Source organism: Colius striatus, chromosome 26 (assembly GCF_028858725.1).
Source record: "Colius striatus isolate bColStr4 chromosome 26, bColStr4.1.hap1, whole genome shotgun sequence".
In the NCBI taxonomy this organism is placed as follows: Eukaryota; Metazoa; Chordata; class Aves; order Coliiformes; family Coliidae; genus Colius; species Colius striatus.
Window position 1 is genome coordinate 136,788 of NC_084784.1, and position 62,923 is coordinate 199,710.

Genomic DNA, 62,923 nt, shown 5'->3' on the forward strand with positions numbered 1-62,923 from the left:
CATCTGTAGCTTCCAAAGACTGCATGCATTCATCTGTTAAAGCTAAGCACACGGTTTATACACACTTGTAAGTGTACTACTCCAAGCATGTGAAGTGTGACATCACTTTAACAGTGGCTGTTTCCATCTCTCCATCCACTGATTTAAGCATTAAGAAAAAAGGTCCTTCCCAAACCACTTTGTCATGGTTTGCCATGACAGCCTTTTCTGGTGAGGGGGAAGGGGCTGTAAAGATGACTCCTGTAAGAAGTTGCTCGCAGCTCTCCCCAGCTCTGAGCCAGACCCACTGCTGGGGCTGAGCCAATGAGCCTCCACCATCACTTTGTAACAAGAAGCCTGAAGAGGAGGTTTCTTCCTCCGTTCTTCTTTCTTCTGCCCTTTCTTCTTCTGGCTGCTGGTGGTGCAAGGAGTAGGAACAGTGAGAGAAACAACCATGCAGACTCCAAGGTCAGTGAGGAAAGAGAGGAGGAGGTGTGCTGGAGCAGAGACTCCCTGCATTCTATGGAGAGAACTGGGGAAGCTGAGATTTGTTTGCATTTCTTTAAAGACCCTACAGCAGCGGTAGAGACTCATTTTGCTAAAGCTGGCCCCAGTCCAGGGGCAGCGATTCACTTCATTATTGGCCTTGAGCCAGGGGCAGTGATTTCCTTCTTTATCACTATGGCCAGAGCAGGCCGTGTCCCGAAGGAGGGACCCAATATCCACAGCTGTAACTGTGGGGAGGAACCATATTGGGATTTATCAAAATGAGACAGAACATAGTTAAAAATGTCATCATGAATGCATTCTGTGTCAGACATTCCTGTCAGCCTTTCTTCTAGCTGGCAGAAGGGCAGGGTTGAGGCTATTTTTAGCAGAAGTAGTTAAATTACAAATTCACAAACCTCCTTTATTCTTAGAAGTCAAGATATTTTAGTTTGTTATATCTTAATAATTAAAAACCCCACTTACCTGTGTAAAATGATGCTCACCCGATGAACCATTTCTGCCTCATCTCCTGAATTAGTGAATGTCGGCACCTTCTGAAGATTACTGTGGGTAAAAGCCAGTATTTTGAGTAACACAGCGGTTCTTTCACTGTCCATACAAGGCTGTACAACCTAAAGGTGGATACAACCAGAGGGCTGGTAATTCATGTAATCTAGACATGCTTTACTGTGTATTTCTTCTTTTAAGAAGCACGAAGCATTGTTATATGCCAAAGAACACTGGTAAATCCTAAATCTTCTGTTAAACTTATAATGTACAATATACAACTCTCACAAAGGGTGTGAATTTCTGACAGCTTCCAGAAGCAAAATTAAAACCCATCACAATCAAAATCTCACATCGGTATTTTCTTACACGTGTGATTTTTGATGATTTGTCAGTGTTGAAGTTTCTCATTGAAGTACCACTGAAGAAGTTTCACACTCCATAAGCACAGTGCACTACCTCAGATAGTCTTAAACAAAAGCCCCAAAACATGGACATTTGCAGTGCTGCCAAATCACTAGACTTTTCACAAAAAGTGATGTTTTTCCAGTTTCATGTCATGCTCAGAATGTCTGGTCTTAGAGACTTCCCAACATTTTCAATCCCCAAATGATTATGTTTTGAGTCATTGAAGAATTCAGATCATCCTTGTAACATTTTATACAATTCTTCAGCTCTATACCACACTGACTGGAAGTTCCATGAGAAGACACCTCAGGATATACAGTAGCTTTCTCAAAATATTAGGTCAAATTAATTTCTGCACTGTGTGGCACAGAGCAGTCAAACAAGCATTTTACTAGCTCTGTCTTTGGAAAACTCACTTGTAGTTCTGCCACTCAATCAACAACCACAAAAACATTCTGAACATTCTGGTCACAAACAACTAAGACAGCCTACATTGCATTCAAGTGTCATTAAGACGACAGAAGTATTCTTACTTCCTCAGATTTTCACACTTTTAGCTGCTTCTTTGTTCTGCCCAAGTATTAACAACATTGGATGAAGCTGTCTGGAGCATCTCTGGTATGTTTTCAGTAGCTCAAAAACAAGTTGTGTCTCCTTCCACCCAGGACACAAGATAAGTGCTAGTGGCTAGACGTGTATGTACAAAACAGTTACAGTAGAGCATGAGACAACTGTTTAGAATCTTAGTCATTGTACTATTTCAGAATTTAGGGCAAAATTAAAATCCGCAAAACAGGCCTTTCAATGCTTCAAACAGAAGCTTTTAACACCATATCACCTCTTAAATGCAGATGGTACAGGCCCGAGCAACCGTGCACCAAGCTGGAGACAAATGGATGTGCAGCAACACACGGTGAAAGGTCCAAAAGTTTCATAGAAGCAGAAACATCTTGTCTTACTTGGAGCTGTGTGAGCCATTTTCAGGGGTCCCTTACAGCCTCAGTGAGTCTATGTTTCTGTGATCTAATGCATTAGAAAATGAATGACAATGTTTTAAAAATCAGACCAGACATTTCCATTTCACTATGTAACAGCCCCTTAAAAATCAAGCTTCATCGAGTATCAAAGTGATATGACATTAACCACTTGTTAGATATTACTTGATAAATAAGTTACAGACTCCCACACTCATGCAGTCCATCTCTGCCAATGTCTAAGCAGATGGCCTAAATAACCTGGGAAGCATCACAAAGATACTCTAAGATGACATCAGATGCACCCATTCTCAACATGCACTACCTTTTGGATCATTCACTGACATTTGCACCTTAGAACACAAAACCTGCAGTACTCTAATATATACATCCTCCACTCCTGTTTCTCAAGGCTTTGTAGCAACTGCTCAACTGCAAAAGTGTAAGAATTAGCGGAATATACAAGAAAGGATTATTTCCCTGATATGAGATGGCAACTACATCACATCCTTGAGCTATTGGTGGCCAACAGTAAGATTCAGTGGAGTTAGGGCCTACAACTTTTTTTCCGAGTAAGTTCCTACAGAAAGAGAAATAAAGAGTTCTACCTGAAAATCGTGTGCTTGAAACACCAACAAGGCAACACAAAGCACTGAGCAATTTAAAAGCCTTTGACCCACTGCATAATACATTTCCTTAACACACAAGATGATAAGAGTTCTTCTGGCATGAGGAGTTAAATTCTTACATCTAATTCAAATGCCATCATTTGTAGCAGTGGTTGATAGATCAGATGAAACTGTACAATTCTACAGTCTCTCTGAAGCATAATTTACTCAACCGTATGAACAACCTCCTACACATTCCTCAATCAAAATTAGCTACTATAATATTTAGTATCTGAAAGTTAAGGTATGATACTAGTCTTAAAAATACTAAATGTAATGTATTACATTAGCATTACCCTTTCCAGATCTTCAAGAAGTGGTGCTGTTTCCAGAATTGATGGTGGCTTCATTTTCTTGCCAAGAAAGACAAAGTTTCTTTCTTCAAGATTTTGAAAACTCTGAAACCATATGAAATAGATGACAAAGGCAATACTTAGTAAATGGGTTTGAGCTTACACCCAACTTAAAAACTATTTTTTTGAGAAGAATTAGCCAAAGAAATGTAAACACAAATGAAGTACAACTCACACACACGTCACACAGAACAGAGCTGAGACTCCTACTGTCCCCTGACTTGGCCATTGCCTCTGTTTCTTGCTTTTTTTCTTTTTGTCTCTTCCCCTGCATTTTTTTTCCCCTTCATATTTTCACAGAGGCACCATCAACTTTGCTGGCTTGCTGACCTTTGGTCTGGTCTTGTTGCTGATGTGGCTGGATTCAGTCCCTGATGTCCCTCCACAGAGTCCCTCCACAAAGACCACTCTTGTAGCCTCAACACTACCCACACCTCCACATATATGACACACGTTTGCAGAGGTTTAAATGGAAGTTATATCCTGGAATTACCTGTTGCTCATTTCCAGTTCTATGTGTGTTCAAAGGATCAGAATTTAAGCACTGCTGAAGCCTGAGAAATATACAAATATTAAATTCAATGTAAATGCAAAAGGAAAGTGTAATCGATAAATATCACCAATATTTCTAAAATGGCACGAAACAGTTCACCTACAAAATATCTCTGATGTATTACCTGTGCCAACAAAAACCCTGAAATATGAAAGAAGAAATCATAAAGTACCATTTTGGATGTAAAATTTACTATTAGGTTTTAGGTATCTGAAAATAACCCAAAGGTGTTTTTAACCAAGACAATTGGTGGGTTCCTCAACTTCAGAAGAAAATCAGATGGGACTGCAGGAAAAAGGTCTCTTAAAGTTGCAAAACCATGAAACAATGTATCTTTGCAACAGTTAAAACTTGAATTAAAAACACCCCTCAGGTTGTTTACATATGCAGCAAGTGATTTGCAGCATAATAAAAGCCTTGCACAAGTCAACTCAGTCAGATTTCATTCAGCTGGAAAACTTTATTAATCACACTAAGAATAAAAGAAGGCAACTGAATATGCTGAGTGTGCAGAAACGTACTGCCTCATCACAGCCTTGTTTTCAAGCTACTGTTTAGAAAGAATTGCTATTTTTACTGTGGTCTGGATAAGTATCAGCAGCTTCTAATGGCCTCCTTCCCCAATACCATGTGCACACATCTTGTCTTACCCTCTGCCCTTTCAGCTGTCTAAGAAGAGTAACTGGAAACATACTACAGCTCCTAATTATCTGGCTAAACAATTGGTTCAAATATGTAATATACTGTACCATACCTGTCTGTGTGAACTGCTGGATTTTCCTTGAAAGGCAATCCTGGGATTGTTTTGACAATCTATCAAGAAAAGACAAACCCTTTTCTGGCAGTAAAATACTGTTTAAGAGCAACATTTTAGAAAAAAAAGCTTACTGAGCTCAAGGTGGTTTTCTTACCTAACCGAATTTTCTTCAATAAGAATCAAGCATGCAACAAGAACATCAACCACACGGGAGAATTAGTTCATGCTCACAGCTCAAGCTATAGCTTCTGGCAGCTCTTTCTTTGAAGAATCTGCCCCTGTATTCCCCCAACAACTACCAAAAGCTGGCCACACAAAACCACTACACATCTTCACAGCACTAGAGCAAGTGAGCACAAAAGGAGACACAACCTGTTCAAAGTCCATCGTTGCAATCTAAAAAACCAAAACCACCAGAACCACAAACTTGAAGGACAACGTTCTCTTTTAACTAGATCAAGAGTTAGTCCCAGATTTGTTACAGAAAAGGACGTGATAGCTGACTACAGTATTCCTAATCTGCCTTACAGACGCTTAACTTAATTCATTCTGACATTTGAATAGAAAATCTAACACTTACAGATGTGGTAGTTTCACTGTCATCTGTGTTGGAGCTTTGTCATGTCTTTTCAAGAACAGAACCAGATACAGCAAGATCTAGAAAGACAATTTTAAAAGATGCAGAAACACGTTTGTGATTATCTGAATCTATGAAAGGCCAGTCTTTTTACAGTTGGTTGCAACTGACTTCTTTCTCTGCTTGTCTCATTTTCTAATGGCAAAAAGAACAACCAAAAGACAGTTGTATTTACATAAAGATATGCAAATGAACCGAGTGAACAAGGACAGAGGATATTTATAGTGATTCAAGTCTGTTTTAAACAAGACAACTCACAGAAAACATTCAAGTTACCTCTGTGTAGAGAAATCCCTCTAAACTCAAATCAAACAGTAAGGTATCACTGATCAATGCTACAAGTTATTTCAACAGTATCTAATGCTTTTCAGCATATCAACAAATGACCCTGCAACTCACCCTTTGTCTTATCAAGTACAAAATGCTTTAGAATATTCCTGCATCTGCTGATTTGATTGCTCTTTGTAAAGTCTGATACATAGGCAGTGTTTGTTAGGATACCTTTTGTTCCACTTGTTGGATTCCAACTGATACAGTAGTTCAATATATCCAGGTAAAGACAAATGATGCACTGCATGAATGATTGCTGCCAACACACGGTTCCCACTTGTTTCAGGATCTATTGATACCTTCTGCTGGAGCAGCACTGTCCTCAAATCAAGTGCAGGATTAACAACTTTCATTGGAAGAGAGTCAAGATTTAATGATGTTTGGGTCTCCTGATAATCTGCTGAACTCACTGCATTCTCTTCAGCTTGCTCAAAATGAGCAAAGCTGCTTAAGACGAGATCATCATTAACGCATACCTAAAAAACCCAAGTATTTGACTGACCAGAATCAACAAGCAAGTCACCATCACATACTGCTTTAGAATTTACTTGAAGCTGGAGACAACAGGAACACATATGCAGTATGTACAAATGCTTTCTGAAGAGTACTCATTCCAGGACAGGAAAGTTGGTCATATTTTCCTCTATGTTCTCCAAACAGGTGTTACTTACCAGTTTCATGCTTTTGCCTAAAATTCTGTGCTCAGTTTTCTATCAGCTTTAAACATTTTTAGAAAAACTATCTTAGTTTTATGTCCCTTTGATTCAGAGTGCATCCAAACCTGGCAGGAAAAAACAATATTCAGCTTAAAAGTTCTCACTGGCTCAGAGAGAAGTGACACTTGCCAACTGTGATTCTGAACAGAGAAGGTATTCAAATTAAGATGTAATCCAAGTTATTGTCTACAGTGAAGACCACAGCTCTAATGTTAAAAGTCTTGGTAAAATACTCCAAATGGCAGCAGTTTTCAAACACATTTATTTTTGTCTACTACGCAGCTGCTTAAGTCTGACAGTAGCTGCAGCAGAGATTTAGCAGGAGTTACGCATTTTGGTAAGTGCAACGAGCTTTCTTCCTTTCTCCCAACTGTTTGGGAATTCAGCCTTATGCACATATGAACTTGTATTTATTTTCATAACACCATGCAACTGCCTTCTTGAAATATCTTTAAGTGTATCACAAAGAAGGACAAGAGTACAGTAAATTCACATAGTTGTTCATCTCAAGTACTTGGGGGACTTCATTTGCTTGTCAATACCTTCCAAAGTGGTTCACAAGTTTCCACCTCACAGAATTCATTCCAAAGTTCACAAACAACAGATTTAGAAAATAAATCTTCTAATAAGTTAATGATTGCACTTCTACTGTATATGGTAAATTACAAAATTCACTTGCAAATAACACTTTTCGGTCTTAAATTTGTCACAAAGTTATAACTTCTATAGCAGAGTGCACAAAGAGCTTTATAGAGAGAAAAATATCTTACCTTTTCCCCTTTTATTGTCACCTAAAGGAAAACATCAGATGTGGTATCTTCTACAGCACATACTTTGGCTGTCGTCTGGGTAGTAGCAAAACTGAGTGATGGTGTTTCAATGACCCAGCTGCCTGTTCTTTCCTGCTCTTCTCCAGCCCAGTGTTTTCTCACTAACCCAGCACCTGGAAGAGCAAACAATGGGTGTTTTAAAAGTCTCCCTCTCACTGCAGTGGTGACAAGTTTCTGTTGATCTCCTGGGGACTTTACATTGGGTTTGCTTTGACATTTTGGCCACCTGGACTTGAGAATTCTCCCTCCCTTTTCCACCCCCCTTTTCACATTTGTTGCCTGGGATTCTCCCTTTACAGTTCTTGCTGGACATTTATCCAGACTCTGTGCTCTGCACTTGAAACAACCAGCAGATGATTTCTGATGGAACCTGAGGCTCTCTGCACTGGCCTGATGCAAAGGCAATTTGCATCAAAACTCCTCCAAAATCCTTTTTTTTCTCTCAGAATTGCACCAAAACCTCATTTTATCCCTCACAACTCCCCCAAACCCCACTTTTTCCCCTCAAAACGCTTCCAAAACTCCACTTTTTCCCCCCAAGATGGTACTTTTTTACCCAGCAGTTCCCAAAAATCCCACTTTCTCCCTCAGAATAGCACGCAAAACCCACTTTTCCTCTGAAAATACCTCGAAAACCTCACTTTTTCATTCAGAAATCCACCAAAACACCACTTTTTCCCCTCAAAATCCCACCAAAACACTTGTTTTTCCAAAAATCCACACAAACCCCACTTTTCCCCACAAAACTCCACCCACATCCCACCTTTTCCCCTCAGAATTGCACCAAAACCTCATTTTATCCCACAACTCCACTGCTTTTGGCCCTCAGAAATCTACTCCATCCCCACTTTTCCTCTCAAAGCTCTTCCAAACTACACTTTTCCCTGCAAAGCTGCACCAAAACCCACTTTTTCTCCTAAAACTCCAACAAAATCTCCCTTTTGCTCTCAGAAATTGTCCTGGTTTAGGCCCATCAGGGAACAAAGACCATGATTAGCCCCGAGTACCCAAGTGGCTGAGAATTGCTCAAGGGCAGGGAGAGCTTAATTGCTGCTGAAGGTTCAGGACAAAGCAGACCAGGCCACTGGGTTTGGGGAAGGAAACAGAGAAACAGTGTAATGCAACATCAACTAAAACATACCCCCAAAAACCCAAAACATCACCAAAATGAAACAACACAGAGCAATACATCAATGAAGAGTCCAACCAGCCTTTTGAAGAACACCTTCTTGCCACCCCTCCCCTCTTCCCGGGCTCAGAGCCCTGATCCCGGGGCTTTTACCTTGTCCCCCCCTGAACGGTTCGGGGGGGCAGGCAGTGGGGGTTTCAGTCAGTCTGTTCCCGATAGCTTCTGCCGTTTGTCCCTCCTCAGGACGGGTGAACCCCACACCAGTCCTCCCTGCGAGTCCGTGGGGTAACTCACACACACACAGCCCTGCACGGGCTGCTCCGATGCCCACTGACTCCAAAGGCTGCAGCTCGTCTCTGCCTCTCGTGTGGGGCTGCTCTGCGGCGTGCAGGCTCTCCAGCACGGCCTGGGCCATGGCCCCTCCCCACACAGTCCCTCTCCCGTCCGGGCTCACTCACACGGAGCTGCTGGGAACTCTCGCTCCTGCCACGGATCTCCAGAGGCTGCAGGGGCACAGCTGCATTCTCGCCACGGCTTGCAGAGGAGTCTCTGGTCTGTTGCTTCTCCTTCCTTCCTCATTCTCTGGCTGAAGGGTCCGCGTGGTCGCCTCCAGCTCGTGTCACTCTTACACCTCCTGCCTCGCATTCCAAATTCCCATCCCCTAAATAGTGCTGGCAGAGGCGCCAGATTGGCCCAGCCGGGCTGGAGGTGGGTGTGAACCCAGGAGCCGGGGGAGAGTCCGCAAACTCTTTCTCGGGTCTTCACTGCAACCCGCTCCCCCTGTTACTAAGCCAAAAGCTGCTCCTTGCTAAACCAGAACACAAATAAACAAAAACTCTACTTTTTCCCTCAGAATTGCTCAAAAACACCGCTTTTCCTCTATCAAATTCCACCCAAATCCCAACTGTTTTCCCTCAAAAGGCCACCCAAACCTCACTTTTCCCCTCAGATTTGCCCCCACACCTCATGTCATCCCTCACAACTCCCACAAACCCGCACTTTTCCCCTCTAAATCCCAACAGAAAACAACTTGTTCCTTCAAACCTCCAGCCAAACCGCCACTTTGGACCTCAGATAGTTACCAAAACCTTCCTTTTTTTCTCACAACTCCACCCAGACCTCAGACTTTCCCCTCAGGACTTCCCCAAAAGCTCGCCTTTCCTCTCAAAACTCTACCAAATCAAACACTTTTCCCCACAGAAATACCCTCAAAACCCCACTTTTGCCGCCTCAGAAAACCACCAAAACCCCCACTTTTCCCCTCAGACATGCCCAAAAACCTCCTTTCATCCCTCACAACTCCACTGAAATCACACTTTTTCTCTCACAATTGCGCCAAAACCTTATTTTATCCCTCAGAACCCCCCCAAACCCTACTTTTCTTCTCAAAACTCTACTAAAACCCCACTTTTTGCCACCTAAGTTCCCCAAAAACCCATTTTTCCACTCAAAACGCCACCCAAACCTCACTTGACTTCAGAATTGCCCCCAACCTCATTTTATCTCTCAGAACTCCCCTAAACCCTCACTTTTCCCCTCAAAACCCCAACAAAAACCCACTTTTTCCTTGCAAACTCCACACAAACCCACACTTTTGCTCTCACAATTGAAACAAAACCCCTTTTAGCCCACAACTCCACCGCTCTTTGCCCTCGCAGATGTACTCAATCCCAGCTTTCCCCTGCAAAACTGCACCAAAGCCCCACTTTTTCTCCCAAAACTCCAACAAAATCCCACTTCTCCTTTCAGAAATAAACCAAAACCCCACTATGCCCCTCAGAATTGCTCCAAAACCCCACTTTTCCTCTCAAAACTACACCCAAATCCCAATTGCTTTCCCTCACAATTACCCCAAAACCTCTTTTCATCCCTCAGAACTCCCCCAAAACCCCACTTGGTCCTTCAAAACTCACACAAAACCCCTTTTCTCCTCACATCTCCCCCAAAGTCCCTCTTTTCCCCTCAGAACTACTCCAAAACCTCACTTTTTCCATCCAAACTCCACCTAAACCCCACTTTTGCTCTCAGAAATTTACCAAAACCCTGCTTTTTCCCTCAAAACACCACCCAAATCCCACCTTTTCCCTCAGAAATGCCCCAAAACCTCATCTTTTCCCTCAAAGCTCCACCCAAATGCCACTTTTCTTTCTCAGAAATGTACCCAAACCCCACTTTACAGCCTCAAAACTCCTCCAAAATCCTTGTTTTTCTCTCAGAATTGCACCAAAACCTCATTTTATCCCTCACAACTCCCCCAAACCCCACTTTTTCCCCTCAAAACGCTTCCAAAACTCCACTTTTTCCCTCAAGATGGCACTTTTTTACCCAGCAGTTCCCAAAAATCCCACTTTTTCCCTCAGAATAGCACCCAAGACCCACTTTTCCTCAGAAAATACCTCCAAAACCTCACTTTTTCACTCAGAACTCCACCAAAACACCACTCTTTCCCTCAAAACTGCACCAAAACCCCGCTTCTTCCCCCAGAAGTTCCCCAAAACTGCACCTTTCCCCTCAAAACTCCAACAAAACCCCATTTTCCCCCTCAAAACACCACCCACACTCCACTTTTACCCTCAGAATTTCCACAAAACCCCACCAAAACACGTTTTTTCAAAAATCCACACAAACCCCACTTTTTCCCCTTAAAAATTTACCAAAACTCCACTTTTTCCCTCAAAACTCCACCCACATCCCACCTTTTCCCCTCAGAATTGCACCAAAACCTCATTTTATCCCACAACTCCACTGCTTTTGGCCCTCAGAAATCTACTCCATCCCCACTTTGCCTCTCAAAACTCTTCCAAACTACACTTTTCCCTGCAAAGCTGCACCAAAACCCACTTTTTCTCCTAAAACTCCAACAAAACCTCCCTTTTGCTCTCAGAAATTGTCCTGGTTTAGGCCCATCAGGGAACAAAGACCACGATTAGCCCTGAGTACCCAAGTGGCTGAGAATTGCTCAAGGGCAGGGAGAGCTTAATTGCTGCTGAAGGTTCAGGACAAAGCAGACCAGGCCACTGGGTTTGGGGAAGAAAACAGAGAAACAGTTTGATGCAACATCAACTAAAACATACCCCCAAAAACCCAAAACATCACCAAAATGAAACAACACGGAGCAATACATCAATGAAGAGTCCAACCAGCCTTTTGAAGAACACCTTCTTGCCACCCGTCCCCTCTTCCCGGGCTCAGAGCCCTGATCCCGGGGTTTTTACCTTGTCCCCCCCTGAACGGTTCGGGGGGGCAGGCAGTGGGGGTTTCAGTCAGTCTGTTCCCGATAGCTTCTGCCGTTTGTCCCTCCTCAGGACGGGTGAACCCCACACCAGTCCTCCCTGCGAGTCCGTGGGGTAACTCACACGCGTGGCAGCCCTGCACGGGCTGCTCCGATGCCCACTGACTCCAAAGGCTGCAGCTCGTCTCTGCCTCTCGTGTGGGGCTGCTCTGCGGCGTGCAGGCTCTCCAGCACGGCCTGGGCCATGGCCCCTCCCCACACAGTCCCTCTCCCGTCCGGGCTCACTCACACGGAGCTGCTGGGAACTCTCGCTCCTGCCATGGATCTCCAGAGGCTGCAGGGGCACAGCTGCATTCTCGCCATGGCTTGCAGAGGGGTCTCTGGTCTGTTGCTTCTCCTTCCTTCCTCCTTCTCTGGCTGAAGGGTCCGCGTGGTCGCCTCCATCTCGTGTCACTCTTACACCTCCTGCCTCGCATCCCAAATTCCCGTCCCCTAAATAGTGCTGGCAGAGGCGCCAGATTGGCCCAGCCGGGCCGGAGGTGGGTGTGAACCCAGGAGCCGGGGGAGAGTCCGCAAACTCTTTACCGGATCTTCACTGCAACCCGCTCCCCCTGTTACTAAGCCAGAAGCTGCTCCTTGCTAAACCAGAACACAAATAAACAAAAACTCTACTTTTTCCCTCAGAATTGCTCAAAAACACCGCTTTTCCTCTATCAAATTCCACCCAAATCCCAATTGTTTTCCTGTAAAATGCCACCCAAACCTCACCCTTCCCCTCAGATTTGCCCCCACACCTCATGTTATCCCTCACAACTCCCACAAACCCGCACTTTTCCCCTCTAAATCCCAACAGAAAACAACTTGTTCCTTCAAACCTCCACCCAAACCCCCACTTTGGACCTCAGATAGTTACCAAAACCTTCCTTTTTTTCTCACAACTCCACCCAGACCTCAGACTTTCCCCTCAGGACTTCCCCAAAAGCTCGCCTTTCCTCTCAAAACTCTACCAAATCAAACACTTTTCCCCACAGAAATACCCTCAAAACCCCACTTTTGCCGCCTCAGAAAACCACCAAAACCCCCACTTTTCTCCTCAGACATGCCCAAAAACCTCCTTTCATCCCTCACAACTCCACTGAAATCACACTTTTTCTCTCACAATTGCGCCAAAACCTTATTGTATCCCTCAGAACCCCCCCAAACCGTACTTTTCTTCTCAAAACTCTACCAAAACCCCACTTTTTGCCACCTAAGTTCCCCAAAAACCCATTTTTCCACTCAAAACGCCACCCAAACCTCACTTGACTTCAGAATTGCCCCCAACCTCATTTTATCTCTCAGAACTCCCCTAAACCCTCACTTTTCCCCTCAAAACCCCAACAAAAACCCACTTTTTCCTTGCAAACTCCACACAAACCCACACTTTTGCTCTCACAATTGAAACAAAACCCCTTTTAGCCCACAACTCCACCGCTCTTTGCCCTCGCAGATGTACTCAATCCCAGCTTTCCCCTGCAAAACTGCACCAAAGCCCCACTTTTTCTCCCAAAACTCCAACAAAATCCCACTTCTCCTTTCAGAAATAAACCAAAACCCCACTATGCCCCTCAGAATTGCTCCAAAACCCCACTTTTCCTCTCAAAACTACACCCAAATCCCAATTGCTTTCCCTCACAATTACCCTAAAACCTCTTTTGATCCTCCCTCAGAACTCCCCCAAAACCCCACTTGGTCCTTCAAAACTCACACAAAACCCCTTTTCTCCTCACATCTCCCCCAAAGTCCCTCTTTTCCCCTCAGAACTACTCCAAAACCTCACTTTTTCCATCCAAACTCCACCTAAACCCCACTTTTGCTCTCAGAAATTTACCAAAACCCTGCTTTTTCCCTCAAAACACCACCCAAATCCCACCTTTTCCCTCAGAAATGCCCCAAAACCTCATCTTTTCCCTCAAAACTCCACCCAAATGCCACTTTTCTTTCTCAGAAATGTACTCAAACCCCACTTTACAGCCTCAAAACTCCTCCAAAATCCTTTTTTTTCCTCTCAGAACTGCACCAACACCTCATTTTATCCCTCAGAACTCCCCCAAATCCCACTTTTCCCGTCAAAACCCAACCATCTCCCCCCTTTTTTGCATTCAAAATCCACCCAAACCCCACTTTTGCCCCTCAAAACGCTTCCAAAACTCCACTTTTTCCCTCAGATGGCACTTTTTTACCCAGCAGTTCCCAAAAATCCCACTTTTTCCCTCAGAATAGCACCCAAAACCCACTTTTCCTCTGAAAAGACCTCCAAAACCTCGCTTTTTCACTCAGAACTCCACCAAAACACCACTGTTTCTCTCAAAACTGCACCAAAACCCCGCTTCTTCCCCCAGAAGTTCCCCAAAACTGCACCTTTCCCCTCAAAACTCTACCAAACCCCACTTTTTCCCCTCAAAACTCCACCAAAACCCCATTTTCCCCCTCAAAACTCCACTCAAACTCCACTTTTACCCTCAGAATTTCCACAAAACCCCACTTTTCCCCTCAATACCCCAGCAAAACATTTGGTTTTTTCAAAAATCCACCCAAACCCCACTTTTTCCCTCTAAAAATTTAACAAAACCTCACTTTTTCCCTCAAAACTCCACCAAAATCCCACCTTTTCCCACAGAAATACCCAAAACTCTCCTCTTTTCCCTCAAAACTCCACCCAAATCCCACCTTTTCCCTCAGAAATGCCACCCAAACCTCACTTTTCCTCTCAGATTTGCCCCCACACCTCATGTCATCCCTCACAACTCCCACAAACCCGCACTTTTCCCCTCTAAATCCCAACAGAAAACAACTTGTTCTGAAAGAATAAAATGAAATAAAATGGAGCCGGTGAGGCTGAGTCACAGCAAGGCCGACTAGGCCACGAGAAAGGATGATGAAACCAACCCTGGCCATTGCATCAGAAACCGCAGGGGCTGAGAAACATTTCTCAGAAAATTGGATCCATTGTCCCCACCGTGCCAGCAGGGCACCTGGGTTAAGGGGAAGCTGTGTGCGTGTGTTGGAATTTTCCGTCCCTCATCCCCAGCATATATAAACCCCTACCTGCAAAGCCTCGGGTCGCCTCCTCTGTCTCCTGCGTGAGATACGAGACGGCCCGGAGCTCCGCAATAAAGCTCACCTCTTGCTTTTGCAACAAGCCGGTCTCTCGTCTTCCTTGGGGTGTTCGCCGTCCGGGCTTGGAGCGAAAGCCTGCAGCTTTCAACATCACGACCAACAGTTTTTACACTCGTTGAGGCAAGGGACTGAGGATGGAAAGGACGAGCCCAGCGGTCTGTGAGGGCCGGGGCCGGCGGTGTCGGCGCGGTGTGTGTGGGGGGGCTCCGGAGACACCGACCGGGCGCGGGAAGCGGCTGCGCGGCGGCGGCTGCGGATGGAAGGGGCGGGGGGGTCTGGCTCACTCCGTGCCGGCCCCGGCGCCGGCGGCGCAGCCGCTGTTACTCTCTCCCGTGTTTTCTTTGTCTCCCCTCACATGCCCGATGGTGTCGAGTGTAACACGGGGTCGCGCTCCCCCACTCTCCTCTGATCATCCTGCGCTGCATCCCCGCCCGACTCCGCCCGCTCGGCATTCCCCTGCGAGTCGCCCCAGGGGTAACTCGGCGGGCTGGGCTCGAATGGGAAGCAGCTCTCCCGCGGGGGCTCTGCTCTGAAGCCCCTTCGCCTCTCTGACTTTGTAAAACTCTTGTGTAGAGAAGAACCTTTTTCTTTTTTCTCGGTATCATCCGCCTCAGCGCCGCTCCCGACACCACTCTCGGTGCTGCTCCCGGCGCTTCTCCCGGCGCTGCTCTCGGCACCTCTCCCGGCACTACTGTCGGTGCCTCTGCCAGTTCACTCTCTGCCCCAGGGACAGGCTCACTAAGTGGGGGGGGGGGGGGAGGCGGGGGCTCTTTAGGCCGGCACTCTTGTTCCTCGGGAGGGGCTGATGGCTCATATGGTTCTCGTACCCCGTCCGTGCCTCCAGGGTCATTTTCTACACGCGGGGGGTTGAGCACTACTTTTGAGACGGTAGGAGCCAGCGGGGTGGATTGGAACCAGTCACGCTCATCGTTTTTGTTCTTACTCTGTGCTGCTGATGCGTGCTCAGCAGCCTTCTTTTCTGCCTGATGTTGCAACAACTCATTGTGCACTATCCGCCAAAACTTCCCTAACTTTTCAGCTATCTCATCGTCCTCCAGGGTAGCTTCCCACAGCAAATGCCCAAATCTACGCCATTCACTCAATTCATGCACTGTCTGTGGATTCTGAAACACTCCCTTAGCATACCCATAAGCTAACAACCCTGGTAGGTCTTTTTGCAGATCTATACCCTTTATCTGCCACTTCTGTAAGAATGCAGTAAGTAAATCATTTTTACCAAAATGAAACTTTGAGGCCTTATGCATAGTGCGTGATGCTTAGTATTAACTATTTGCCATGAATTGTGGCACGTACAAAGCATTTGGAAAAGGTATAGAAGTGATGATGATGTGACAATAAATTGGAGCTGATGCACATCAGATTGGTGTCTGGTCACTCCCGTTTCGCGCAACAAAGAAGAACCCCTGCACAAAGAAAAAGAAACCCTGCAGAACAGGCTGCCCAGAGGGCTTGTGGAGTCTCCTTCCTTGGAGGATTTCAGCACAAGCCTGGACACTTTCTTGTGCGACCTGATCTAGGTGAACTGAATTCTGGGAGAGGGGGTTGCTCTAGATGATCTCTAATGGTCCCTTCCAACCCCTACCACTCTAGGATTCTATGATGTCACACAGTCTAGATGCAGTACCCAGATGTGCTGTGATGTCACAGAGCACTGTTGCAGCATCCAGAGGTGATGTGATGTTATAGAGAACTGTTGCCATGCCCACGTCTGCTGTGATGTCACAGAGTCTCATTTCAGTGCCCAGATCCTATGTGAAATCTCAGAGCAGTGTGTGTCCAGTGTCCAGACGTCCTGTGATGTCACAGAGCACTATTGCAGTGCCCAGATGTGCTGTCATATCACACAGCCCTGCTGCAAAGCCCAGATGTGCTGTTGCGTTACACAGTCCTATTGCAGTGCACACGTCTTATGATGTCACAGAGCACTGTTGCCTTTCCCAGATGTGCTGTGATGTCACAGAGCACTGTTGCACTGCCTAGTACTAGGACGTCGCAGAACCCCACGGCAGTGTCTGGATGTGATGTGATGTCAAACACTCTTGTTGCAGTGCCCAGATTTTCTGTGATGTCCTACAGCCCCGTTCCAGTGCCTAGATATGCTATGATGTCACGGAGCAGTGTAGCACTGCCCAGATGTGCTGTGATGCGACACACACCACACATCCTCTGCAATGCCCACATGTACTGCTGTGCCACACAGTCCTGTTGTAGTGCCTAGATGTTCTCTGATTTCACACACCCCCTTGTCATGCCCAGATGTGCTGTGATGTCACACGGCCCTGTTGCAGGGCCCAGATGTGCTATGATGTCACAGAGCACTGTTGCAGTGCCCAGATGTGCTGTGATGTCACAGAGTACCACTGCAGTTCCCACTTGTGCTGTGATCTCACAGGCACTGTAGCAATGTCCTCTTGTGATAGGATGTTTCAGAGCACTGTTGCAGTGCCCACGTCTGCTGTGATGACAGAGTCTCGTTTCAGTGCCCAGATACTATGTGAAGTCTCAGAGCAGTGTGTGTCCAGTGCCCAGACGTCCTGTGATGTCACAGAGCACTATTGCAGTGCCCAGATGTGCTGTAAGGTCACACAGTCCTGCTGCAAAGCTCAGATGTGCTGTTGTGTGACACAGTCCTGTTGCACTGTGCACATGTTCTGTGATGTCACAGAGCACTGCTGCCTTTCCCAGATGTGCTGTGATGTCACAGAGCACCGTGCCAGTGCCTAGTGATGCTGTTATATACCACAGCAGTGATTGAGTGCTCAGACGTCTTGTAATGTCACAGAGCACTGTAGCAGTGTGCAGTTGAGATGTTATAGAGCACTGTTGCAGTGCCCAGATGTGCTGTGATGTCAGAGAGTCCTGTTTCAGTGCCCAGATATTATGTGAAGCCTTAGAGCACTGCTACAGTGCCCAGACGTCCTGTGATGTCACACAACACTGTTGCTGTGCCCAAAGGTGATGTGACGTCACAGAATACTGCCGCAGTGTCCGGATGTGATGTGATGTCACAGAGCCCCATTCCAGTGCCTAGATAAGCAATGATGTCCCAGAGCAGTGTAGTGGTGCCCAGATGTGCTGTGATGCAATACACATAGCACAACCTCTGCAATGCCCACATCTCCTGCAGTGTCACACAGCCATGTTGCAGTACCTAGTTGTGCTGTGGTGTCACAGAGCACTGTTGCAGTGACAACGTCTGCTGTGATGCCACAGAAACCCGTTTCAGTGCCCAGATATGATGTGAAGTCTTAGAGCACTGCTACAGTGCCCAAAAGTGCTGTCATGTCACACAGTGCCGCTGCAAAGCCCAGATGGGCTGTTGTATTACACACTCCTGTTGCAGTGCGCACCTGTGCTGTGATGTCACAGAGCACTGTTGCAGTGTTCAGTTGTGCTGTGATGTCAAACGTCCACGGAAGAGGAAGACGGAGCACTGGAACAGGTTGCCCACAGGGCTTGTGGAGTCTCCTTCCTTGGAGGACTTCAGCATAAGCCTGGACATGTTCCTGTGCGACCTGATCTAGGTGAACTTGATTCTGGAGGAGGGGGTTGGTCTAGATATCTAATGGTCCGTTCCAAGCCCTACCATTCTAGGATTCGATGATGTCACACAGCCTGGATGCAGTACCCACATGTGCTGTGATGTCACAGAGCCCTGTTAGAGTGTCCAGAGGTGATGTGATGTTATAGAGCACTTTTGCCGTGCCCACGTCTGCTGTGATGTCACAGAGTCTCTCTGCAATTGCCACATGTGTGGCAATGTCACTGAACCCCATTGCAGTGCCCACGTGTGCTGTGATGTCCCCATGTAGTCTATCAGCCAGCACTGTGTCACATTTGCAGCTGCTTTCCTGAGGGAACTATCTCCATTCCCACTCACTGGGACTCCTCAGCTCCCATTGAAATAACACATGTTGTTGGTTAAGCTCTACCACTGAGTATGGGAGCTACAAGAAAGCAGGAAGGCAGACTCCACCTATAGTGGTAAGTAGGTCCCATTGTAGTCTATCAGTCAGCACGCTGTCACAGTTGCAGCTGCTTTCCTGTGGGACTTATCTCCAATCCCATGCACTTGGGCTGCTCAGTTCCCATTGAAAACACACAGGCTGCCAGTAGAAGTTATGCCACTGCGTGTGGACACTACAAGAAAGCAGGTACACAGACCCCAACTACAGTGGTAAGTAGGTGTGGTAGTTTGAGCCTGGCTGGATGCCAGGTGCCCACCACACCACTTTATCCCCCACCTCCTCAGCAAGCCAGGGAAGGGGAGAAAATAAGATGGGAGTCTCGTGGGTTGAGATAAAAGCAGTTTAATAAAGAAGCAGCAAAGCCGCACGCGGGAAGCAAAGAAGAAGCAGATAAAGCTGTTCCTCTGCACTTCCCATCAGCAGCGATGTCCGGCCACCTCCCGAGAAGCAGGGCTGCAGTACGCGTAGCGGTTGCTTTGGGAAGGCCAGAAATGAATCTCGCCTCCCCTTCCTGCTCCTCTCCCACAGTTTATATTACTGAGCTGATGTCATTCCATACCATATATCTCCTTGGTCAGCCTGGGTCAGCTGTCCTGGCCATGGTCCCTCCCAAGATCATGCCCACCCACAGTTATTGGTGAAGGTGGGGGAAGGAGTGCTGGAGGGACAGCCCTGATGCTGTGCGAGCGGTAGTCATAACATTGATATCAACAGTAAGCACAGCACTGCAGGAGCTGCTGTGGAAAGTCACTACCATCCCAGACCCACTACAGACAGTCACAGGAATGCAGACATATTACAAACACTATTGTTTCTGTGTTCAAACGAAACACACAGTCAGTAATATCAATCGTGAAAACATCTCCTTAATTGTAGCATTCTTTTTTCATAAAGTGTATGCTCAAAAAACCTTGTCAACTCTTACAAGGGCTCCAAGTTTGCTGCATGTCCAATATGTTCATGTGGCTGCACAGCTTCTGAAGTTGTGTTCTGTGTTCTGCATTGTCAGTTCCCAGACCTGTAGGCAAAACCTCAGATTGAACGTCGTATTCGTTAACTGACATCTTCAAGTCTGGAAGCCTGGTAACCCGGACCTTGGATGACAAAACACACCAAGTTGAAACCATAACTCATCCGTAGTCTAACTCTAACTCTAAGCTACTCTAAGTGAAACTTTAAACATGTACCCATTTATTGATACCTGTAAGTAATTGGTTTTCTCCCAATGTCCCAACAGGCACGTTCCCATGTTTAATTCTTCTCCAGATATTGCCATCTTTTTCATCATAATAGTGTCGTAAGGAACTCGTAGTTAACTCCATGGAACACAACCAAGAGAGCAACCAAGTAAACAATCTGAGCCCTGATTACACAAGTTACAGCTGAAATACACACCACACAGAATAACTTCCTAGACCAAAATATAAGAAGAAAACTGCTGGGGGGACACAGTTAGAAAAACTCTAAACAAAAGCATAGCAATCAGAAAAAGGAGCATCAGGAACAAAAGCATAGGAATCAGATGTGCCATATAGAAAAGGAAGCTGCTAAAGAGAATGACTTCCAGGAATTCCCCGTTTCCACTTTATTTTTCATCTGAAATTGACTGAATGATCAGATGGAAAACAGCATCACACATCCCAAAACACTAAGACAATTAAAAAATAACCAACTCTTTAAGCAAAACTCACCTCTAAGTGAATCTCCTACCAACAAGGTTTTGGGAGAATAGGAGAATGCTGAGAGGAAACACTCATTGCATGGAGGGCTGTTACCTTCCAGTCAGTCTTACCCAGAAGAATATTTGCCAGTGCCTTTATTACAGGCCAGGGAACTGACAGAACAATACAAACATGGCACTGACTGTAATATTTTCATTTCAGCAAAACCTGAAGAGTTGACTCTGAGAAAACCAATAATTAAAACAATTTCATCCCATGCCTGAGATTATTGCCATGAGAAGTTATCTCAGTTTACCACAGAATGGCTGTGGCTGGAATGGCCCTCTGGAGATAATTTCATCCAAACTCCCTGCTCAAGCAGGGACACCTAGAATCACGTGCCCAGGACCACATCCTGGTTGCTTCTGATTATTTCCAAGGACAGAGACTCTACAGTCTCTGAGAAACCTGTTCCAGGGGTCAGACACCTCCACAGTAAATTATCCAACAGTATTACCTGAATACCGTGTGGAATCAAATGGAACTTGGAACGGACAGAAGCAAAGAAAAGAACAGGTGCTCTTGGTAAAGGAGTTTAGATACAAATATTTTGTAATGCTGCAATTCTATACCTCCCATTGGGTCAGTCCCAGTTGTGTTTCCCAAGGTCAGTACTACTTTTGCTTTGTGTAGTTCTCCTTTAACTGTTTGATGAATAGAATTAGTTACCTAAGGAAAAAAAGTCACTGCACTTGAGGTGAATTCCAACTTAACTTTACAATAACTGTAATGAAACAAATCTTCCAAGCTTAAAAATGACACGAGTATTAAACAAATAAAACCAGATTTTGTTAGTCATTAAGGAAGGAGCTTCCTGAATGGGACAGTACTCAAACACAGTTTCATTTACAGAGGCTACCCTTCCCCCGTTGAATCCCCACAGATGCAAAAGCAGCAATAACGTTTTCTGGAAGAAGATACTGAATTCAGAAGAATTGAAGAAAAAAAATCGCATAAATCGCACTTGATTTTGCAGGAAAACAAACCAAGAAAGCTGACTTCTCAGAATCTGGCCCAATAGTAGATATTTCTTGTTAATACTAATGAGGAGTTAAATTTGAAAACTAACTTTGCAGTTCATTACTGCTTTCTTACAGAAAATAACACACAAAGAGAAATAAAAGAACATACCATTGAAAATCTGATAAATATTACCTTTGGGTTCCACTCCAGTTCATTACCAATGGGTGTCACTCTACAAAGTCCCCAGCCTGAGGTGGCAGACACTGAAACTTGGCAGGTGAGTGAAGCAGCTGGTAACTTTGGACTTGACATGTTCTGCCTTCATCTATATAGTTAATTTTGACACTACAGAACATATTTTCCTTCTCTTTTGGGGAAATATCTAGCACCTGAGCCCTTCAGAGTTGGAGAGGAAACAAAGAATTATTATAGTTGTAAAGTTTCTTCACCTCCTTGTGTCTAAAAAAGATTAAACTTTCACAGCACAATGTTCAGTGGTGTGTATGTGGAGCCATTCTGGCTTCCCTTCAGTACAGGCAGCATGGGAGAGCTTTTTAAACAACAATTTGTACAGCAGAGATTTTTTTGCTAGTTTTGATGGTGGGTTAACTTTAACTTAGCAGTAAAAGTTCTAAACTACTTTGTATTAAAAAGAGCACATGAATAATTTAAACCAAAACAAATCCACATTTTTACCTGTGAACAACTGTTTTCTGACATAAACCATGAAATGCCAGCTTCTCCACATTTTTAACAGCAATCTTATTACCAGGTTCCTTAAAATACCCATTAATTCCTTCAGCAAGAATTCTCTATTGGTCCTTCTGCTGATCTACTATTTGACCAAAGTAGTTTGTTGCATTTACAACGTGGAGAGGCAGAAGCTGAAAGCATAAAATACGTTATAAAGACAACTGATGGTTTCTTAAGTTAATGAGACGTTTTCATATTGAAGATGACCTACCTCTTTCCAGCCTAAAGAGATGACAAATACTGCTGTACACATGCACTTCAGAAGATGATGACCTCTTATTACTCCAAAGATTAGGAATAATCCTGAATGAATGAATCCTTATGAATAGTAACTGTCCATAGCCCAGTCCAGACTGGACAGAGGTTTATAGAGCAAGATCTATTAGGTCTTGGTGGTATTCCACTTAAACGAACACTAGTGAACTACAGTATTACCTGTCAAGCTACTAACCACTAAGGCATTTCACATCATCCAAGCTTAATTGTAAGTGGTCTCCAACCTTACAATGAGATTTAGAAGAACTGACTGGGGAAGCGTGACGCCTTCCCTCTTTTTGCACGGAAAATGCTTGACATAAGCTACCAAGAACACCAATTCACAAAATGCTGGCTACATTTCATCCAAAGGCTCATGCTAGGCACAAGTACTGAGATACAGCTGAGTGTATGAGGCCAGACAGAAAAGAAGATCAGAAAGGTAATTTCCACTTACTAAAACCCTAAAACTCTCACAGTGCAACTAGAGATTCTTAAAGGAAAGCAACATGATACCGAGTTCTAAACAAAAGAGACAGTGAACACTTATCCAATTGACAATGGATTTGTAAGGCATATATCCAGGCTCTGCAGTCAGCAGAAGCAGAACTAGATGAGGAAAGAGGCCACAACTGCTGTCTTGAGTGCACAAAAGGGAAGTACAAGTTTATAACAGGAGTATTATGAAATCTGTCCAGGTTTCAAGCACTCAAACTGTATCTATAGGTTATCAACGAGTTTCAACTACCAGCTGCCAACAAAAGCTTCTTTATTAGGCAGAAATGGAGTGACACCAAGGAATCCACCCAGTTTTTATTGTCTATTCTCACAACCTATGATTTTTGGGAATGGGGAACACCCATTGATTGCATGACTTGAGCGCACCTGAATTCTAGCAAAAGACAGGACAGGAAGAAAGTGTAAGCAGCTCATCCAAAAAGGAAAGCACCCAGCAGTTCTCAGATCCAAGTACTAACCTTGAAAGGAAGCACCAGTGTCTACACAACTGCCCTCAGCAATCATTATCCAAGGTGGAGATGAGACAGACTCTACAGTAGTGCTGTACAGGAAGACTCTCCAGTAAAGTCGGGACTGAAAAGCCAAGTGAAGGGAGTTTTGACATACAAATTGTTACTGAGATGTGAAGAGCCACTATAGCAAAGTCAAACCAGTAACCAGGAAGGTTTCATGACTATTTAACTACTAAAAATGGCAGTCTGAATGTAACAGGATTCTATCAAAACTGTTTTCAAAACCACAATGACACCTTAGTAGGAAGCAACTGCTCCATCTAGAAGAGAGAATTTATATCCCATGCCTATGGACAGTGCAAACAGAGAAAATATTTGGTTCAATTGACAAGGCCAGAATATACTCATTTTTCAGGAAGTCTGCATCAACATGACAGAGAAGGAAAAATCCTCCCTTCAACTCTTGTTAAACAGGCATGATCTTCCACTGCAATGTTTCTTCACTCCAGAGGATTGTGTTTGCTCTACTACAAAAATAATGACATTTACAGGACCTTTAATCTTTGCCTATTTTGGTTTATGTTCTAAATAGATAGAGGAAAGGAATAAACAGAACAAATGCCCTCTTCCCATAGAACACGAGCCTCCAATGCAGGAGAAAACCTAAGGTAAACTCAGAACCACCTACAAAACAATTTTAGGTCAAGCTAAAGATTAAGGGAAAATCTGACACACACCTAAGCAACGGAGAAACTAAAAAAGCTAAAAATCTCCCAAATACCCGAGAGATGTGGGATATGTACTACATTAACATGAAGGTAATATGCTAAGGAGGTATTTAAGATGTGTTCTTGGTACACCAAACCAAGGGAAAAAGCAATAACTGTAACTTACCATCAGATATCCAGGTGTTTGTGTCACTGTATCTGGGATATGCTGGGGCACGTCTGTTTGTAAATTAACTTGACGACGATCCAGACACACTGTTCTGTTTCTACATATTTAAAAACTGGTTTTAGAACAAAGCCCTTTTACTTGTAAACTATTTTTGATGTGGCTTACAACATCTTTTCACACTAACATTTCATCAGCCCTCAGTATTCAATTTCTGTTTCAAGTAGCACCAATGACTGGAGATTAGACAGAAGTGGCCAAAAAGCTCTTGTTGGAAAAGTTTATACAACAAAACTAAAATCCACCAGGAAACTAGTTTCAGAATAAAACAAATACTAACACTGAATTTTGTGTTACTTGCAACAAGGGTCATCCACACTAGAAGGAATATCTGAGGGCTTCATCCAAGGCCCTGTTAGAATCCAGTTAGACACAGCTCAGAGAAGTCATCTACTTACCTAATCTGGAGGGACAGAAGACAACAGAGGAGAGAGCAAAGCATAAGCCTTGGGCAATTATGGGCTAGAATACTAATCAAAAAAGAGCCTGAAGTTCCCTCAAGAACACTTGGGCAGGAATGACAATGAATTATGATATCCCGTCAGGCTACATGAGATTGGTCTCCAGAAAATGTTGGTATTTTGATTTTCATAGCAGTATCTAAGAAGAGTGAAACTGATGCAAAAGTAACCACAAGAAAAAGAGTCATGAGCAAAAAATGGTTTCATGAAAGTATCCAACAGGAAAATTGAGCAAGAAAACAGAAGCAGCCATCATTGAGGCATATACCACCTTCCTACACCAGTATGGGTGGTAAGAAAGCTTGGCAATTCCTTACCTGCAAGCCCCAAATGTTTTAAGATGGGTACACAGTGGCCTTGACAATTTCTGGTATTCTTCATCTTTTAGCACCTTGGCAGTCAAACCAGGCAGTTCTGGGGGAACTTCAGCTTCTGCCTGCTGCAAATAGCGGAGGATCCCAAGTGCATCACACTCGTTGTTTTCTCTTAACAGAACGACTGACTGTGCCTTTGTGATCTCTTGGTCTACAGAAGAATCCTAAAACAAATACACACGTATTTTTAACAGCTTCTGTGTATTCACTACTTTGTGATCAAATGCACTATTAACCTGGTAATGGTTTGTCAAACCTTTATCGCATTACAGAAGTTGTCAGGCATGCTGTGTACACGATGAGCAAAGATTCTTGGAGAAGGAAAACTGAAATGTGTCACACAAGTGGCATCTGTAGCTTCCAAAGACTGCATGCATTCATCTGTTAAAGCTAAGCACACGGTTTATACACACTTGTAAGTGTACTACTCCAAGCATGTGAAGTGTGACATCACTTTAACAGTGGCTGTTTCCATCTCTCCATCCACTGATTTAAGCATTAAGAAAAAAGGTCCTTCCCAAACCACTTTGTCATGGTTTGCCATGACAGCCTTTTCTGGTGAGGGGGAAGGGGCTGTAAAGATGGCTCCTGTAAGAAGTTGCTCGCAGCTCTCCCCAGCTCTGAGCCAGACCCACTGCTGGGGCTGAGCCAATGAGACACCTCCACCATCACTTTGTAACAAGAAGCCTGAAGAGGAGGTTTCTTCCTCCGTTCTTCTTTCTTCTGCCCTTTCTTCTTCTGGCTGCTGGTGGTGCAAGGAGTAGGAACAGTGAGAGAAACAACCATGCAGACTCCAAGGTCAGTGATGAAAGAGAGGAGGAGGTGTGCTGGAGCAGAGACTCCCTGCATTCTATGGAGAGAACTGGGGAAGCTGAGATTTGTTTGCATTTCTTTAAAGACCCTACAGCAGCGGTAGAGACTCATTTTGCTAAAGCTGGCCCCAGTCCAGGGGCAGCGATTCACTTCATTATTGGCCTTGAGCCAGGGGCAGTGATTTCCTTCTTTATCACTATGGCCAGAGCAGGCCGTGTCCCGAAGGAGGGACCCAATATCCACAGCTGTAACTGTGGGGAGGAACCATATTGGGATTTATCAAAATGAGACACAACATAGTTAAAAATGTCATCATGAATGCATTCTGTGTCAGACATTCCTGTCAGCCTTTCTTCTAGCTGGCAGAAGGGCAGGGTTGAGGCTATTTTTAGCAGAAGTAGTTAAATTACAAATTCACAAACCTCCTTTATTCTTAGAAGTCAAGATATTTTAGTTTGTTATATCTTAATAATTAAAAACCCCACTTACCTGTGTAAAATGATGCTCACCCGATGAACCATTTCTGCCTCATCTCCTGAATTAGTGAATGTCAGCACCTTCTGAAGATTACTGTGGGTAAAAGCCAGTATTTTGAGTAACACAGCGGTTCTTTCACTGTCCATACAAGGCTGTACAACCTAAAGGTGGATACAACCAGAGGGCTGGTAATTCATGGAATCTAGACATGCTTTACTGTGTATTTCTTCTTTTAAGAAGCACGAAGCATTGTTATATGCCAAAGAACACTGGTAAATCCTAAATCTTCTGTTAAACTTATAATGTACAATATACAACTCTCACAAAGGGTGTGAATTTCTGACAGCTTCCAGAAGCAAAATTAAAACCCATCACAATCAAAATCTCACATCGGTATTTTCTTACACGTGTGATTTTTGATGATTTGTCAGTGTTGAAGTTTCTCATTGAAGTACCACTGAAGAAGTTTCACACTCCATAAGCACAGTGCACTACCTCAGATAGTCTTAAACAAAAGCCCCAAAACATGGACATTTGCAGTGCTGCCAAATCACTAGACTTTTCACAAAAAGTGATGTTTTTCCAGTTTCATGTCATGCTCAGAATGTCTGGTCTTAGAGACTTCCCAACATTTTCAATCCCCAAATGATTATGTTTTGAGTCATTGAAGAATTCAGATCATCCTTGTAACATTTTATACAATTCTTCAGCTCTATACCACACTGACTGGAAGTTCCATGAGAAGACACCTCAGGATATACAGTAGCTTTCTCAAAATATTAGGTCAAATTAATTTCTGCACTGTGTGGCACAGAGCAGTCAAACAAGCATTTTACTAGCTCTGTCTTTGGAAAACTCACTTGTAGTTCTGCCACTCAATCAACAACCACAAAAACATTCTGAACATTCTGGTCACAAACAACTAAGACAGCCTACATTGCATTCAAGTGTCATTCAGACGACAGAAGTATTCTTACTTCCTCAGATTTTCACACTTTTAGCTGCTTCTTTGTTCTGCCCAAGTATTAACAACATTGGATGAAGCTGTCTGGAGCATCTCTGGTATGTTTTCAGTAGCTCAAAAACAAGTTGTGTCTCCTTCCACCCAGGACACAAGATAAGTGCTAGTGGCTAGGTGTGTATGTACAAAACAGTTACAGTAGAGCATGAGACAACTGTTTAGAATCTTAGTCATTGTACTATTTCAGAATTTAGGGCAAAACTAAAATCCGCAAAACAGGCCTTTCAATGCTTCAAACAGAAGCTTTTAACACCATATCACCTCTTAAATGCAGATGGTACAGGCCCGAGGAACCGTGCACCAAGCTGGAGACAAATGGATGTGCAGCAACACATGGTGAAAGGTCCAAAAGTTTCATAGAAGCAGAAACATCTTGTCTTACTTGGAGCTGTGTGAGCCATTTTCTGGGGTCCCTTACAGCCTCAGTGAGTCTATGTTTCTGTGATCTAATGCATTAGAAAATGAATGACAATGTTTTAAAAATCAGACCAGACATTTCCATTTCACTATGTAACAGCCCCTTAAAAATCAAGCTTCATCGACTATCAAAGTGATATGACATTAACCACTTGTTAGATAGTACTTGATAAATAAGTTACAGACTCCCACACTCATGCAGTCCATCTCTGTCAATGTCTAAGCAGATGGCCTAAATAACCTGGGAAGCATCATGAAGATACTCTAAGATGACATCAGATGCACCCATTCTCAACATGCACTACCTTTTGGATCATTCATTGACATTTGCACCTTAGAACACAAAACCTGCAGTACTCTAATATACACATCCTCCACTCCTGTTTCTCAAGGTTTGTAGCAACTGCTCAACTGCAAAAGTGTAAGAATTAGCGGAATATACAAGAAAGGATTATTTCCCTGATATGAGATGGCAACTACATCACATCCTTGAGCTATTGGTGGCCAACAGTAAGATTCAGTGGAGTTAGGGCCTACAACTTTTTTCCAAGTAAGTTCCTACAGAAAGAGAAATAAAGAGTTCTACCTGAAAATCGTGTGCTTGAAACACCAACAAGGCAACACAAAGCACTGAGCAATTTAAAAGCCTTTGACCCACTGCATAATACATTTCCTTAACACACAAGATGATAAGAGTTCTTCTGGCATGAGGAGTTAAATTCTTACATCTAATTCAAATGCCATCATTTGTAGCAGTGGTTGATGGATCAGATGAAACTGTACAATTCTACAGTCTCTCTGAAGCATAATTTACTCTACCGTATGAACAACCTCCTACACATTCCTCAATCAAAATTAGCTACTATAATATTTAGTATCTGAAAGTTAAGGTATGATACTAGTCTTAAAAATACTAAATGTAATGTATTACATTAGCATTACCCTTTCCAGATCTTCAAGAAGTGGTGCTGTTTCCAGAATTGATGGTGGCTTCATTTTCTTGCCAAGAAAGACAAAGTTTCTTTCTTCAAGATTTTGAAAACTCTGAAACCATATGAAATAGATGACAAAGGCAATACTTAGTAAATGGGTCTGAGCTTACATCCAACTTAAAAACTATTTTTTTTGAGAAGAATTAGCCAAAGAAATGTAAACACAAATGAAGTACAACTCACACACACGTCACACAGAACAGTGCTGAGACTCCTACTGTCCCCTGACTTGGCCATTGCCTCTGTTTCTTGCTTTTTTTCTTTTTGTCTCTTCCCCTGCATTTTTTTTTGCCCTTCATATTTTCACAGAGGCACCATCAACTTTGCTGGCTTGCTGACCTTTGGTCTGCTCTTGTTGCTGATGTGGCTGGATTCAGTCCCTGATGTCCCTCCACAGAGTCCCTCCACAATGACCACTCTTGTAGCCTCAACACTACCCACACCTCCACACCTATGACACACGTTTGCAGAGGTTAAATGGAAGTTATATCCTGGAATTACCTGTTGCTCATTTTCAGTTCTGTGTGTCTTCAAAGGATCAGAATTTAAGCACTGCTGAAGCCTGAGAAATATACAAATATTAAATTCAATGTAAATGCAAAAGGAAAGTGTAATCGATAAATATCACCAATATTTCTAAAATGGCACGAAACAGTTCACCTACAAAATATCTCTGATGTATTACCTGTGCCAACAAAAACCCTGAAATATGAAAGAAGAAATCATAAAGTACCATTTTGGATGTAAAATTTACTATTAGGTTTTAGGTATCTGAAAATAACCCAAAGGTGTTTTTAACCAAGACAATTGGTGGGTTCCTCAACTTCAGAAGAAAATCAGATGGGACTGCAGGAAAAAGGTCTCTTAAAGTTGCAAAACCATGAAACAATGTATCTTTGCAACAGTTAAAACTTGAATTAAAAACACCCCTCAGGTTGTTTACATATGCAGCAAGTGATTTGCAGCATAATAAAAGCCTTGCACAAGTCAACTCAGTCAGATTTCATTCAGCTGGAAAACTTTATTAATCACACTAAGAATAAAAGAAGGCAACTGAATATGCTGAGTGTGCAGAAACGTACTGCCTCATCACAGCCTTGTTTTCAAGCTACTGTTTAGAAAGAATTGCTATTTTTACTGTGGTCTGGATAAGTATCAGCAGCTTCTAATGGCCTCCTTCCCCAATACCATGTGCACACATCTTGTCTTACCCTCTGCCCTTTTAGCTGTCTAAGAAGAGTAACTGGAAACATACTACAGCTCCTAATTATCTGGCTACACAATTGGTTCAAATATGTAACATACTGTACCATACCTGTCTGTGTGATCTGCTGGATTTTCCTTGAAAGGCAATCCTGGGATTGTTTTGACAATCTATCAAGAAAAGACAAACCCTTTTCTGGCAGTAAAATACTGTTTAAGAGCAACATTTTAGAAAAAAAAGATTACTGAGCTCAAGGTGGGTTTCTTACCTAACAGAATTTTCTTCAATAAGAATCAAGCATGCAACAAGAACATCAACCACACAGGAGAATCAGTTCATGCTCACAGCTCAAGCTATAGCTTCTGGCAGCTCTTTCTTTGAAGAATCTGCCCCTGTATTCCCCCAACAACTACCAAAAGCTGGCCACACAAAACCACTACACATCTTCACAGCACTAGAGCAAGTGAGCACAAAAGGAGACACAACCTGCTCAAAGTGCATCGTTGCAATCTAAAAAACCAAAACCACCAGAACCACAAACTTGAAGGACAACGTTCTCTTTTAACTAGATCAAGAGTTAGTCCCAGATTTGTTACAGAAAAGGACGTGATAGCTGACTACAGTATTCCTAATCTGCCTTACAGATGCTTCACTTAATTCATTCTGACATTTGAACAGAAAATCTAACACTTACAGATGTGGTAGTTTCACTGTCATCTGTGTTGGAGCTTTGTCATGTCTTTTCAAGAACAGAACCAGATACAGCAAGATCTAGAAAGACAATTTTAAAAGATGCAGAAACATGTTTGTGATTATCTGAATCTATGAAAGGCCAGTCTTTTTACAGTTGGTTGCAACCGACTTCTTTCTCTGCTTGTCTCATTTTCTAATGGCAAAAAGAACAACCAAAAGACAGTTGTATTTACATAAAGATATGCAAATGAACCGAGGGAACAAGGACAGAGGATATTTATAGTGATTCAAGTCTGTTTTAAACAAGACAACTCACAGAAAACATTCAAGTTACCTCTGTGTAGAGAAATCCCTCTAAACTCAAATCAAACAGTAAGGTATCACTGATCAATGCTACAAGTTATTTCAACAGTATCTAATGCTTTTCAGCATATCAACAAATGACCCTGCAACTCACCCTTTGTCTTATCAAGTACAAAATGCTTTAGAATATTCCTGCATCTGCTGATTTGATTGCTCTTTGTAAACTCTGATACATAGGCAGTGTTTGTTAGGATACCTTTTGTTCCACTTGTTGGATTCCAACTGATACAGTAGTTCAATATATCCAGGTAAAGACAAATGATGCACTGCATGAATGATTGCTGCCAACACACACGGTTCCCACTTGTTTCAGGATCTATTGATACCTTCTGCTGGAGCAGCACTGTCCTCAAATCAAGTGCAGGATTAACAACTTTCATTGGAAGAGAGTCAAGATTTAATGATGTTTGGGTCTCCTGATAATCTGCTGAACTCACTGCATTCTCTTCAGCTTGCTCAAAATGAGCAAAGCTGCTTAAGACGAGATCATCATTAACGCATACCTAAAAAACCCAAGTATTTGACTGACCAGAATCAACAAGCAAGTCACCATCACATACTGCTTTAGAATTTACTTGAAGCTGGAGACAACAGGAAGACATATGCAGTATGTACAAATGCTTTCTGAAGAGTACTCATTCCAGGACAGGAAAGTTGGTCATATTTTCCTCTATGTTCTCCAAACAGGTGTTACTTACCAGTTTCATGCTTTTGCCTAAAATTCTGTGCTCAGTTTTCTATCAGCTTTAAACATTTTTAGAAAAACTATCTTAGTTTTATGTCCCTTTGATTCAGAGTGCATCCAAACCTGGCAGGAAAAAACAATATTCAGCTTAAAAGTTCTCACTGGCTCAGAGAGAAGTGACACTTGCCAACTGTGATTCTGAACAGAGAAGGTATTCAAATTAAGATGTAATCCAAGTTATTGTCTACAGTGAAGACCACAGCTCTAATGTTAAAAGTCTTGGTAAAATACTCCAAATGGCAGCAGGTTTCAAACACATTTATTTTTGTCTACTAAGCAGCTGCTTAAGTCTGACAGTAGCTGCAGCAGAGATTTAGCAGGAGTTACGCATTTTGGTAAGTGCAACGAGCTTTCTTCCTTTCTCCCAACTGTTTGGGAATTCAGCCTTATGCACATATGAACTTGTATTTATTTTCATAACACCATGCAACTGCCTTCTTGAAATATCTTTAAGTGTATCACAAAGAAGGACAAGAGTACAGTAAATTCACATAGTTGTTCATCTCAAGTACTTGGGGGACTTCATTTGCTTGTCAATACCTTCCAAAGTGGTTCACAAGTTTCCACCTCACAGAATTCATTCCAAAGTTCACAAACAACAGATTTAGAAAATAAATCTTCTAATAAGTTAATGATTGCACTTCTACTGTATATGGTAAATTACAAAATTCACTTGCAAATAACACTTTTCGGTCTTAAATTTGTCACAAAGTTATAACTTCTATAGCAGAGTGCACAAAGAGCTTTATAGAGAGAAAAATATCTTACCTTTTCCCCTTTTATTGTCACCTAAAGGAAAACATCAGATGTGGTATCTTCTACAGCACATACTTTGGCTGTCGTCTGGGTAGTAGCAAAACTGAGTGATGGTGTTTCAATGACCCAGCTGCCTGTTCTTTCCTGCTCTTCTCCAGCCCAGTGTTTTCTCACTAACCCAGCACCTGGAAGAGCAAACAATGGGTGTTTTAAAAGTCTCCCTCTCACTGCAGTGGTGACAAGTTTCTGTTGATCTCCTGGGGACTTTACATTGGGTTTGCTTTGACATTTTGGCCACCTGGACTTGAGAATTCTCCCTCCCTTTTCCACCCCCCTTTTCACATTTGTTGCCTGGGATTCTCCCTTTACAGTTCTTGCTGGACATTTATCCAGACTCTGTGCTCTGCACTTGAAACAACCAGCAGATGATTTCTGATGGAACCTGAGGCTCTCTGCACTGGCCTGATGCAAAGGCAATTTGCATCAAAACTCCTCCAAAATCCTTTTTTTTCTCTCAGAATTGCACCAAAACCTCATTTTATCCCTCACAACTCCCCCAAACCCCACTTTTTCCCCTCAAAACGCTTCCAAAACTCCACTTTTTCCCCCCAAGATGGTACTTTTTTACCCAGCAGTTCCCAAAAATCCCACTTTCTCCCTCAGAATAGCACGCAAAACCCACTTTTCCTCTGAAAATACCTCGAAAACCTCACTTTTTCATTCAGAAATCCACCAAAACACCACTTTTTCCCCTCAAAATCCCACCAAAACACTTGTTTTTCCAAAAATCCACACAAACCCCACTTTTCCCCACAAAACTCCACCCACATCCCACCTTTTCCCCTCAGAATTGCACCAAAACCTCATTTTATCCCACAACTCCACTGCTTTTGGCCCTCAGAAATCTACTCCATCCCCACTTTTCCTCTCAAAGCTCTTCCAAACTACACTTTTCCCTGCAAAGCTGCACCAAAACCCACTTTTTCTCCTAAAACTCCAACAAAATCTCCCTTTTGCTCTCAGAAATTGTCCTGGTTTAGGCCCATCAGGGAACAAAGACCATGATTAGCCCCGAGTACCCAAGTGGCTGAGAATTGCTCAAGGGCAGGGAGAGCTTAATTGCTGCTGAAGGTTCAGGACAAAGCAGACCAGGCCACTGGGTTTGGGGAAGGAAACAGAGAAACAGTGTAATGCAACATCAACTAAAACATACCCCCAAAAACCCAAAACATCACCAAAATGAAACAACACAGAGCAATACATCAATGAAGAGTCCAACCAGCCTTTTGAAGAACACCTTCTTGCCACCCCTCCCCTCTTCCCGGGCTCAGAGCCCTGATCCCGGGGCTTTTACCTTGTCCCCCCCTGAACGGTTCGGGGGGGCAGGCAGTGGGGGTTTCAGTCAGTCTGTTCCCGATAGCTTCTGCCGTTTGTCCCTCCTCAGGACGGGTGAACCCCACACCAGTCCTCCCTGCGAGTCCGTGGGGTAACTCACACACACACAGCCCTGCACGGGCTGCTCCGATGCCCACTGACTCCAAAGGCTGCAGCTCGTCTCTGCCTCTCGTGTGGGGCTGCTCTGCGGCGTGCAGGCTCTCCAGCACGGCCTGGGCCATGGCCCCTCCCCACACAGTCCCTCTCCCGTCCGGGCTCACTCACACGGAGCTGCTGGGAACTCTCGCTCCTGCCACGGATCTCCAGAGGCTGCAGGGGCACAGCTGCATTCTCGCCACGGCTTGCAGAGGAGTCTCTGGTCTGTTGCTTCTCCTTCCTTCCTCATTCTCTGGCTGAAGGGTCCGCGTGGTCGCCTCCAGCTCGTGTCACTCTTACACCTCCTGCCTCGCATTCCAAATTCCCATCCCCTAAATAGTGCTGGCAGAGGCGCCAGATTGGCCCAGCCGGGCTGGAGGTGGGTGTGAACCCAGGAGCCGGGGGAGAGTCCGCAAACTCTTTCTCGGGTCTTCACTGCAACCCGCTCCCCCTGTTACTAAGCCAAAAGCTGCTCCTTGCTAAACCAGAACACAAATAAACAAAAACTCTACTTTTTCCCTCAGAATTGCTCAAAAACACCGCTTTTCCTCTATCAAATTCCACCCAAATCCCAACTGTTTTCCCTCAAAAGGCCACCCAAACCTCACTTTTCCCCTCAGATTTGCCCCCACACCTCATGTCATCCCTCACAACTCCCACAAACCCGCACTTTTCCCCTCTAAATCCCAACAGAAAACAACTTGTTCCTTCAAACCTCCAGCCAAACCGCCACTTTGGACCTCAGATAGTTACCAAAACCTTCCTTTTTTTCTCACAACTCCACCCAGACCTCAGACTTTCCCCTCAGGACTTCCCCAAAAGCTCGCCTTTCCTCTCAAAACTCTACCAAATCAAACACTTTTCCCCACAGAAATACCCTCAAAACCCCACTTTTGCCGCCTCAGAAAACCACCAAAACCCCCACTTTTCCCCTCAGACATGCCCAAAAACCTCCTTTCATCCCTCACAACTCCACTGAAATCACACTTTTTCTCTCACAATTGCGCCAAAACCTTATTTTATCCCTCAGAACCCCCCCAAACCCTACTTTTCTTCTCAAAACTCTACTAAAACCCCACTTTTTGCCACCTAAGTTCCCCAAAAACCCATTTTTCCACTCAAAACGCCACCCAAACCTCACTTGACTTCAGAATTGCCCCCAACCTCATTTTATCTCTCAGAACTCCCCTAAACCCTCACTTTTCCCCTCAAAACCCCAACAAAAACCCACTTTTTCCTTGCAAACTCCACACAAACCCACACTTTTGCTCTCACAATTGAAACAAAACCCCTTTTAGCCCACAACTCCACCGCTCTTTGCCCTCGCAGATGTACTCAATCCCAGCTTTCCCCTGCAAAACTGCACCAAAGCCCCACTTTTTCTCCCAAAACTCCAACAAAATCCCACTTCTCCTTTCAGAAATAAACCAAAACCCCACTATGCCCCTCAGAATTGCTCCAAAACCCCACTTTTCCTCTCAAAACTACACCCAAATCCCAATTGCTTTCCCTCACAATTACCCCAAAACCTCTTTTCATCCCTCAGAACTCCCCCAAAACCCCACTTGGTCCTTCAAAACTCACACAAAACCCCTTTTCTCCTCACATCTCCCCCAAAGTCCCTCTTTTCCCCTCAGAACTACTCCAAAACCTCACTTTTTCCATCCAAACTCCACCTAAACCCCACTTTTGCTCTCAGAAATTTACCAAAACCCTGCTTTTTCCCTCAAAACACCACCCAAATCCCACCTTTTCCCTCAGAAATGCCCCAAAACCTCATCTTTTCCCTCAAAGCTCCACCCAAATGCCACTTTTCTTTCTCAGAAATGTACCCAAACCCCACTTTACAGCCTCAAAACTCCTCCAAAATCCTTGTTTTTCTCTCAGAATTGCACCAAAACCTCATTTTATCCCTCACAACTCCCCCAAACCCCACTTTTTCCCCTCAAAACGCTTCCAAAACTCCACTTTTTCCCTCAAGATGGCACTTTTTTACCCAGCAGTTCCCAAAAATCCCACTTTTTCCCTCAGAATAGCACCCAAGACCCACTTTTCCTCAGAAAATACCTCCAAAACCTCACTTTTTCACTCAGAACTCCACCAAAACACCACTCTTTCCCTCAAAACTGCACCAAAACCCCGCTTCTTCCCCCAGAAGTTCCCCAAAACTGCACCTTTCCCCTCAAAACTCCAACAAAACCCCATTTTCCCCCTCAAAACACCACCCACACTCCACTTTTACCCTCAGAATTTCCACAAAACCCCACCAAAACACGTTTTTTCAAAAATCCACACAAACCCCACTTTTTCCCCTTAAAAATTTACCAAAACTCCACTTTTTCCCTCAAAACTCCACCCACATCCCACCTTTTCCCCTCAGAATTGCACCAAAACCTCATTTTATCCCACAACTCCACTGCTTTTGGCCCTCAGAAATCTACTCCATCCCCACTTTGCCTCTCAAAACTCTTCCAAACTACACTTTTCCCTGCAAAGCTGCACCAAAACCCACTTTTTCTCCTAAAACTCCAACAAAACCTCCCTTTTGCTCTCAGAAATTGTCCTGGTTTAGGCCCATCAGGGAACAAAGACCACGATTAGCCCTGAGTACCCAAGTGGCTGAGAATTGCTCAAGGGCAGGGAGAGCTTAATTGCTGCTGAAGGTTCAGGACAAAGCAGACCAGGCCACTGGGTTTGGGGAAGAAAACAGAGAAACAGTTTGATGCAACATCAACTAAAACATACCCCCAAAAACCCAAAACATCACCAAAATGAAACAACACGGAGCAATACATCAATGAAGAGTCCAACCAGCCTTTTGAAGAACACCTTCTTGCCACCCCTCCCCTCTTCCCGGGCTCAGAGCCCTGATCCCGGGGTTTTTACCTTGTCCCCCCCTGAACGGTTCGGGGGGGCAGGCAGTGGGGGTTTCAGTCAGTCTGTTCCCGATAGCTTCTGCCGTTTGTCCCTCCTCAGGACGGGTGAACCCCACACCAGTCCTCCCTGCGAGTCCGTGGGGTAACTCACACGCGTGGCAGCCCTGCACGGGCTGCTCCGATGCCCACTGACTCCAAAGGCTGCAGCTCGTCTCTGCCTCTCGTGTGGGGCTGCTCTGCGGCGTGCAGGCTCTCCAGCACGGCCTGGGCCATGGCCCCTCCCCACACAGTCCCTCTCCTGTCCGGGCTCACTCACACGGAGCTGCTGGGAACTCTCGCTCCTGCCATGGATCTCCAGAGGCTGCAGGGGCACAGCTGCATTCTCGCCATGGCTTGCAGAGGGGTCTCTGGTCTGTTGCTTCTCCTTCCTTCCTCCTTCTCTGGCTGAAGGGTCCGCGTGGTCGCCTCCATCTCGTGTCACTCTTACACCTCCTGCCTCGCATCCCAAATTCCCGTCCCCTAAATAGTGCTGGCAGAGGCGCCAGATTGGCCCAGCCGGGCGGAGGTGGGTGTGAACCCAGGAGCCGGGGGAGAGTCCGCAAACTCTTTACCGGATCTTCACTGCAACCCGCTCCCCCTGTTACTAAGCCAGAAGCTGCTCCTTGCTAAACCAGAACACAAATAAACAAAAACTCTACTTTTTCCCTCAGAATTGCTCAAAAACACCGCTTTTCCTCTATCAAATTCCACCCAAATCCCAATTGTTTTCCTGTAAAATGCCACCCAAACCTCACCCTTCCCCTCAGATTTGCCCCCACACCTCATGTTATCCCTCACAACTCCCACAAACCCGCACTTTTCCCCTCTAAATCCCAACAGAAAACAACTTGTTCCTTCAAACCTCCACCCAAACCCCCACTTTGGACCTCAGATAGTTACCAAAACCTTCCTTTTTTTCTCACAACTCCACCCAGACCTCAGACTTTCCCCTCAGGACTTCCCCAAAAGCTCACCTTTCCTCTCAAAACTCTACCAAATCAAACACTTTTCCCCACAGAAATACCCTCAAAACCCCACTTTTGCCGCCTCAGAAAACCACCAAAACCCCCACTTTTCTCCTCAGACATGCCCAAAAACCTCCTTTCATCCCTCACAACTCCACTGAAATCACACTTTTTCTCTCACAATTGCGCCAAAACCTTATTGTATCCCTCAGAACCCCCCCAAACCCTACTTTTCTTCTCAAAACTCTACCAAAACCCCACTTTTTGCCACCTAAGTTCCCCAAAAACCCATTTTTCCACTCAAAACGCCACCCAAACCTCACTTGACTTCAGAATTGCCCCCAACCTCATTTTATCTCTCAGAACTCCCCTAAACCCTCACTTTTCCCCTCAAAACCCCAACAAAAACCCACTTTTTCCTTGCAAACTCCACACAAACCCACACTTTTGCTCTCACAATTGAAACAAAACCCCTTTTAGCCCACAACTCCACCGCTCTTTGCCCTCGCAGATGTACTCAATCCCAGCTTTCCCCTGCAAAACTGCACCAAAGCCCCACTTTTTCTCCCAAAACTCCAACAAAATCCCACTTCTCCTTTCAGAAATAAACCAAAACCCCACTATGCCCCTCAGAATTGCTCCAAAACCCCACTTTTCCTCTCAAAACTACACCCAAATCCCAATTGCTTTCCCTCACAATTACCCTAAAACCTCTTTTGATCCTCCCTCAGAACTCCCCCAAAACCCCACTTGGTCCTTCAAAACTCACACAAAACCCCTTTTCTCCTCACATCTCCCCCAAAGTCCCTCTTTTCCCCTCAGAACTACTCCAAAACCTCACTTTTTCCATCCAAACTCCACCTAAACCCCACTTTTGCTCTCAGAAATTTACCAAAACCCTGCTTTTTCCCTCAAAACACCACCCAAATCCCACCTTTTCCCTCAGAAATGCCCCAAAACCTCATCTTTTCCCTCAAAACTCCACCCAAATGCCACTTTTCTTTCTCAGAAATGTACTCAAACCCCACTTTACAGCCTCAAAACTCCTCCAAAATCCTTTTTTTTCCTCTCAGAACTGCACCAACACCTCATTTTATCCCTCAGAACTCCCCCAAATCCCACTTTTCCCGTCAAAACCCAACCATCTCCCCCCTTTTTTGCATTCAAAATCCACCCAAACCCCACTTTTGCCCCTCAAAACGCTTCCAAAACTCCACTTTTTCCCTCAGATGGCACTTTTTTACCCAGCAGTTCCCAAAAATCCCACTTTTTCCCTCAGAATAGCACCCAAAACCCACTTTTCCTCTGAAAAGACCTCCAAAACCTCGCTTTTTCACTCAGAACTCCACCAAAACACCACTGTTTCTCTCAAAACTGCACCAAAACCCCGCTTCTTCCCCCAGAAGTTCCCCAAAACTGCACCTTTCCCCTCAAAACTCTACCAAACCCCACTTTTTCCCCTCAAAACTCCACCAAAACCCCATTTTCCCCCTCAAAACTCCACTCAAACTCCACTTTTACCCTCAGAATTTCCACAAAACCCCACTTTTCCCCTCAATACCCCAGCAAAACATTTGGTTTTTTCAAAAATCCACCCAAACCCCACTTTTTCCCTCTAAAAATTTAACAAAACCTCACTTTTTCCCTCAAAACTCCACCAAAATCCCACCTTTTCCCACAGAAATACCCAAAACTCTCCTCTTTTCCCTCAAAACTCCACCCAAATCCCACCTTTTCCCTCAGAAATGCCACCCAAACCTCACTTTTCCTCTCAGATTTGCCCCCACACCTCATGTCATCCCTCACAACTCCCACAAACCCGCACTTTTCCCCTCTAAATCCCAACAGAAAACAACTTGTTCTGAAAGAATAAAATGAAATAAAATGGAGCCGGTGAGGCTGAGTCACAGCAAGGCCGACTAGGCCACGAGAAAGGATGATGAAACCAACCCTGGCCATTGCATCAGAAACCGCAGGGGCTGAGAAACATTTCTCAGAAAATTGGATCCATGGTCCCCACCGTGCCAGCAGGGCACCTGGGTTAAGGGGAAGCTGTGTGCGTGTGTTGGAATTTTCCGTCCCTCATCCCCAGCATATATAAACCCCTACCTGCAAAGCCTCGGGTCGCCTCCTCTGTCTCCTGCGTGAGATACGAGACGGCCCGGAGCTCCGCAATAAAGCTCACCTCTTGCTTTTGCAACAAGCCGGTCTCTCGTCTTCCTTGGGGTGTTCGCCGTCCGGGCTTGGAGCGAAAGCCTGCAGCTTTCAACATCACGACCAACAGTTTTTACACTCGTTGAGGCAAGGGACTGAGGATGGAAAGGACGAGCCCAGCGGTCTGTGAGGGCCGGGGCCGGCGGTGTCGGCGCGGTGTGTGTGGGGGGGCTCCGGAGACACCGACCGGGCGCGGGAAGCGGCTGCGCGGCGGCGGCTGCGGATGGAAGGGGCGGGGGGGTCTGGCTCACTCCGTGCCGGCCCCGGCGCCGGCGGCGCAGCCGCTGTTACTCTCTCCCGTGTTTTCTTTGTCTCCCCTCACATGCCCGATGGTGTCGAGTGTAACACGGGGTCGCGCTCCCCCACTCTCCTCTGATCATCCTGCGCTGCATCCCCGCCCGACTCCGCCCGCTCGGCATTCCCCTGCGAGTCGCCCCAGGGGTAACTCGGCGGGCTGGGCTCGAATGGGAAGCAGCTCTCCCGCGGGGGCTCTGCTCTGAAGCCCCTTCGCCTCTCTGACTTTGTAAAACTCTTGTGTAGAGAAGAACCTTTTTCTTTTTTCTCGGTATCATCCGCCTCAGCGCCGCTCCCGACACCACTCTCGGTGCTGCTCCCGGCGCTTCTCCCGGCGCTGCTCTCGGCACCTCTCCCGGCACTACTGTCGGTGCCTCTGCCAGTTCACTCTCTGCCCCAGGGACAGGCTCACTAAGTGGGGGGGGGGGGGGGAGGCGGGGGCTCTTTAGGCCGGCACTCTTGTTCCTCGGGAGGGGCTGATGGCTCATATGGTTCTCGTACCCCGTCCGTGCCTCCAGGGTCATTTTCTACACGCGGGGGGTTGAGCACTACTTTTGAGACGGTAGGAGCCAGCGGGGTGGATTGGAACCAGTCACGCTCATCGTTTTTGTTCTTACTCTGTGCTGCTGATGCGTGCTCAGCAGCCTTCTTTTCTGCCTGATGTTGCAACAACTCATTGTGCACTATCCGCCAAAACTTCCCTAACTTTTCAGCTATCTCATCGTCCTCCAGGGTAGCTTCCCACAGCAAATGCCCAAATCTACGCCATTCACTCAATTCATGCACTGTCTGTGGATTCTGAAACACTCCCTTAGCATACCCATAAGCTAACAACCCTGGTAGGTCTTTTTGCAGATCTATACCCTTTATCTGCCACTTCTGTAAGAATGCAGTAAGTAAATCATTTTTACCAAAATGAAACTTTGAGGCCTTATGCATAGTGCGTGATGCTTAGTATTAACTATTTGCCATGAATTGTGGCACGTACAAAGCATTTGGAAAAGGTATAGAAGTGATGATGATGTGACAATAAATTGGAGCTGATGCACATCAGATTGGTGTCTGGTCACTCCCGTTTCGCGCAACAAAGAAGAACCCCTGCACAAAGAAAAAGAAACCCTGCAGAACAGGCTGCCCAGAGGGCTTGTGGAGTCTCCTTCCTTGGAGGATTTCAGCACAAGCCTGGACACTTTCTTGTGCGACCTGATCTAGGTGAACTGAATTCTGGGAGAGGGGGTTGCTCTAGATGATCTCTAATGGTCCCTTCCAACCCCTACCACTCTAGGATTCCATGATGTCACACAGTCTAGATGCAGTACCCAGATGTGCTGTGATGTCACAGAGCACTGTTGCAGCATCCAGAGGTGATGTGATGTTATAGAGAACTGTTGCCATGCCCACGTCTGCTGTGATGTCACAGAGTCTCATTTCAGTGCCCAGATCCTATGTGAAATCTCAGAGCAGTGTGTGTCCAGTGTCCAGACGTCCTGTGATGTCACAGAGCACTATTGCAGTGCCCAGATGTGCTGTCATATCACACAGCCCTGCTGCAAAGCCCAGATGTGCTGTCGCGTTACATAGTCCTATTGCAGTGCACACGTCTTATGATGTCACAGAGCACTGTTGCCTTTCCCAGATGTGCTGTGATGTCACAGAGCACTGTTGCACTGCCTAGTACTAGGACGTTGCAGAACCCCACGGCAGTGTCTGGATGTGATGTGATGTCAAACACTCTTGTTGCAGTGCCCAGATTTTCTGTGATGTCCTACAGCCCCGTTCCAGTGCCTAGATATGCTATGATGTCACGGAGCAATGTAGCACTGCCCAGATGTGCTGTGATGCGACACACACCACACATCCTCTGCAATGCCCACATGTACTGCTGTGCCACACAGTCCTGTTGTAGTGCCTAGATGTTCTCTGATTTCACACACCCCCTTGTCATGCCCAGATGTGCTGTGATGTCACACGGCCCTGTTGCAGGGCCCAGATGTGCTATGATGTCACAGAGCACTGTTGCAGTGCCCAGATGTGCTGTGATGTCACAGAGTACCACTGCAGTTCCCACTTGTGCTGTGATCTCACAGGCACTGTAGCAATGTCCTCTTGTGATAGGATGTTTCAGAGCACTGTTGCAGTGCCCACGTCTGCTGTGATGACAGAGTCTCGTTTCAGTGCCCAGATACTATGTGAAGTCTCAGAGCAGTGTGTGTCCAGTGCCCAGACGTCCTGTGATGTCACAGAGCACTATTGCAGTGCCCAGATGTGCTGTAAGGTCACACAGTCCTGCTGCAAAGCTCAGATGTGCTGTTGTGTGACACAGTCCTGTTGCACTGTGCACATGTTCTGTGATGTCACAGAGCACTGCTGCCTTTCCCAGATGTGCTGTGATGTCACAGAGCACCGTGCCAGTGCCTAGTGATGCTGTTATATACCACAGCAGTGATTGAGTGCTCAGACGTCTTGTAATGTCACAGAGCACTGTAGCAGTGTGCAGTTGAGATGTTATAGAGCACTGTTGCAGTGCCCAGATGTGCTGTGATGTCAGAGAGTCCTGTTTCAGTGCCCAGATATTATGTGAAGCCTTAGAGCACTGCTACAGTGCCCAGACGTCCTGTGATGTCACACAACACTGTTGCTGTGCCCAAAGGTGATGTGACGTCACAGAATACTGCCGCAGTGTCCGGATGTGATGTGATGTCACAGAGCCCCATTCCAGTGCCTAGATAAGCAATGATGTCCCAGAGCAGTGTAGTGGTGCCCAGATGTGCTGTGATGCAATACACATAGCACAACCTCTGCAATGCCCACATCTCCTGCAGTGTCACACAGCCATGTTGCAGTACCTAGTTGTGCTGTGGTGTCACAGAGCACTGTTGCAGTGACAACGTCTGCTGTGATGCCACAGAAACCCGTTTCAGTGCCCAGATATGATGTGAAGTCTTAGAGCACTGCTACAGTGCCCAAAAGTGCTGTCATGTCACACAGTGCCGCTGCAAAGCCCAGATGGGCTGTTGTATTACACACTCCTGTTGCAGTGCGCACCTGTGCTGTGATGTCACAGAGCACTGTTGCAGTGTTCAGTTGTGCTGTGATGTCAAACGTCCACGGAAGAGGAAGACGGAGCACTGGAACAGGTTGCCCACAGGGCTTGTGGAGTCTCCTTCCTTGGAGGACTTCAGCATAAGCCTGGACATGTTCCTGTGCGACCTGATCTAGGTGAACTTGATTCTGGAGGAGGGGGTTGGTCTAGATATCTAATGGTCCGTTCCAAGCCCTACCATTCTAGGATTCGATGATGTCACACAGCCTGGATGCAGTACCCACATGTGCTGTGATGTCACAGAGCCCTGTTAGAGTGTCCAGAGGTGATGTGATGTTATAGAGCACTTTTGCCGTGCCCACGTCTGCTGTGATGTCACAGAGTCTCTCTGCAATTGCCACATGTGTGGCAATGTCACTGAACCCCATTGCAGTGCCCACGTGTGCTGTGATGTCCCCATGTAGTCTATCAGCCAGCACTGTGTCACATTTGCAGCTGCTTTCCTGAGGGAACTATCTCCATTCCCACTCACTGGGACTCCTCAGCTCCCATTGAAATAACACATGTTGTTGGTTAAGCTCTACCACTGAGTATGGGAGCTACAAGAAAGCAGGAAGGCAGACTCCACCTATAGTGGTAAGTAGGTCCCATTGTAGTCTATCAGTCAGCACGCTGTCACAGTTGCAGCTGCTTTCCTGTGGGACTTATCTCCAATCCCATGCACTTGGGCTGCTCAGTTCCCATTGAAAACACACAGGCTGCCAGTAGAAGTTATGCCACTGCGTGTGGACACTACAAGAAAGCAGGTACACAGACCCCAACTACAGTGGTAAGTAGGTGTGGTAGTTTGAGCCTGGCTGGATGCCAGGTGCCCACCACACCACTTTATCCCCCACCTCCTCAGCAAGCCAGGGAAGGAGAGAAAAATAAGATGGGAGTGTCGTGGGTTGAGATAAAAGCAGTTTAATAAAGAAGCAGCAAAGCCGCGCGCGGGAAGCAAAGCAGAAGCAGATAAAGCTGTTCCTCTCCACTTCCCATCAGCAGCGATGTCCGGCCACCTCCCGAGAAGCAGGGCTGCGGTACGCGTAGCGGTTGCTTTGGGAAGGCCAGAAATGAATCTCGCCTCCCCTTCCTGCACCTCTCCCCCAGTTTATATTACTGAGCTGATGTCATAGGGTATGGAATATCTCCTTGGTCAGCCTGGGTCAGCTGTCCTGGCCATGGCCCGTGCCAAGATCATGCCCACCCACAGCTATTGGTGAAGGTGGGGGAAGGAGTGCTGGAGGGACAGCCCTGATGCTGTGCGAGCGGTAGTCATAACATTGATATCAACAGTAAGCACAGCACTGCAGGAGCTGCTGTGGAAAGTCACTACCATCCCAGACCCACTACAGACAGTCACAGGAATGCAGACATATTACAAACACTATTGTTTCTGTGTTCAAACGAAACACACAGTCAGTAATATCAATCATGAAAACATCTCCTTAATTGTAGCATTCTTTTTTCATAAAGTGTATGCTCAAAAAACCTTGTCAACTCTTACAAGGGCTCCAAGTTTGCTGCATGTCCAATATGTTCATGTGGCTGCACAGCTTCTGAAGTTGTGTTCTGTGTTCTGCATTGTCAGTTCCCAGACCTGTAGGCAAAACCTCAGATTGAACGTCATATTCGTTAACTGACATCTTCAAGTCTGGAAGCCTGGTAACCCGGACCTTGGATGACGAAACACACCAAGTTGAAACCATAACTCATCAGTAGTCTCTCTCTAACTCTAAGCTGCTCTAAGTGAAACTTTAAACATGTACCCATTTATTGATACCTGTAAGTAATTGGTTTTCTCCCAATGTCCCAACAGGCACGTTCCCATGTTTAATTCTTCTCCAGATATTGCCATCTTTTTCATCATAATAGTGTCGTAAGGAACTCGTAGTTAACTCCATGGAACACAACCAAGAGAGCAACCAAGTAAACAATCTGAGCCCTGATTACACAAGTTACAGCTGAAATACACACCACACAGAATAACTTCCTAGACCAAAATATAAGAAGAAAACTGCTGGGGGGACACAGTTAGAAAAACTCTAAACAAAAGCATAGCAATCAGAAAAAGGAGCATCAGGAACAAAAGCATAGGAATCAGATGTGCCATATAGAAAAGGAAGCTGCTAAAGAGAATGACTTCCAGGAATTCCCCGTTTCCACTTTATTTTTCATCTGAAACTGACTGAATGATCAGATGGAAAACAGCATCACACATCCCAAAACACTAAGACAATTAAAAAATAACCAACTCTTTAAGCAAAACTCACCTCTAAGTGAATCTCCTACCAACAAGGTTTTGGGAGAATAGGAGAATGCTGAGAGGAAACACTCATTGCATGGAGGGCTGTTACCTTCTAGTCAGTCTTACCCAGAAGAATATTTGCCAGTGCCTTTATTACAGGCCAGGGAACTGACAGAACAATACAAACATGGCACTGACTGTAATATTTTCATTTCAGCAAAACCTGAAGAGTTGACTCTGAGAAAACCAATAATTAAAACAATTTCATCCCATGCCTGAGATTATTGCCATGAGAAGTTATCTCAGTTTACCACAGAATGGCTGTGGCTGGAATGGCCCTCTGGAGATAATTTCATCCAAACTCCCTGCTCAAGCAGGGACACCTAGAATCACGTGCCCAGGACCACATCCTGGTTGCTTCTGCTTATTTCCAAGGACAGAGACTCTACAGTCTCTGAGAAACCTGTTCCAGGGGTCAGACACCTCCACAGTAAATTATCCAACAGTATTACCTGAATACCGTGTGGAATCAAATGGAACTTGGAACGGACAGAAGCAAAGAAAAGAACAGGTGCTCTTGGTAAAGGAGTTTAGATACAAATATTTTGTAATGCTGCAATTCTATACCTCCCATTGGGTCAATCCCAGTTGTGTTTCCCAAGGTCAGTACTACTTTTGCTTTGTGTAGTTCTCCTTTAACTGTTTGATGAATAGAATTAGTTACCTAAGGAAAAAAAGTCACTGCACTTGAGGTGAATTCCAACATAACTTTACAATAACTGTAATGAAACAAATCTTCCAAGCTTAAAAATGACACGAGTATTAAACAAATAAAACCAGATTTTGTTAGTCATTAAGGAAGGAGCTTCCTGAATGGGACAGTACTCAAACACAGTTTCATTTACAGAGGCTACCCTTCCCCCGTTGAGTCCCCACAGATGCAAAAGCAGCAATAATGTTTTCTGGAAGAAGATACTGAATTCAGAAGAATTGAAGAAAAAAAAAATCGCATAAATCTCACTTGATTTTGCAGGAAAACAAACCAAGAAAGCTGACTTCTCAGAATCTGGCCAATAGTAGATATTTCTTGTCAATACTAATGAGGAGTTAAATTTGAAAACTAACTTTGCAGTTCATTACTGCTTTCTTACAGAAAATAACACACAAAGAGAAATAAAAGAACATACCATTGAAAATCTGATAAATATTACCTTTGGGTTCCACTCCAGTTCATTACCAATGGGTGTCACTCTACAAAGTCCCCAGCCTGAGGTGGCAGACACTGAAACTTGGCAGGTGAGTGAAGCAGCTGGTAACTTTGGACTTGACATGTTCTGCCTTCATCTATATAGTTAATTTTGACACTACAGAACATATTTTCCTTCTCTTTTGGGGAAATATCTAGCACCTGAGCCCTTCAGAGTTGGAGAGGAAACAAAGAATTATTATAGTTGTAAAGTTTCTTCACCTCCTTGTGTCTAAAAAAGATTAAACTTTCACAGCACAATGTTCAGTGGTGTGTATGTGGAGCCATTCTGGCTTCCCTTCAGTACAGGCAGCATGGGAGAGCTTTTTAAACAACAATTTGTACAGCAGAGATTTTTTTGCTAGTTTTGATGGTGGGTTAACTTTAACTTAGCAGTAAAAGTTCTAAACTACTTTGTATTAAAAAGAGCACATGAATAATTTAAACCAAAACAAATCCACATTTTTACCTGTGAACAACTGTTTTCTGACACAAACCATGAAATGCCAGCTTCTCCACATTTTTAACAGCAATCTTATTACCAGGTTCCTTAAAATACCCATTAATTCCTTCAGCAAGAATTCTCTATTGGTCCTTCTGCTGATCTACTATTTGACCAAAGTAGTTTGTTGCATTTACAACGTGGAGAGGCAGAATCTGAAAGCATAAAATACGTTATAAAAAAGACAACTGATGGTTTCTTAAGTTAATGAGACGTTTTCATATTGAAGGTGACCTACCTCATTCCAGCCTAAAGAGATGACAAATACTGCTGTACACATGCACTTCAGAAGATGATGACCTCTTCTTACTCCAAAGATTAGGAATAATCCTGAATGAATGAATCCTTATGAATAGTAACTGTCCATAGCCCAGTCCAGACTGGACAGAGGTTTATAGAGCAAGATCTATTAGGTCTTGGTGGTATTCCACTTAAACGAACACTAGTGAACTACAGTATTACCTGTCAAGCTACTAACCACTAAGGCATTTCACATCATCCAAGCTTAATTGTAAGTGGTCTCCAACCTTACAATGAGATTTAGAAGAACTGACTGGGGAAGCGTGACGCCTTCCCTCTTTTTGCACGGAAAATGCTTGACATAAGCTACCAAGAACACCAATTCACAAAATGCTGGGGGCATTTCATCCAAAGGCTCATGCTAGGCACAAGTACTGAGATACAGCTGAGTGTATGAGGCCAGACAGAAAAGAAGACCAGAAAGGTCATTTCCACTTACTAAAACCCTAAAACTCTCACAGTGCAACTAGAGATTCTTAAAGGAAAGTAGCATTATACTGAGTTCTAAACAAAAGAGACAGTGAACACTTATCCAATTGACAATGGATTTGTAAGGCATATATCCAGGCTCTGCAGTCAGCAGAAGCAGAACTAGATGAGGAAAGAGGCCACAACTGCTGTCTTGAGTGCACAAAAGGGAAGTACAAGTTTATAACAGGAGTATTATGAAATCTGTCCAGGTTTCAAGCACTCAAACTGTATCTATAGGTTATCAACGAGTTTCAACTACCAGCTGCCAACAAAAGCTTCTTTATTAGGCAGAAATGGAGTGACACCAAGGAATCCACCCAGTTTTTATTGTCTATTCTCACAACCTATGATTTTTGGGAATGGGGAACACCCATTGATTGCATGACTTGAGCACACCTGAATTCTAGCAAAAGACAGGACAGGAAGAAAGTGTAAGCAGCTCATCCAAAAAGGAAAGCACCCAGCAGTTCTCAGATCCAAGTACTAACCTTGAAAGGAAGCACCAGTGTCTACACACCTGCCCTCAGCAATCATTATCCAAGGTGGAGATGAGACAGACTCTACAGTAGTGCTGTACAGGAAGACTCTCCAGTAAAGTCGGGACTGAAAAGCCAAGTGAAGGGAGTTTTGACATACAAATTGTTACTGAGATGTGAAGAGCCACTATAGCAAAGTCAAACCGGTAACCAGGAAGGTTTCATGACTATTTAACTACTAAAAATGGCAGTCTGAATGTAACAGGATTCTATCAAAACTGTTTTCAAAACCACAATGACACCTTAGTAGGAAGCAACTGCTCCATCTAGAAGAGAGAATTTATATCCCATGCCTATGGACAGTGCAAACAGAGAAAATATTTGGTTCAATTGACAAGGCCAGAATATACTCATTTTTCAGGAAGTCTGCATCAACATGACAGAGAAGGAAAAATCCTCCCTTCAACTCTTGTTAAACAGGCATGATCTTCCACTGCAATGTTTCTTCACTCCAGAGGATTGTGTTTGCTCTACTACAAAAATAATGACATTTACAGGACCTTTAATCTTTGCCTATTTTGGTTTATGTTCTAAATAGATAGAGGAAAGGAATAAACAGAACAAATGCCCTCTTCCCATAGAACACGAGCCTCCAATGCAGGAGAAAACCTAAGGTAAACTCAGAACCACCTACAAAACAATTTTAGGTCAAGCTAAAGATTAAGGGAAAATCTGACACACACCTAAGCAACGGAGAAACTAAAAAAGCTAAAAATCTCCCAAATACCCAAGAGATGTGGGATATGTACTACATTAACATGAAGGTAATATGCTAAGGAGGTATTTAAGATGTGTTCTTGGTACACCAAACCAAGGGAAAAAGCAATAACTGTAACTTACCATCAGATATCCAGGTGTTTGTGTCACTGTATCTGGGATATGCTGGGGCACGTCTGTTTGTAAATTAACTTGACGACGATCCAGACACACTGTTCTGTTTCTACATATTTAAAAACTGGTTTTAGAACAAAGCCCTTTTACTTGTAAACTATTTTTGATGTGGCTTACAACATCTTTTCACACTAACATTTCATCAGCCCTCAGTATTCAATTTCTGTTTCAAGTAGCACCAATGACTGGAGATTAGACAGAAGTGGCCAAAAAGCTCTTGTTGGAAAAGTTTATACAACAAAACCAAAAACCACCAGGAAACTAGTTTCAGAATAAAACAAATACTAACACTGAATTTTGTGTTACTTGCAACAAGGGTCATCCACACTAGAAGGAATATCTGAGGGCTTCATCCAAGGCCCTGTTAGAATCCAGTTAGACACAGCTCAGAGAAGTCATCTACTTACCTAATCTGGAGGGACAGAAGACAACAGAGGAGAGAGCAAAGCATAAGCCTTGGGCAATTATGGGCTAGAATACTAATCAAAAAAGAGCCTGAAGTTCCCTCAAGAACACTTGGGCAGGAATGACAATGAATTATGATATCCCGTCAGGCTACATGAGATTGGTCTCCAGAAAATGTTGGTATTTTGATTTTCATAGCAGTATCTAAGAAGAGTGAAACTGATGCAAAAGTAACCACAAGAAAAAGAGTCATGAGCAAAAAATGGTTTCATGAAAGTATCCAACAGGAAAATTGAGCAAGAAAACAGAAGCAGCCATCATTGAGGCATATACCACCTTCCTACACCAGCATGGGTGGTAAGAAAGCTTGGCAATTCCTTACCTGCAAGCCCCAAATGTTTTAAGATGGGTACACAGTGGCCTTGACAATTTCTGGTATTCTTCATCTTTTAGCACCTTGGCAGTCAAACCAGGCAGTTCTGGGGGAACTTCAGCTTCTGCCTGCTGCAAATAGCGGAGGATCCCAAGTGCATCACACTCGCTGTTTTCTCTTAACAGAACGACTGACTGTGCCTTTGTGATCTCTTGGTCTACAGAAGAATCCTAAAACAAATACACACGTATTTTTAACAGCTTCTGTATATCCACTACTTTGTGATCAAATGCACTATTAACCTGGTAATGGTTTGTCAAACCTTTATCGCATTACAGAAGTTGTCAGGCATGCTGTGTACACGATGAGCAAAGATTCTTGGAGAAGGAAAACTGAAATGTGTCACACAAGTGGCATCTGTAGCTTCCAAAGACTGCATGTATTCATCTGTTAAAGCTAAGCACACGGTTTATACACACTTGTAAGTGTACTACTCCAAGCATGTGAAGTGTGACATCACTTTAACAGTGGCTGTTTCCATCTCTCCATCCACTGATTTAAGCATTAAGAAAAAAGGTCCTTCCCAAACCACTTTGTCATGGTTTGCCATGACAGCCTTTTCTGGTGAGGGGGAAGGGGCTGTAAAGATGGCTCCTGTAAGAAGTTGCTCGCAGCTCTCCCCAGCTCTGAGCCAGACCCACTGCTGGGGCTGAGCCAATGAGCCTCCACCATCACTTTGTAACAAGAAGCCTGAAGAGGAGGTTTCTTCCTCCGTTCTTCTTTCTTCTGCCCTTTCTTCTTCTGGCTGCTGGTGGTGCAAGGAGTAGGAACAGTGAGAGAAACAACCATGCAGACTCCAAGGTCAGTGAGGAAAGAGAGGAGGAGGTGTGCTGGAGCAGAGACTCCCTGCATTCTATGGAGAGAACTGGGGAAGCTGAGATTTGTTTGCATTTCTTTAAAGACCCTGCAGCAGCGGTAGAGACTCATTTTGCTAAAGCTGGCCCCAGTCCAGGGGCAGCGATTCACTTCATTATTGGCCTTGAGCCAGGGGCAGTGATTTCCTTCTTTATCACTATGGCCAGAGCAGGCCGTGTCCCGAAGGAGGGACCCAATATCCACAGCTGTAACTGTGGGGAGGAACCATATTGGGATTTATCAAAATGAGACACAACATAGTTAAAAATGTCATCGTGAATGCATTCTGTGTCAGACATTCCTGTCAGCCTTTCTTCTAGCTGGCAGAAGGGCAGGGTTGAGGCTATTTTTAGCAGAAGTAGTTAAATTACAAATTCACAAACCTCCTTTATTCTTAGAAGTCAAGATATTTTAGTTTGTTATATCTTAATAATTAAAAACCCCACTTACCTGTGTAAAATGATGCTCACCCGATGAACCATTTCTGCCTCATCTCCTGAATTAGTGAATGTCAGCACCTTCTGAAGATTACTGTGGGTAAAAGCCAGTATTTTGAGTAACACAGCGGTTCTTTCACTGTCCATACAAGGCTGTACAACCTAAAGGTGGATACAAACCAGAGGGCTGGTAATTCATGTAATCTCGACATGCTTTACTGTGTATTTCTTCTTTTAAGAAGCACGAAGCATTGTTATATGCCAAAGAACACTGGTAAATCCTAAATCTTCTGTTAAACTTATAATGTACAATATACAACTCTCACAAAGGGGGTGAATTTCTGACAGCTTCCAGAAGCAAAATTAAAACCCATCACAATCAAAATCTCACATCGGTATTTTCTTACACGTGTGATTTTTGATGATTTGTCAGTGTTGAAGTTTCTCATTGAAGTACCACTGAAGAAGTTTCACACTCCATAAGCACAGTGCACTACCTCAGATAGTCTTAAACAAAAGCCCCAAAACATGGACATTTGCAGTGCTGCCAAATCACTAGACTTTTCACAAAAAGTGATGTTTTTCCAGTTTCATGTCATGCTCAGAATGTCTGGTCTTAGAGACTTCCCAACATTTTCAATCCCCAAATGATTATGTTTTGAGTCATTGAAGAATTCAGATCATCCTTGTAACATTTTATACAATTCTTCAGCTCTATACCACACTGACTGGAAGTTCCATGAGAAGACACCTCAGGATATACAGTAGCTTTCTCAAAATATTAGGTCAAATTAATTTCTGCACTGTGTGGCACAGAGCAGTCAAACAAGCATTTTACTAGCTCTGTCTTTGGAAAACTCACTTGTAGTTCTGCCACTCAATCAACAACCACAAAAACATTCTGAACATTCTGGTCACAAACAACTAAGACAGCCTACATTGCATTCAAGTGTCATTCAGACGACAGAAGTATTCTTACTTCCTCAGATTTTCACACTTTTAGCTGCTTCTTTGTTCTGCCCAAGTATTAACAACATTGGATGAAGCTGTCTGGAGCATCTCTGGTATGTTTTCAGTAGCTCAAAAACAAGTTGTGTCTCCTTCCACCCAGGACACAAGATAAGTGCTAGTGGCTAGGTGTGTATGTACAAAAGAGTTACAGTATAGCATGAGACAACTGTTTAGAATCTTAGTCATTGTACTATTTCAGAATTTAGGGCAAAATTAAAATCCGCAAAACAGGCCTTTCAATGCTTCAAACAGAAGCTTTTAACACCACATCACCTCTTAAATGCAGATGGTACAGGCCCGAGGAACCGTGCACCAAGCTGGAGACAAATGGATGTGCAGCAACACACGGTGAAAGGTCCAAAAGTTTCATAGAAGCAGAAACATCTTGTCTTACTTGGAGCTGTGTGAGCCATTTTCAGTGGTCCCTTACAGCCTCAGTGAGTCTATGTTTCTGTGATCTAATGCATTAGAAAATGAATGACAATGTTTTAAAAATCAGACCAGACATTTCCATTTCACTATGTAACAGCCCCTTAAAAATCAAGCTTCATCGAGTATCAAAGTGATATGACATTAACCACTTGTTAGATATTACTTGATAAATAAGTTACAGACTCCCACACTCATGCAGTCCATCTCTGTCAATGTCTAAGCAGATGGCCTAAATAACCTGGGAAGCATCATGAAGATACTCTAAGATTACATCAGATGCACCCATTCTCAACATGCACTACCTTTTGGATCATTCATTGACATTTGCACCTTAGAACACAAAACCTGCAGTACTCTAATATACACATCCTCCACTCCTGTTTCTCAAGGCTTTGTAGCAACTGCTCAACTGCAAAAGTGTAAGAATTAGCGGAATATACAAGAAAGGATTATTTCCCTGATATGAGATGGCAACTACATCACATCCTTGAGCTATTGGTGGCCAACAGTAAGATTCAGTGGAGTTAGGGCCTACAACTTTTTTCCAAGTAAGTTCCTACAGAAAGAGAAATAAAGAGTTCTACCTGAAAATCGTGTGCTTGAAACACCAACAAGGCAACACAAAGCACTGAGCAATTTAAAAGCCTTTGACCCACTGCATAATACATTTCCTTAACACACAAGATGATAAGAGTTCTTCTGGCATGAGGAGTTAAATTCTTACATCTAATTCAAATGCCATCATTTGTAGCAGTGGTTGATAGATCAGATGAAACTGTACAATTCTACAGTCTCTCTGAAGCATAATTTACTCAACCGTATGAACAACCTCCTACACATTCCTCAATCAAAATTAGCTACTATAATATTTAGTATCTGAAAGTTAAGGTATGATACTAGTCTTAAAAATACTAAATGTAATGTATTACATTAGCATTACCCTTTCCAGATCTTCAAGAAGTGGTGCTGTTTCCAGAATTGATGGTGGCTTCATTTTCTTGCCAAGAAAGACAAAGTTTCTTTCTTCAAGATTTTGAAAACTCTGAAACCATATGAAATAGATGACAAAGGCAATACTTAGTAGATGGGTTTGAGCTTACACCCAACTTAAAAACTATTTTTTTGAGAAGAATTAGCCAAAGAAATGCTAAACACAAATGAAGTACAACTCACACACACGTCACACAGAACAGTGCTGAGACTCCTACTGTCCCCTGACTTGGCCATTGCCTCTGTTTCTTGCTTTTTTTCTTTTTGTCTCTTCCCCTGCATTTTTTTTCCCCTTCATATTTTCACAGAGGCACCATCAACTTTGCTGGCTTGCTGAGCTTTGGTCTGGTCTTGTTGCTGATGTGGCTGGATTCAGTCCCTGATGTCCCTCCACAGAGTCCCTCCACAATGACCACTCTTGTAGCCTCAACACTACCCACACCTCCACATATATGACACACGTTTGCAGAGGTTTAAATGGAAGTTATATCCTGGAATTACCTGTTGCTCATTTCCAGTTCTATGTGTGTTCAAAGGATCAGAATTTAAGCACTGCTGAAGCCTGAGAAATATACAAATATTAAATTCAATGGAAATGCAAAAGGAAAGTGTAATCGATAAATATCACCAATATTTCTAAAATGGCACGAAACAGTTCACCTACAAAATATCTCTGATGTATTACCTGTGCCAACAAAAACCCTCAAACATGAAAGAAGAAATCAAAAAGTACCATTTTGGATGTAAAATTTACTATTAGGTTTTAGGTATCTGAAAATAACCCGAAGGTTTTTTTAACCAAGACAATTGGTGGGTTCCTCAACTTCAGAAGAAAATCAGATGGGACTGCAGGAAAAAGGTCTCTTAAAGTTGCAAAACCATGAAACAATGTATCTTTGCAACAGTTAAAACTTGAATTAAAACCACCCCTCAGGTTGTTTACATATGCAGCAAGTGATCTGCAGCATAATAAAAGCCTTGCACAAATCAACTCAGTCAGATTTCATTCAGCTGGAGAACTTTATAAATCACACTAAGAATAAAATAAGGCAACTGAATATGCTGAGTGTGCAGAAACGTACTGCCTCATCACAGCCTTGTTTAGAAAGAATTGCTATTTTTACTGTGGTCTGGATAAGTATCAGCAGCTTCTAATGGCCTCCTTCCCCAATACCATGTGCACACATCTCGTCTTACCCTCTGCCCTTTTAGCTGTCTAAGAAGAGTAACTGGAAACATAGTACAGCTCCTAATTATCTGGCTACACAATTGTTTCAAATATGTAACACACTGTACCATACCTGTCTGTGTGAACTGCTGGATTTTCCTTGAAAGGCAATCCTGGGATTGTTTTGACAATCTATCAAGAAAAGACAAATCCTTTTCTGGCAGTAAAATACTGTTTAAGAGCAACATTTTAGAAAAAAAAGATTACTGAGCTCAAGGTGGTTTTCTTACCTAACCGAATTTTCTTCAATAAGAATCAAGCATGCAACAAGAACATCAACCACACAGGAGAATGTTTAGACACCAAAAATGCATATTTAGATCCTGAAACCAGGGATATAGTCCTAAAAATAAGGATACAGACCCTAAAACTGGGAGTTTAGACCCGGAAAACACGGATTTACACCCTAACAACAGGGTTTAGTCCTAAAACCAAGGATCTAGACCCTAATACGGGGACTTTACACATCAAAAAAAGGGATTTAGACCCTAAAACCGTGGGTTTAGACCCAAAAAATGAGGATTTAGATCCTAAATGTTTGGGGTTAGACCCAAAAATGGGTATACAACTGGGGGGTTTTTAGGTTCAAAAAGACCTGCTCCTTTTTAGCTTCCAAACCCTCATGCTAGGGCCCAGGTTTCTTTTTTTGTCTTCCAAAGCCTTGTATCTAGCTCCAAACTTCTGTTTTTAGCATTGAAAGCCTTGTTTTTAGCTTTCCAAAGCATCCCATTGGGTCAAACCCCCTCCTTTTGAGCTGCCAAGGCCTCCCCTTGGAGGGAACAAGCAGGAGCTGGGCAGATGCTGCCCTTGTGTGTCTCTGTGCCCGTGCGGCCGCTGCGTGCCGCGTCCCCTCACACCCCAGGCTGCGCATGGGCAGTGCCTGGGGGTACCCAGGGAGGGCCTTGGGTGGCCGCCCCTGTGTCAGCGTGTGCCCGGCACCCCGTGTCCCGTCCCTGCCCACCACACAGCACACACCGGCCCCAGCCTCTCGCCCCCCCGCCCTGCAGGGAGCCCTCAGCGCTGAGAAGGGCCCCTGAGCTCAGCCTTCTCCTCTGCAGGGCCACAGCAGCTCTGGCTGGGATCTCTGTGCTGTGTCAGTGCCCCACAGAGAGCACAGACACACTGAGGCACAGACAGTGCTGCTGGGCGGGGGAAACGAGCCGTCAGTGCCCTTGGCTGGCCGTGGGGGGCTGAGAGCTTGAGCAACGGCGAGACACAGAGTGGTGTGAGGGGGATCCCTCTGCTCTCAGCAGGGGCTGGGGCTGTGCAGGCTCACAGGGGATGGCCACAAAGGGGCAGCAACAGGGCACTGGGCACCAGGCAGGGGCACAGCCCGGCTGCCCTGGCTCTTTTCTCACCCACAGTCCGTCCTCTGGCCTCGCAGCCCTCGCTCAGTTCTCCCTGAGGGCAGCAGAAATGCTGAGGGCTCCTGTGCAAATCCATCCCTGCACAGACACTGCTCTCTCCTGCTACACTCAGTGCAACTGAACCCCCCTCAAAGTCCCATTTCTGCTCTGTCGCCAGTTGCTCTCAGAGATGCAGCGAGAGAACAGAACAGGGCAAGAGCAAGTCCTTGGGTGTCTGGTCTCTGCTGCACAAGTACCACAAAGATGAAGCCTGGACTACAGTTCTTCCTTGAACCATCAGCTATCAGGAGAGGAAGACAGCTTCAGCCAGTCGGTGCACCCCTGGTATTACATCTGGGCACCAGAGACAGGACTCCAGTTTGGCAGCAAGAAACAGCTGCATTAGCTTATGGCAAGATCCTCCCCAGAAATGTGACACAGAGATGCCAGGGCACACGGCAGGCTACAGGAATGGCAGCCTTGGTGGTGACCTGCTGATCTGTGCTGATCCACCTGCTCATACACAGAGAGAAAGGGAACTGTCCTCAAGAAATAAAACCCCATCTGCCTGAGATCAATGCTGTAACCATGGCTCACAGAAATGCCACCATGAAGTACTCGGGTCACTGGGCCAGTTCAAGGAACGCAGCATTTGCTCTGGCACACCACGCTGGGGATGGGGCTCAGGATGAGGAGGGAACCCCAAAACACCCCAAAAGTCTTCGACACCCCCCAAGAATCTTCAAGGACTCAAACAACCCCAAAAGGCCTAAAAATGCCCCAACTCCCCTCTCCAAAGGCTCCCACATCCTCCCAGTTTATCCCTCAGTAGCCTCCTCTCAGTAGCTCCCAGAAGTCCCAAATCCCTCCCCAGGAACCCCCAGTTCACCCGTAGAGGTCCCCAGTAGCTCCCAGTGACTCCCAGTTCTCCTCACTGCAGCCCCTTGTGCCTCAATGAGCCGCCCAGTAATACCCAGTAGCTCCCAGTTCACACCCAGTAACTCCCAGTAGCCACACAGTTCACCCCTCAGAAGTCCCAAACAGCTCCTCCCCAACTGCTGCAGCGTGGCTCCTTCCCACGGGCTGCAGCTCCTCACCGACTGCTCCAGCCTGGGGCCTGCCATGGGGGCAGCTCCTCACACCCTGCCCCAGCGGGGGTCACCCACCGCCACAACAGTCCCACGGGGACACACTGCTCCAGCCCGGGGCCCTCCCAGGCTCACAAGCGCTGACACAAACCTGCTCTGCACGGCCACCTCCCCACAGGCTCCCAGCTGCTGCCAGGAGCTCGCTCCACGATCAGCTTCCAGCACAGCCACAGCCTCCTGCAGCCCACGCCAGCGGGGCACGAGCAAGGGCTCCGCGCGGGGCACGCTGGGAAGCCGAGGCCCCGCCCCCTCCGCCGCACGCCGCCTCCTGCCGCGCGCCGCCGCACAACTACAGCTCCCGGCAGGCACCGCGGCTGCCGCCCGCGGCTTTGGGCGGCAGCGACGCGCTGGGGGTGATGGGAAATGGAGGCTGCGGGGCGCCAACGAGCCTCCACACCTCCCGCTTTTAGGGTCTTTATCCCAGTTTTGCAGATTAAAGCCCTGGTTTTAGGGTCTAAATCCTTGTATTTGGGGTCTATAGACCCAGTGTTAGAGTCTAAGTCCTAGTTTTCGGTCTGAACTCCCTGTTTTAGGGTCTAAATTTCGTTTTTTGGGTCTAAACCCACAGTTTTAGGGTCTAAATCCAGATTTTTGCGGCCTAAAGTCTAGGTTTTAGGGTCTGAATCCTTGTTTTGAGGTCTATACCACCTGGTTTTGGGTCTAAATCCTCGTATTTGCTGTCTAAACTCCCAGTTTTAGGATCTGGATCCTCTTTTTTATGGCTAAAACCCTAGTTTTAGGGTCTAAATCCTCATTTTTGGGGTCTAAACCCTCAGTTTTAGCACCTAAATACCCTTATTTTGGTGTCTTAACTCCCAGTTTTAGGGTCTGGATCCTCGTTTTTAGGACTAACACCCTGGTTTTAGGGTCTAAATCCTTGTATTTGGGGTCTAAAGACCCAGCGTTAGGGTCTAAGTCCTGGTTTTCAGTCTAAACTCCCTGTTTTAGGGTCTAAATCTCCTTTTTTGGGTCTAAACCCACAGTTTTAGGGTCTAAATCCTCATTTTTGGGGCCTAAAGTCTTGTTTTTAGGGTCTGAATCCTTTTTTTGAGGTCTATACCACCTGGTTTTGGGTCTAAATCCTCGTTTTTGCTGTCTAAACTCCCGGTTTTAGGGTCTGGATCCTTGTTTTTACAACTATACCCCTGGTTTTAGGGTCTAAATCCTTATTTTGGGCGTCTAAACAACCAGTTTTGGCGTCTAAATCCTCTTTTTCAGTATAAATCCTCCTGTTTAAGGGTCTACATCCTTATTTTAATGCCAAAACTCGTAGTTTTAGGGACTAAATTCTCTGTTTTGGTCAAACCCCCCTGTTTTAAGGTCTATCTATACCACCTAAATCCCTAGTTTCAGGGTCTAAATCCTTGTATTTGGGCGTCTAAACCCACTGTTTTAGGGTCTAAACCCTCATTTTTGGGGTCTAAAGTCTATATTTTAGGGTCTAAAGCCTTGTTTTGGGATCTAAACCCCCAGTTGTATACCCATTTTTTGATCTAACCCCAAACTTTTAGGATCTAAAGCCTCGTTTTTTGGGTCTAAACCCACAGTTTTAGGGTCTAAATCCTCATTTTTTGGGCCTAAAGTCTTGTTTTTAAGGGGTAAATCCTTGTTTTCGGTCTAGTCCCCCTCTTTTATGCTCTCAATCCCCATTTTTTAGTCTAAACTGACACTTTTAGGGTCTAAATCCTCTTTTTTGGTGCCCGTGCAGAGCAGGTTTGTGTCAGCGCTTGTGAGCCTGGGAGGGCCCCGGGCTGGAGCAGTGTGTCCCCGTGGGACTGTTGTGGCGGTGGGTGACCCCCGCTGGGGCAGGGTGTGAGGAGCTGCCCCCATGGCAGGCCCCAGGCTGGAGCAGTCGGTGAGGAGCTGCAGCCCGTGGGAAGGAGCCACGCTGCAGCAGTCGGTGAGGGACTGTCTCCCGTGGGAGGGAGCCCACAGTGCAGCAGTGGGAAGCGTGAGGAGGCCTCCCCCTGAGCAGCAGCAGCGGCAAAGTCCATCTGCGATGAACTGAGCACAACCCCCATGGTCTGCGCTGCTGGGGGGAAGGAAGGGGAGTCCTGGGCAGAGGAGGGGTGGGGGGAGGGGTTTTTCAGACGGTTTTATTTCTCATCTCCCTGCTCTTCTTTTGCAATAATCAAACCATTTCTCCCCAAATTGAGTCTGTTTTGCCCGTGACGCTGATTGCTGAGTGACCTCTCTGTCCTTAACTCACAAGTGCTTTGTTATATTTCCCTCTCTCTCCAGTTTAGGAAGGGAAGTGATTTAATGACTGGGTGGACATCAGGCTAAACCAGCACAAGTAGAAGCACAATTAAAAATTTCCTGATGTTGGTAAAATTTAACAGCACTTGAAATGCTATTGAGAGTGGAATGTAAACCAGCTCATCTTATCTAAAACATGATGTTGACTTTATGCAGTGTCCAGAAGAAGAGATTTTTCAGGATTTAGCAAAGTAGTTTTGATTTTAACTTGAAATCTAGATGTCATCATCATTATAATGGACTATTACACAGGAAAGCAAAGTGACTTTCTGAGCAGCTTGGCTATAGAAGTTACTCTACAGTTCAACTAAATCTAGCAGAGAAATAACCATGATGATATTTAGACAAAAATGAAAGTCTTTCAGACATCATAAAAAGTAAAACCCAAGTCTATACAACTAGTTGAAGCCTGCAACAAAATGACTTGAACTTGCAGAAAGCTGTCATGTCAGAATTTGATTAAGGATTGTAAATATTGCCATTTTGTGTCAATAAAGATGCTGATTGTGAAATTGGTTCCTTGAGCTCTCTCTTCAAAATGCTGTTGTATTGCAGTAGATGTACTAAGACACAGAAGTACTCAGGAAAACTAAAGCAATAAAGCAAATAACTGTATTCTCCTCCACATACTTAGTGGGGAAAGGTGTATTATGTGCTCTCCCCACCTTGAACAACCTGACTGACACTGGAATGCTTTTAAGAGGTGAATTAGTCTACATGTTGGGCCAAGGAATCTCAAAAGCTTTTGCACTGGTTCTGATCCTGAGCACCCTAAGGATGCCAGGATCTTGAACTTAGAAGCTGCCAAGAGCTTCATCTGCCACATTACAACAGACTTCTGGATATTTTAAGTTTGTCTCTCCTTTTCATGTCTTCCAAGATGCCAAACAAGATTTAGACCCTACATGTCTTCTTTGTCATTTGACATCCATGGCAGTCCTGCAACAGCAGCTGCAATGCTAAAAGCCCACGGTCCCCCAGAGATGCTGTGACTCACCTGCTCTATCATCTCTTTGCATCTCATTTGGACTCCTGAGAACTCTCCAGGAAAATGTCATTCCATGGTTTTCATGGAGACACAGAAATGGTACTCCCAATCTGAGTCTTGCCTGAGAGATTGCAAAGTGTGGAGTGCAAGATAAAAAGGTTCAGGGTGACGCCACAAAATCATGATCAAAACAATCTGCTAGTGAATGGCTTCCCCTGATACACAGTATGGTTGTAGGATGAACTAAAGTATTATGCTGGTTTTGAGTTTGTCATGCACATTTCACTTCTCTTCATACAGTGAGGGTCATCTAGGTGTGTGTAGGGACTGACTAACCTGGAAAAGCTTAATGAAACTGACCTTGCTATGCACTCTGTAGAAGCTGTCTTAAAGCCATCAGTAGAACAGTCAATATATGAAAAACCTTATTTCCCCTTCAGGATGTGGTTAACTTGTTTTTCAAACAAAGGGGGATTTAGTCTTGCCTGGTGTAACTTAGTTATAAGGTTGACCACAGCACCCTGTCTGTTGCTAGCGAGAGAAAATGAGTCGGGGGATGTGTATGTTGGGGTCTTTTGAATAATAACCAAGTTGCTATGGAAACTATTTTTCCATCACACCACCTTACATTAATTCCTCTTGGCCTGTTCCTAGTATCAATGAGTGGAAAAAAACAGGATGCTTTTTTTTTCTGAAATGTGCATTTTCCTTCCTCATACTCATATCAAACTGTCTTCTAACTGATTGCTCCTTAGACATGTGCCTTTCTGTTACCATGCAAAAGAAAGATGCATCAGAAAGGCCAGACCTCATTTGAATTTCTATTCTGACTGATCATTAGGTTAGTTGTGTTTCAGCAATCTCCATCTCAAAGTCATAAGAAAAAGCACAGAACAAACCACAGCATTTAGGCTTAGTAAAGCTTTCTTTTGGTCACCACTTCTGTAGCCTAAACTGCTGTGTGCCACACATTTTGCAGGAGAAATGCAGGTTTAATAAAGAAACACTTCCTTGGCTGAACATTATCTGGTTGAATTGAATCACTTCACATCCAACACAGGTCTCATCTACACTATAAAACTGCTGATGCTAAAGCTATCTAAAAATCATTCAAGCTATAAATAGCATCTACTCTGCCTGAATTCTCTCAGCAGTAATACATCAATAACGCAACATGCCTGTAAATGCTGTTTTTAAAGGGTCATATATCTATGAGGACTGGATTTTTCAAAGCTATTGAAGTGATGCAGAGCTTTATACTAACATGTACTAATAAACCTTATACTAACTTATCGCAATAGTATCAAGCTTATTTTTTCAGACAAAATAAATTCACACAGGAGCTGTAAAAAGGTCGTGGTTATCTCCTCACACAGCCTCCCGGGTCCTCCGACTTCCTTGAGGGCAGAAACCGGTTCTGCAAGGGGCCAAGTGATATCTCAAGTTGCCCAAAGATCAGGGGTGAGAAAGCCTCAGGACTTATCAGCCTTCATCTCCCGAGGCCCCAAAGACCATCACCGGGAGACACCACGCAAAGGAAAGGAAGAAAAGACC

At 44.6% G+C, this 62,923-nt stretch overlaps 4 long non-coding RNA genes across 5 annotated transcripts; all 4 read right to left on the reverse strand.

The window, feature by feature from the left end:
* Positions 1-3,342: 3,342 nt before the first annotated feature.
* LOC133628018 (uncharacterized) lies at positions 3,343-14,969 on the reverse strand. 2 transcript variants are annotated; one of them, XR_009820480.1, is made up of 6 exons: positions 14,726-14,969; positions 7,142-7,314; positions 5,269-5,345; positions 4,686-4,744; positions 3,872-3,932; positions 3,343-3,423 (listed from the first exon to the last, which is right to left on the reverse strand). It is a non-coding gene; the product is annotated as an uncharacterized LOC133628018 (long non-coding RNA). The 2 variants fall into 2 exon arrangements; XR_009820481.1 differs by having other exon boundaries at positions 14,650-14,969.
* A 10,513-nt stretch (positions 14,970-25,482) lies between these two features.
* On the reverse strand, positions 25,483-27,920 carry LOC133628023 (uncharacterized). Its single transcript, XR_009820483.1, has 3 exons — positions 27,856-27,920; positions 26,485-26,613; positions 25,483-25,552 (listed from the first exon to the last, which is right to left on the reverse strand). It is a non-coding gene; the product is annotated as an uncharacterized LOC133628023 (long non-coding RNA).
* A 2,698-nt stretch (positions 27,921-30,618) lies between these two features.
* LOC133628022 (uncharacterized) lies at positions 30,619-40,453 on the reverse strand. The gene is made up of 3 exons (XR_009820482.1): positions 40,239-40,453; positions 32,656-32,828; positions 30,619-30,857 (listed from the first exon to the last, which is right to left on the reverse strand). It is a non-coding gene; the product is annotated as an uncharacterized LOC133628022 (long non-coding RNA).
* A 13,918-nt stretch (positions 40,454-54,371) lies between these two features.
* On the reverse strand, positions 54,372-55,767 carry LOC133627923 (uncharacterized). The gene is made up of 3 exons (XR_009820430.1): positions 55,702-55,767; positions 54,902-54,962; positions 54,372-54,452 (listed from the first exon to the last, which is right to left on the reverse strand). It is a non-coding gene; the product is annotated as an uncharacterized LOC133627923 (long non-coding RNA).
* Positions 55,768-62,923: the final 7,156 nt, after the last annotated feature.